Source organism: Physella acuta, unplaced genomic scaffold, assembly GCF_028476545.2.
Source record: "Physella acuta isolate Inbredline_101_S28 unplaced genomic scaffold, ASM2847654v3 ptg001756l, whole genome shotgun sequence".
Lineage (NCBI taxonomy): Eukaryota > Metazoa > Mollusca > Gastropoda > Physidae > Physella > Physella acuta.
This window is the reverse complement of record NW_026733266.1, coordinates 26,045-98,133: the sequence shown is the minus strand read 5'-3', so window position 1 is coordinate 98,133 and position 72,089 is coordinate 26,045. Positions and strand designations below refer to the sequence as shown.

General features: G+C 40.9%; 3 protein-coding genes across 3 annotated transcripts; 2 read left to right on the top strand and 1 right to left on the bottom strand.

The window, feature by feature from the left end:
* Positions 1-7,317: 7,317 nt before the first annotated feature.
* LOC131930311 (uncharacterized) lies at positions 7,318-10,088 on the top strand. The gene is made up of 3 exons (XM_059286730.1): positions 7,318-8,528; positions 8,654-8,726; positions 9,183-10,088. Exons 1-3 carry the CDS (start codon positions 7,318-7,320, stop codon positions 10,086-10,088), a joined length of 2,190 nt encoding a protein of 729 aa, XP_059142713.1.
* Positions 10,089-22,224: 12,136 nt separating this feature from the next.
* Positions 22,225-22,770, bottom strand: LOC131930310 (uncharacterized). Its single transcript, XM_059286729.1, has one exon. It carries the CDS (start codon positions 22,768-22,770, stop codon positions 22,225-22,227), a length of 546 nt encoding a protein of 181 aa, XP_059142712.1.
* A 24,690-nt stretch (positions 22,771-47,460) lies between these two features.
* On the top strand, positions 47,461-55,820 carry LOC131930317 (uncharacterized). The gene is made up of 2 exons (XM_059286735.1): positions 47,461-47,896; positions 51,971-55,820. Exons 1-2 carry the CDS (start codon positions 47,753-47,755, stop codon positions 53,462-53,464), a joined length of 1,638 nt encoding a protein of 545 aa, XP_059142718.1. The 5' UTR covers positions 47,461-47,752; the 3' UTR covers positions 53,465-55,820.
* The last annotated feature ends 16,269 nt before the right edge of the window (positions 55,821-72,089 follow it).

Sequence of the window (72,089 nt, the reverse complement as noted above, 5' to 3'; positions counted from 1 at the left end):
TTTACATTTAGGAGGATAAAAAATTAATCCATTTTTTGTTCTCCTAATCCTAAATCTCTATATTATTTCACTCGCGTGCTTTTTACAACTTGATGACATTAATTTCTCGCACGCGATTTAAATATGAAAATACTAAATTCTACTTTTAAAAAAATATTTCATAAAAAATGGCCATTATATTTCTGGCCAAGTGGGAAGTGAAGCGGCCGGCGTTGAAATGGGGCCAACCCTTGAGCACCAGCAGAAAGGCCGTATATCGAGGGCTGTAAACGGGCCATGAGTGCCTGAGCTGACAGATATATGGGCAGGAATTGCCTCGGCAAACATGGCGCCTGTTTATTGGTCATGGGTTCGTTTTCAACCAATGGGAGCAAGGGATGCCCATATATGGACATAGATTGACGTGGCTTGCTGTGTAGGGGGAGGTGAGGGTGTCATGTAAAACAAGTTGTAAATGAGGGGTTGGTTGTAAATGATGAGGTAGGTTTTAAATGATGAGGTAGGTTGTAAATGATGAGGTAGGTTGTAAATGATAGGGTAGGTTGTAAATGAGGAGTTTTTTAAATGAGGCTTTGGGTGTAAATGATGAGGTAGGTTGTAAACTATGAATTAGGTTGTAAATGACTATGTAGTTTGTAAATGATGAGGTTGGTTGTAAATTAGAGGTAGGTTGTAAATGATGAGGTATGTTGTAAATGATGAGGTAGGTTGTATTTAATGAGGTTGGTTGTAAATGATGAGGTAGGTTGTAAACGATGAGGTAGGTTGTAAACGATCAGGTAGATTGTATCTGATGAGGTAGAGTGTAAATGATGAGGTTGGTTGTATCTGATGAGGTTGGTTGTAAATTTAGGAACTGATGAAAATCAAGAGATAAACAATCGGGCAGTAGTTTTTCTCCAAAGTTTTTTTTGCTGTAGTATGAGTTGAACTTCATTATTCAAGATATTACTGCAAGTTATCGAAGTCAAAAATTAGTTACACACTCGCACGCACAGACACACACTCACGAGCACGCATACTTACACAAGCACGCACACATACACACCTACATTATCACATACCCACACGCAGACGCGATGAAAAACACGAGTCAACACGAAAGAAACAACCAATCTAGTTATGACGAACTTTACATTCGAAAGTAAAAAAAACCCACAAATATTCGATACTCATCTCCATGGGAGACAAGCCGGATTGACACATGTCTAGGGGAGACAACAAAGATTGACAGACGCACGGGGTCATTATCAGAATGTATCACTTACTCGGCTGGCCACCACAGGTGATGACTCGTCAACTTGTCAAAACGGGACGACACCTCATCAGGGCAGGGAGATAACTCGTATCCCAGCCTGCCCTCGCGTAGCCCCGCACAGTTGGCCTGGGTTAACAAGGTGCGGTCTGTTCAGAAGAAAACAGGTTCTATATTTAAACTCGCTGAAGCGTTTGACCCCGTTGACCCCGGAGATATGGTTTTAATCTGAGATTTTTCCACCCCACCCCTTTTCTCATAAAGAAAAATGTAAAGAAATTTACGAAAAGGAAGTAGAATAGTTAAGAAAGCCTTTAAACTTCAGATGTTTTTTTGAAATATAAGAACATGATTTCTTTTGGGTGTTACTGTTCAAATGATGGATACGCTACACGGAGTAGAGAAAGTTGAAATAATGGTTCTGTTAGGCATATAAATAGCATGTTTTGTAATTATTTTTTCCATTTGAGAAGTTGCATTTTAGGCCTACTTGTTTAATTACACGTGGTTGTAAAAAAAAAAGTAAATTAAAAAACAAAATTCAATGTTGACGCGGACATTTAGCCCGAATAAACAGATGATAATACTAGAGATAGAAACATTGAAAACATTGTTCACGGTCTAGATTTGAGAAGGCGGCATGGTGCGTATCGGTTGTGTAATGGGCCCACGGCATTTGCCCTGCTAGCCCCTATGTTAGGTCGGCGCTTTAATGAGCCGAATTGACAGTATTGCGAAATGACTTTTACCAACACTAAATGCTGCTTTTATTTTTACACACACTGTCGCCCTACACAACCAATGTAAGCCTGATATTATGTATCTCCAAATTCAGGGTGGTCGGGTGGTAGAGGCCACGATTGCTAACCTGAATGATTCGTGTTCGATTCCTAGCCTAATGCTTAGGAAGTCCCTGAGTCTACCTAATTATGATTGATGACCAACTAAAGTTTGGTGAAATAAAGGCGGCTGGGCAGGGAATCAACCACACTATCGATTCTTACGTCGAGTTCAAAATGTGAACTCTACTTCATCTGCCAAAGTGGAGGTCAGGTCAGAAATGGTAACTTTATTTTTATTTAGTGATGTCCCTTACTGTGGGAGGAGAATCAATGGCTGCTGGGCTTATGTGGGCTTTAAAGAAAAAACCACCACGATTTATACAAATGATGACAATAGGTATGTTATATAAAGGATAACAATATTTATCAATATACACAAATGATAACAATATTCATCAAGTTACACAGTTAATAAAAATTTACATTACCTTATATAAATCACAAAAGTTTAGCCTCAAATAGTACAGGATATAACAAAGTACATTATTTTACATGATAACAATAATAAATAGATTTATTGAAATGATAATAATGTACCTCAAATTGTATACAAGATAACAATATATAACAATGGAAGATAACAATATACATCAAATTAGATGATAGCTATATACATCAAATTAGATGATAGCTATATACATCAAATTAGATGATAGCTATATACATCAAATTAGATGATAGATATATACATCATATTAGATGATAACAATATACATCAAATTAGATGATAACAATATACATCAAATTAGATGATAGCTATATACATCAAGTTAGATGATAACAATATACATAAAATTAGATGATATCTATATACATAAAATTAGATGATAACAATATACATCAAATTAGATGATAACAATATACATCAAATTAGATGATAACAATATACATCAAATTAAATGATAACAATATACATCAAATTAAATGATAACAATATACATCAAATTAGATGATAACAATATACATCAAATTAGATGATAGCTATATACATCAAGTTAGATGATAACAATATACATAAAATTAGATGATAACTATATACATCAAATTAGATGATAACAATATACATCAAATTAGATGATAACAATGGTATACTGGCCCTAGTGCTTTGACAAAACGACTTCAAAGAGATAAAAAAAAAACAACAACCGCGGAGCAAAGTGTCGGTTGTTTAGATAAACTTTAGATAAAGATAGATCACTTGAACCTCAGCCAATGGACATGTCAGATGAAAGGTTATCTTGAAAATGAAAAGTTTGATTAAGTAGTTGAATGCTTCAGTTCGTGTCGTTTAGGGGATTAGCCGTACCTTCCCTGATGGCTGGGGTACATAAACTATTCTACTTTGATCGAGGAAACGGCCTGTTGATATATATTTGTATATATATATATATATATATATATATATATATATATATATATATATATATATATATATATATATATATGTATATATATATATATATATATATATGTATATATATATATATATATGTATATATATATATATATATATGTATATATATATATATATATGTATATATATATATATATATATATATATATATATATATATATATATATATATATATATATATATATATATATATATATATATACTAGCTGCATCCCGTGCTCCGCCACGGTAAATCTTTTTAAATGTACATTTTTGGAACAGAACAAAACGAACAAAAACACATTACAAACATAAACACAAACAAAACACAACCACAACACAACAACACAACCACAACGCAACCACAACACAACCACAATACAAACAAAATACAACACAACCACAACACAACCACAACACAACCACAACACAACACAACAACACAACCACAACGCAACCACAACACAACCACAATACAAACAAAACACAACACAACCACAACACAAACACAACACAACCACAACACAACCACATCACAACCACAACACAACCTCAACACAACCACAACACAACCTCAACGCAACCACAACACAACCACAACGCAACCACAACACAACCTCAACACAACCACAACACAACCACAACACAACCACAACACAACCACAACACAACCACAGCCACAACATTAGAATCACCACCAAACAACACGCTTTTTTAGGCGTCCGCGCCCAAAGAGAGCCTTTATTTAAGTCACATAAATAGATCCTACTCCATAACTTACAATAAAACAATGCGATGCAAATAAATGTACGGCAAGAGGCGTTTACTTTTATGGTTCTAAGAAAACACATTGGTAATGTAATTAGAATCACCACCGAAAAACACGCTTTTCCCAGGCGTCCGCGCCCAGAAAGAGCCTATACTATAATCCTAAAATTTCACCATCTGTTAACACCGAAAAACAAAAACAAAAAATAGTGATTTTGAGAGATCATAGACTAATTAGAAAATAATATAAATAACCTTAACATTTTTCTATTTTACTTATGAACCTTAACATATAATAATCAATGTGGAAGTAATAACAAAAATTAACTTAAATTATTGAGAGTGAGTTGAATATTAAAAAATAAAACACATTTTCCCATACGTCCGCGCTCAGAGAGAGCCTTTCCATTCTTCTCAAAAAGTCTAATTTCACCATCTGTTTTCATAACACCGAAAAACAAAAGCAAAAAGATAGTGATTTTTTGAGAAATCATAGACTAATTAGAAAATGATAATAAATAATATTAATAATCTTAACATTTTTCTCTTTTAATTATGAACCTTAACATATAATAATCAATGCGGTAGTAATAAAAAAAATTAACTTAGAATAGTATTGATGAGTTAAATATGTTTTCAAATTACCTCCCTTGCAAAAAATTACCAAAAAAAAGTTGAATTAATTAGTTTCTTTGACCTACTTTCATAAAAATATATCCATTTTTTCTAGGAATATAAACGAAAATGATATTTAACATTGATTTTTTAAATATGTTTTAGCCATGTGCGTGTATTTAATATTTTATTTAAGTTATGCAAAAGAGTAAACACAGTGGCATTTATAAAATAGCTCTATGCCGCTATATAAACAAACCCTACTCTATTACCTATAGTAAGACACTGCGGTGCACTGAAAAGCACAGCATGGTGCGTAGTTTACTTTTATAGTCCCAAAATCTATAGCGATGACGGACGGACGGAAGGAAGGAAGGACAGACACAGCCCGCTTATATTATAGATATATATATATATATATATATATAACATGAAATGAGCTTTATAATTGCATTAGGTCTCTGCCTTGTACGTGGTTACGGCGATGTCAATAATTGCTCACGTAAGGACTAGAGAGGGACTAGAGAGGTACTATAGAGGGACTATTGAGAGAAAGAGAATGTAAGAGAATGTGCTTGGGAGAATCTGAGAGTATGTAAGAGTAGTTAGTTGCACAAACCAAGAAAATATGACGTCACAGTCTCAAAACCTTTCGTTTACAAAGAAAATAATTACGTCTACAGCCGTCTACACATAGCGCATCAAACGGCTTTAAAATAGATATCACGTGATTCCGTAACCCGTTTTAACTTTAGTCGGAACGACTTGATGCGGCCGCTTACGGCAGATTAATTTTTTGTTCAAGACCACTTTTCTATATGTCAAAACAAAAGCCACTAAAAAAGGTAAGTTTTCAAAAATTGTAATAAAATATTTTAACACTCGGACTAGCTCTGTATTTGTTAGGATTATTTTAATAATTCATTTTTCTGCTTAAGTCTATTTTTTTGTAATATTTTACGCTTTAGCAGACGACGAACTTCGTCTCACAAAGCAATCCTCCGAGTGACACTATTTAAACGGTATCGATACTTTTTTAACCCCTTTCCGCGCCGATTGATTGATTGTAAAATATAATAAATTTTATGACATTGACGCTTAAAAAAAAAGAATACTTACAAAAATTGGAGTTTAAATGTTGATAACGTAATTATCTTGTGTTAAATGTTAATACAAAACACATTTATACAAATATGAATTGTTTTGAAGGCCCGCTCTAGTTGTAACTAATTCGCTGTAATCATGATCGAACTGGGAATCGAGCTATTAAAATAAAAATTCTGTAAAAAGATACACACTTGAACTAAACATGGATTGAGTGTAATATATTTATCTATTTAATTAAATGCCCTAGTAGACTTCTTTTTGTTAATTATTAATAATGTAGAAAATATTGAAAATGGTCTCACAAAGTAGACCAATACTAGTAATATCGATACCGCTTAACATGCATCTCCGTTCAGCATTAAATCTAGTATTTAAGCCCCGAACTTACTAGTTAATTAATTAGCCCTAAAGGCTTTATTCATGATTAATATTGATAAAATTAAAATTAGTGATTCAATTATTGTTTAAATTGTAAGGTTCTTGTTAATAAAACACCATATTTCAATGTCTGTCAACCTATTAAGTAGGCCTATTAACTATACTATTTATTTTAAAATAGGCATATATAGTTTTTTCGACTTACTAGATCTAGCTTATTATTACTCAGTTGTTTTTTTTAAGCTCTCACAAACACACTAGCTATTGTTTAACTAATAACTCTAGTAAATATATTAATATGTTTAATATTATCAAAGTTTAATTAACTTTATTAAGCCTAAAACTTGATATATTAGTAGTAACATATTTTTTTCGGACGTTACAAAAACAAAAACCAGTCACTTTTAATTAGTGGTATCGATGCCCTTCTTCAAAAGGTCCGTGTATTTTTTTTTTAATAATAAAATATATTATAAGTATAACTATTAATTTTTTTTTTGCTATCCATTGTCAAAAATTAAATAATATAACTATAATTAACTACTTATGATTTAATTATTTATAGGCAAGACAGAATGGAGAAGAAGAATGCCTTGAATGTAGTAAATCTCTATCAAAGCTATTCTGATGTAAGTGGTGAAGTGCGAATAGGCAATGTTGTTTATTTGTACTATATAAAAAATAAAAATATCTCCAAGGTACTTGATGAGCTATTAGATAGAAACAGACATATAAAAACAACAAAAATCTATTTTGCTAACAGAAACTCTGTAAACAGAATCATTAAAAAATTCATGCTCTTAAAATCAAACCCTGAAAGAAATTGGCATCAGTTGGTTAGTTATTTCAAAGAACCGTATGTAGGAATAAACACACAGGCAACACCACTATCTGTGAGAAATGAAAATAACCAAAATCCTACACAACAGCTGACTGCTTTGAGTGAAGAGACAATGACAATGGATGAAACTACAACAGATACACAAGTATTTGATTTGGGGGTAGCTACCAAACCTTTATGCAGAAAGAAGTGCTCACAGTGTTGTGAAAAAAACATAATATTGAGAAAAAATTTAGAAACCATAAAAACCTTAAGGAAAGAAATCAGAGACACAAACACTGTTCAAATTAGACATTTGAAAAGATCTGTAAAGCAAAAAGAAAAATTGATTACAACTTTGAAAATCAAGTGTATAGAAGAAAAAAGAAAATGCAGATTTATTGAACAAACAAAAGCAACAAGAGATTTAAAGAAAGAAATTATGATATTAAAAATAAAAAACACAAAACTAAGAAGCAAAATGAAACACTCATTGTTGAATCACAAAATGGTGATTGACAATAAGAAAGAAGTCATTGAAAGTTTTAAAAAAGAAGTTAGTTCTCTGAAACAGCAACTAAGTAAACTTCTGGCAGATCATCACAATTTAATTGATCTATACTTAGAGTTAGAGAACAAAGAAGAAAACATAGAAACAAAAACTGGCAATAGGTATTGTCCAAAACTTAGAAAATGCATTTATAGATCACTTTTAAGTCATTGCCCAGTTAGAGGAGTAGGTGAAATTTTACAATCATTTTCTAGCACAGTATGCAACAAAAATTTAGATAGATTTCCACATTATTCAAATATATCAAGAATGATTTATGAGCCAGCGGTTCTATCATTAATACAAGTTGGTGAAGCCATAATGAATTGCGGCACAATGACAATATCGTTTGATGCCACTACTACAGGGGAGAAACATATAAATGCATTTAGTATTTCAACCTATCCACCTAGAAAGGATTACACTATATCTTCACAAAGAGTGGCAGGGGGAAGAGCTTATGATTATTCTACAAACATTTTATCTGCTTTGAGAGAAATAGGTTCCCTATTTTCTGAATTTAAAAAGATCCCATATATTGATTTCATGGACAATTGTCAAAAGAAAATGAGAAGTTGTTTGTCAGATAGAGCCCCGGTAAATAACTGTGTCCGACAAATGTTAGAAAATTATTTAAATGTCCAGCTGATTAAATTAAATTGCAATATACATCCCTTGGACACTATAGCTTCACAATGTAGGAAATATCTTTTAAAACTGGACAAAACCATTGGCACAACATCAGCATGTGGAAAAGACTGTGCTGCTGTCTCAATAGTATATAACATATCAAAACTAAGGTAAGAAAACTTTTCCAATAATAAAGACATTAATAAATATGTTGATTACTAATATCTTACTGACTATCATACTTTTTATCAATTTTTTTAGAACAACATTATTTACAAGAACATTTTTTCCCCAGGTACAGCTCAAAAGGTGAACCAGCTGCATTTAAATTGTTTTTAAAAGACAATAATGTAACACCTAGCAGCTTTGTTAGATATGTGGGAAATAGGCACCATGTGCTATTTCACATGGCAGGAGTAATTATAAAATATGAAGAAATATTAAAGAAGTTCTGTAAGAGGTATTCTCCAATATTTCTATTTAAACAATTGTATGATTAATTAGCTTGTGTTTACTTATTTTTTTTTTTATGTTGACACCACATTTTTATTCTATAATAAATTCATGTTCACAGAAATGACCACAATAACATTTGTAAAAATCTATACAAAGATTTATGTAAAGAAGATGTATTACTTCAGTTACAAGCTCTTGGGTTAGTAGGAAAAGTTATCACTGGGCCTTGGATGACCCTTCTGTACAAAAATGCAATGGGCAGGACAAATCTTCAAATAGTAGGTGCTTCGTTTGAAAAATTGATAAATAGATTTTCATTCTTTCAATGACTACAATGTTAGTTACTACTTTATTTTATTTTTTTACAGAGCCAAAATTTTCAATATGCTGTTAGCATGTTGGAGAAATTGATTGCTAGTCCAGTGCTGATTAAAAGCCACACAACAATATTTGAGGAAGTCTCCCTCAAACATGATGATGTCCATGCAGCACTTTTAAATAGGGCACATGACAGTGTTAAACTAGAAAATATTTTGTCTTGTTTGTTGCAAGAAACTGTTGTTGTTATAAAAAGGCAGATGGGCAGTTATTTATCAGATCCATCTGATGAAATGCTTGAGGCCACCAAGTCTGCCCCCCCACACAATATACACTGTGAGAGAATACTAGGAATGGCTGATTTTTTAATTCGTCGAGCGCCAAATGCCACTATAGGTTTTGTAGATTGCAAGGTTAAAGCTAAATTAAATAAAACAATGGAGTGGCTTGATGCAAAAAGTATCAATGAACAAAATCAGCTAATTGATTTTGCTATAACTGAAGGTGCTCGCAGGCGAAGATCACACAAAACCCAACAGCGAGAAATTGAAAATGAAATCATACAGAGAAGAGAAGAATCAATTAAAAAGAAAGAAAATAAAGAAAGAAAGAAGTTAAAGATAGATGTTGTTGATAAGTTGGCTAAAGGTCAGTTATTTATAAATGATGAAATATTCTGCAATGTGGAGACCAGACAAAAACAAGTGTTAGCTAAAATTATCAATGGAGAGGATATGACTGGCCAACTGCTGAAACACAAGTGGGAATGTATAAATGACAATGACACCTTTTATTTTGGTAGAATAGTCTTAAGACTCTCAGCTAGTGAGACAAAACTTGATAGATTTGTAATTGCTTATTGGTCAATTGATGAGGAAAATAGTGAAGACTCAGAACTCAATGTAGATACTTTAATAACTGATATGATCAGTAAGCATCTGATGTTTGAGTTTTAATGTACAAGTTCTTTTAGAAGTTATATTGTACAATGTATAAATAAAAGCTATATCCATTGCAATGCACAAAGTTAGTCTCTTTATGAAACACAAGAATGTATATAAAATAAATTTATGTGACTGCTCATTGTTCAACAAAATAAAATTCTAAGTTCATGTTTGTCAATATGTAGTTATGATATCTGATTATTCCTGCAAATCAGATGCATGTATTAATTTATTCATAAATAATCAGCCTTTAGATTATTCATTTGACTTTGAGACTACACATCCTACTACACTGTACACAAAACTAGCCAGATTGTTGCTTCTATTCACACATGACTCTTAAAATTAAAAGCTTGTAAACTTTGAGACTTTCCTATAGATCTATAATTAATAAAATAAACAGACACACTCTGTTTATGAATTTGTTTTATTCTATTTTTTAATGTAGGCATAAGTTTCCATGGGCATAAGTTTCCATGTATGTTATAATAAATACTGTAACTTGCTCTGTTTCTTAACATTTTTAAACTACTCTTTATTGTGCCATGATTTAAACCATATCCATGTTTACTTGTTTAGGCCTACTTTTAATTAATCAAGTTTTGTCAGGAAGCATATTTTTTTAAAATGTCTCTCAATAGATCTAGAATCTAGATCTAGATCACGCCCTTAAAACATCGATGCTCGTTGCATTCCACCAACCCGTAATAGATTTCGCGTAAGGCCATGGCTCATCGTAGATCATGAATAATCAGGGTTGAATTCTGGAGTAGAGCTAGATTCTAGATCTTTGTTGTTTTAAATTAATTTAATTTTAATGCACCATGCAGGTCTCCGTAAAAAATCAATAATCGGGAATTTCATTTAAATCTAGATCTAGATCTAGTTAAACTTTAGAGTTTAGACTTTTTAGACATATGATGGGGATTGAGTCTAGTTCTAGGGTAGAGTCTAGTTAGTAGCTATTTACTGTAAATTTTACATTTACTGTTAAACGGTAAACCTATTTTATTTTAGGCTTTTTTTTTTTAATTATTAAGCTTTCATCGACATTTTTATCTATCATTGGTATTTCCTTAAGCGTAAATATATTTAAAGCTAATAAACAAGATTGTTTAAAAACATTTTATTACAATTTAGTCTCTTTAGTCTTACGTACTCTCTTCGCTCTAGACTAGACGCGCGCAAAGTTAAACTGCGATAATGTAATAATTTTGAGAAATTATAATTATGCCTTTTATTAGAAGATTTTCCCATTCGCTTTTTTCGTACTCTCGACGTGACCAACTTTTAGTTTCATTCTCCATAGGCTTAGTTGTCCCCGCAATTTTTACACTAAAACCGTCTTATCTAGAGAACCGTTTATCCTATAAACATAAATTTGGTATCATTTTGCAACATTTAGTCCCATTAATACAACCCTGTCGTTATTTTTGTCATTTTTATCAATTGAAAAATTGCGTGCAACTAACTAATGTAAGAGTGTGTGGTGTAGAGAGAAAGAGAAGAACAAACAAAAATAGCTTGCCAGGTAGGTTTTCTTATTAAATTTTTTAATTAAAATTGTCTGTCACTTATGATATATCATTACAAACTATATCACTTACTGGTTAATTTGAGACCAAATTTAATGGTCTAGCTTAATTAGGGGCCAAGAAAACAAACAAAAACAAAATGACCAATTAACTTCTTAAAATGCGAAACTCTTTTTCGCCATCAAAAAAGCTCAGAAAGTTACGTTGGTTTGTGTTTTCCATTCGTAGCATGATGTCATAGCAATTACGACAACATTGGGTATTTTAGTTACCAAAAAAAAAACCAAAATATTTTGTTGGAAATAAAACTTTATATTCATTATGTTTATTAAAGAAATATCAGACATATTTATTTTAAATTCTATGAATAATGTACAATTTAAGACATTAGGCCTTCCACGATGAATTGAACAATCAATACCCATGAAGATGATAATAAAATTAATATCCAAAACTAAAAATAGATCTGACAGAAATCTAGATCTAGGCATTCTAACTGTAAAGACAATACAGTATTAGGTACGATGATAAATCAACTTTTTTTAAAACTTTAAAATAAATACTCTATAATTATTTTTCTCTTCTGTAGTAGCATTAGGTTAGGCGAAGTTTTTTTTTTTTTTTTTTTTTTTTTTTTTTAACAGCTATGCGTAGTAAATCTATAGTCCTGTAAGTTTGCATGAACTTAAAATGACCCTAAGTTGTTTTACAATTTGCTTGGTTTATGAGGGGAGGGGTGGGATTGCCCACCGACGATCTCTAACAGCAATCGTTAATGCTGTGACGTATGTATGGTAGGCCTGCTGAACTCACGGTGAACCCTCGACCGTGTCAACATTTTTCTCCCGCAGACAAGAAAATGTAAGCAGTCGATCTCGCGAGCGATGCGAGCGACGATGTTCGGAAAATCTTGAATAATTATTTTATAAAATATTATTTCGATCAAAAAAATATTTTTAAAAAAGAAAGAAAATAAAGCCGCTCGTTGCATTTCCAATGTGAAACAATAAAATAAAGCACAACTGATTTACTTCAGATTCGAACTCGGAGATTCTAGGTCACCTACCGCACCGTTCTGTTTACTCTGCCACACACCACGATGTATTGTAAAATAAAATATTAGACATTTTGTATCAATAGATTGCTAAAAGGAAATAAATACTACTTTATTTATTGATATCGTACTACGTAGTAACTGAGTAACTGCGTAAATTTTACACACAATTCCTATATGTTTAACTAACACAACAGCATTAACGAGGTTGACCAAGTCTAAAAATAAAATAAAAAATTGCCAGTAGGCCTGATTAGATTTAGCACAAAAAAGGCTCGGAATGAGCATTGTTTAAAATACAATACTAAGGCCTAATTAAAAACTACATATAATTTCATATAAATTATGCAGTCGGGTAGGCCACGAAGTATTTAGATGTAGTATTTACAAGGTTAACGACCGGTCACGAATTATGTGAAGAAAAAAAATCAATATACTTATAAAATTACTAATACTTTAATACAATAATAATGTCCACAATTTCTACACACGCTACAACTGAATTATAATTAAAATACTAGACTTAACAGTGCATTCCGCAAAAAACAAAAATTAGTTGTTTCTATCTGACAACTAGCGTAACAATGACGTAACGTTACTAAAAATAGCAGAGGCATGGTATTTCTATGGTGAATTGGATTTTGGAAAGGGGAACCATCATCAATGTAATTAATCATGGTAAATATCTCAAATATATATTTATCTAGGAGCTGTCGAGCGCTGATGCCCGGTGGTCGGTCGTTTTTCGTTGCAGTTCAGTTCCTAATTAGAGTGCTCCATAAGAAATGCTTGTATTAATTATTACTACATATCTCGCAAATGTTTCTGGCATTTAAGCCATAGTATCCATTTCCTTAGCATTTCGCATTAAAATAGTGATGAGATATTGCTAGATTAGCAGTTTTTTCATTTTTGTATATAGGACCCCCCCAAAAAGACTTAAAATGCGAAAACTAAAAGAGCATGACGTTTCAGGGTCAGGTTCTGACTTCCGGTTTTGGTAAGGAGATCGACTAGATAGCTAATGACTGCCTAATGATAGATGTACATATTTACTTGGGGGAGGGGGATGGAGGTGGAAACGGGATGGGGGGCGGTGATAACATCCTTTACTTCCCCACGCACCATTCCCCACCCCAACCCTCCCACCAACTTTATAACACACAAAAAAACCTATTCAAACGTATGTACAATCTGAACCGTCAACACCCGCTTAAGTCCCACGACTCAAAATGCCATTGCTGAAATTACCTTGTCTGAAAAGCGTGAATAATTCCCCGTAAATCACCCTAAAATACCGGCTTGTACCTGGCCAGGTATGCCTCAGCTCACCCCTCCCCACCCTCGTGTCAATGTAATCGCTACCCCCCCCCCCCTGTAACAAACACAGGAGTTGTCAGTCCCTGCTTAAAGAGTAATTGCCGCGATAATTTATGACTGACAACAGGGTCTAGGAGCCGTAGGAGCCGGGATCAGAGCCGTAATTCTCCACCAGCAGGTTTTAGCACGCCATATTTCACATGTGTGGGGGAGGGTACGGGGGGGGGGGGTGAATGTATGGGACCGGCTCGTGATAAATTATAACGGGGGTAGCTAGTCCATTGACATAGGTAAGTATAGAAGGGGTATGTGCGTGTATGTGTGTGTGTATGTGTATGTGCACAATGACATGGATATGCATGGGTACTATTGCAAAAGCTTAAGGCTTGTAAACTATAAAAGTAAGGTAAGTTTGAGTGCGCATGTATGCGTGTGTGTATGTGCACAACCACATGCATATGCGTGGGTAATGTTTCTTTTTTTTCCTTTGTTAAATGTAGATTTATTATAGTAACGAGTTAAGACATTTAAGGCAAACACAAATCATACGATTTAGGGGAACATAAATAATAATAATTTTATTTTTATCAAATAAAATTTTCGAGTATCGATATAAAAAAATATATGTGTACATATTTACAATAATAAAATACTTATCACAACTATTTATTGACATTAAAAAAGCATAAAATAATCCGATTAAGTTTAAAGTATAAAGTAAAATTCTCTTTTCAAACCAGACGGTCTATAGGGCAAGTGGATCAGAGATCACTTGTTTCTGTGACCGCGGCATATGAAGAGATAGTGTGGTCAGCACTATGCCCAGCCGCCTTTACTCTCCCTAACGTGAGTTAGGTACCCATCAGAGTTGGGTGGACTCAAGGACGGTCTACTGACTTGAACTCGAGACTTACGGGTTAGAAGTTTAGCTGATTAAGCGTAGGAAACATTATAATCATTGGTCCATTCTCTCTTTGGCGGCAGCACTCCGCGTCTGACGTCATAGCTTTTTGTGTATGTTATGACTAGGGCTAACACAAGGACGGCAACAAGGTTCAACGACCCAATATAGTAAAGGCTGTTGTTGTATGTCCCCGTAAGCTCTTTCAGTAATCCTGGGGTACGACAGAGCAGATCCCACACCCATGGCCAAGTAGAAAACGGCAATGGCAGCTGGAAGGTTTTTCAGTCTCAGTACACTAATCAAGGTATGCATTGAGAAAAAAAACTAACGACAATGGCTGTATGTAATGGCCATACACGGGATGTAAGTTGTACAGTTATGAGGTTTCACAACGCCGACAATCAACATGGGTCCTATGCAGAAGGTGGTTGGGCGGATAGGTCGGAAATTGACGATGCCGCTGCCGTTGTTGTGCCCCGTGATCTTCAGGGCGTCCATGAGGAAAGCGAAGAACGCGCCGTCTAATGCGTCAACGTTTCGCAATCTGGAACATGGGTACTAAATCTAGATCTATTTCAAAATATGATGTTGTAAACAGAAAGTTCGGAAGAGCCATTTTATCCAATAAATATTTAATGGACGTTCAACTTCTTATTTAAACGAAAAAGAACTTAATACCGCTAAAGCTTTTAAATTTAAACTAGAGTATCATGATTCTTGTAGAATATATTCAAAGAAAATAAAAGCCAACTTATTATAGTATTTTAGTATACTTAATGTTTATTGTAATAAAAACAATGATTTTTATGTCATACTTTACTCTCATTAAACTTGTCTCTACTTTTGACTACTTTAGAGAATAAAATTGTTGGTTGTCTACCCTGGTTATTTAGTTTTCTAAATGTATCTCCCTCAAATTGATATTACATGTTGAATTATTATAATTATTTGAACATTACAAATTGCTTGAACTTATAAAACAAGGATACAACAATATATTAATTACGTGTACGTGTACAAAGCCAGTACATCCACGTAATGACGTAAGGGATCCAGTACTTTATAACAGGTAACAGGAAACAGCCAGGGGATAGCTTAACAATTTGGATTATTGTTATACGGCGTGTGTGTTGGGGGGGGGGGGGGGGTGAAGGGATGTTTAGAAAAATTATATAATATTTCTTGGATTCGCAAGATTCTTTTTAAAAAATTATACAATTTAGAAAATTTGGATGCATGGCTAAGTGGCTAAGTTAGCCTCTGGGTTATGTAATCTAAATATAACACATTTTTAAAGGGTTGGTAATCATATGACTTTTGTCAGTTTAGTTATATGGGACAAAAATACGCGTCGTGTGACTAATATATCAGTTAGTGTGTGTGTATGTGGGGTGTGTGTGTATGGAAGGGGTGTCATGCCAGTGGTGAGTAAGAATGTCAAGTTTATGTGGTATCGAATACCTACACGATACTCACCGTGAGTGCACATACACACAGAAATCGAATACAAGGCCTGGTATCGAAGTGTTAACTGGATGGACAAAACGATTCCCGTGATCGATCACTGCTACAGACTTCACGGGCAGACAACTCTAATCTTCGGCTGGGTTGTTCGGAAAGGCGCGAAGATTGCACGTCAAAGCTAACATATCGCCCGGCTAGTGCCTTCTAATCTGGGGATAGTGGGTTCTAATCCCCGCGGGACGGGTGGAGAGAGATTATTTATTGTGATTTAATTTAGCATGACAATTGTCTGTGGTGGGGTGAAATAAAGAAAAAAATAATCCCAATTATAAAATGGATGCGTGCAACATCGATATCTTAAGTTAGGCACCTCTCTTAGTAATTAAACTGCCATGATTATGTAGGCCCATGTAGGAACATGGTATGGCTACTTTGGTATGGCTACAGTTCGTTTTGTTTAAGAAATTCATTTTGGTTATTTCATTGTAGAGTGACAATAAATTTGCTTGAGCCTTGGAAGTAGAAAGTCTCAACATAAATTTCTCCACATCTGATTGTAGTTGGGAGCATCCTCTGATAATTTAGTGTGACTAAAACTTTTGATTATTTAAAAAACAAGTTAATTAAAAAAGTCTAGTGACATTTATGCGCAATTTCCTAATGTTATCTAAAAATAGCTCTGACGTATATAGCTGGGGTGCGTTCAGTGGCGGAACTAGAAAAAAAAGGCTCCCCCGCAAAAAAAAATTTTGGGCCCCCCTATATGTATATATATATATATATATATATATATATATATATATATATATATATATATATATATATATATATATATATATATATATATATATATATATATATATATATATATATATATATATACATACATATGTATAAGTAGCCCGCTTCTCAAAATTTTAAATAGTCTATTACCTGAGTATTTTAATCTATTTTATTGAAATGTATAACCACTCTGAGATAACGAACCAGACAACAATAAGTCCGAACTCATTTTGAGCGCGGCATTCATTAATCGTGTTTTACAATTTTTCTTATTTTTTTTTATTTTTTATTTTTTTTTTTACAAATGTTTGTATTACGTTTTTATGTGTACCGAAAATAGTCACAAAATTGCGGGCTGGTCAAAATTATATAAACACGTAAGCTTGATTTTAAAATGGTTTCTCGTGTTATGTTTATTTTTATGATTTTTTGTATTTATATTATTAGTTTTGAATACATTAATTTTTATAGCTATAGGATTCTTTAATATGCGTCATTTAAATAATAATTAATAGAATAAATGGCTCTTTAATTTACATAGTACAAAACTATTTAAATGAGCTTTATGGGCACCCGTGTTTTGATGAAGGGCAGTAAGTCATGGAAGTATTGTGAACGTTTGCCTATCTTTCAAAGTAGAGCTCTTGTAGATTTTATATTTTTCTACGCAACAGTGTGTGTTAGTTACTGTAGAATAATCACTGCTACAGTAGACCTGTTTGTTTTTTACAAAACTACTATCAATGTGCACGAAAAACATTATTTATGAAAGGAAAATTCATTGTTTTTTGGTCGGAATTGGGCCCCTAAACGTCCTGGGCCCCCCCGCATTGCGGGGTCTGGCGGCACTGTAGTTCCGCCCCTGGGTGCGTTCAAGCTAGAAGAACGATCGGTTTATAGGTGTTTATGTAATTTTAAAATTTGTGCCCGAACGAGAGGATATTTTTGAAAACTTTCTTCGGCAATATTGTTCTAAATTATGTCAGGAATCGATTGGTACATGTTTCAAGTCGCTAAGTGGTCTGGTTGCCGAGATATTGGCCAAAAACTGATTTTTTTCGAGGTTTTTTGGCTTTTCCGGGAAATACATGAAAGAAACCCGTAATTTTTATGGCCTATGCTCATTCTCGTAACTTGCTTAACATAATTGCTTTTGGAACTAGTCATCGATATTGCTTCGTTGAGGAGGAGATACGACTTAAAGCCCGGACACACATTCATCCATACATTCTTTCATTCATTCATCCATCCATTCCCAGAAATGACGAGTTAATAAACGCAATTCTCCAGAATGGAAATTGCGCTAAAAAATGTGCTTCATTATTATAGTTTAAAATATAACAATTTTAATGGTTATTTCCCTTGCACCGCAGACCGGTTTACTTTAAATAACGAAATGTAAATTAATTTTCGTGTTACCACACTAGGATGTGTGTGTGTATGTGTGTGTGTTAATGTGTGTGTGTGTGTATAAAACTGCTTAAAAATACAAACTGAAGTTAATGATTCGTTCATTGAGGTGCCGGGTGGTTGAGTGATAGACCGCGGCATGCAGACCCCAAATGACCCGAGTTCAAATCCGTGATCCTATGTCCTAGCAAAGCAACATTTATTGTCCTCACAATGGACACCTACAACTACACCTACAACTACAACTACAACTACACCTACACCTACAACTACACCCACACTCACATCCACACTCACACCTACTCCTACACTTACAACAACACCTACACCACACCTACACCTACACCCACACCTACACCCACACCTACACCCACACCCACACCCACACCTACACCTACACCTACACCTACACCTACACCTACACCTACAACTACAACTACAACTACAACTACAACTACAACTACACCCACACTCACATCCACATTCACACCTACACCTACACCTACACTTACACTTACACCCACACCAACACCCTCACCCACACCAACGTATCTAGAGAAAATGGAAAGGAAATGAGGGGGGGGGGTGTCAACCCCCAAGTGACACATGCATGAGTTTGTAAACATAGACCCCCCCCCCCCCCTTCCCCACCTCCCCTCCCTTGGCAAGGAGATTGATAGCGAAACTCCTGATCCTACTTGATCTACCCTATCGATCCCAAGATCCCATTTGAGGTATTCATCACGTGACCCCGTGTAAGTTATGGTCAGATCTCCTCCCCCCTCCCCCTCCCCCAGTCATGTGACCCCGTGTAAGTTGTGGTCAGATCCCCCCTCTCACCCCCCCCCCCAGTCACATGATGTTTTCACACTAGGCGGCGGTGTCTGTAGACATGAGAACTTCATCAATCACGCCCCACACATCACCCCACACAGCACCCCCACATTCCTACCCCCACACTATCTCAAACTCTCGACGAGCATGAAGGAAGCAGCAGATCTTTCTCGCACGTCCACGTTTTCTGGTGACGTGGCATATCTCTACCCAGTCTGCTGTAGGGTACCATCGGAGGGATGATTTGGACATTGCATCTGACACACTAGCCGGTGGTTCGAATCCATCAGTCTCTAAGGCTCTAAACTTCACTCTTAGAAATACACTCAAAACCGCTTATATATATATATATATATATATATATATATATATATATATATATATATATATATATATATATATATATATATATATATATATATATATATATATATATGTACGTGTGTGTGTGTAAATTTAGCTAATGGAATCTGTAAGTCCTTAAACTAATCTATAAACCCACAGCTAACGAATTGTAGTTTAACACTCGCAACCCAAGTAACTCCTGAGTTTTCTTCAAGTTTCATCTAAATTCAACAAACGCGGAAAACGCTAGCCAAGTAACAATTAACTCTTGCTGGGCTACCCCTTGATGCTGCGGTGAAAACTCCGCATCATTTCTCATTTATTTTTGACGTTTACCGGAAATTTATTTCAATCAAGAAGACACGGATTTTTTTTTTTTTTTTAAAGTGATAAAGTATTAAACATTTTTAGATCCTCCCCGAGAATGCACTTTCGCCCCGAACTTCGCGACAGGAGGAAAATCGTCTCTAATCTCACTCTAAAATCATCTGCCTTTACTCCCCTCCTCGCTCGTCAAGCTCCACGCTGACGGAGACAGCCTTGTGGAAACATGGTACCCAACAATGTGAGATTAATTAGCTCTCTGCAGTATGCACGGGGGCGCCAGCGCTTCCAGTAAATTCGTTTCCTTGCTCCAGCATGGCGGCGCGTCCTTGGAGACCGGAAATTGAATGTGCAGACGTGACTGGGAGGGCCGGATGAGATGTCGGAACACCCCGTGCTCGCAGCGTCAACCCCGTGGCGTTAACTTGCCACAAAATATTGCGGACGTGCGGGAAGATTTAAGGGTTGGTTCGTGTTCATGTCTATAGGGTGGGGAGATTTAAGGGTTGGTTCGTGTTCATGTCTATAGGGTGGGGAGATTTAAGGGTTGGTTCGTGTTCATGTCTATAGGGTGGGGAGATTTAAGGGTTGGTTCGTGTTCATGTCTATAGTGTGGGGAGATTTAAGGGTTGGTTCGTGTTCATGTCTATAGGGTGGGGAGATTTAAGGGTTGGTTCGTGTTCATGTCTATAGGGTGGGGAGATTTAAGGGTTGGTTCGTGTTCATGTCTATAGGGTGGGGAGATTTAAGGGTTGGTTCGTGTTCATGTCTATAGGGTGGGGAGATTTAAGGGTTGGTTCGTGTTCATGTATTCCACTGTGGGGAGATTTAAGGGTTGGTTCGTGTTCATGTATTCCACTGTGGGGAGATTTAAGGGTTGGTTCGTGTTCATGTCTATAGTGTGGGGAGATTCAAGGTTTGGTTCGTGTTCATTTCTTCCAGTTTAGTGTGGGAAGATTTGAGGGTTGGTTCGTGTTCATGTCTATAGTGTGGGGAGATTTAAGGGTTGGTTCGTGTTCATGTCTATAGCGTGGGGAGATTTTTGGGTTGGTTCGTGTTCATGTTTCACAGTATAGTGTGGGGAGATTTAAGGGTTGATTCGTGTTCATGTCTATAGTGTGGGGAGATTTTTGGGTTGGTTCGTGTTCATGTTTCACAGTATAGTGTGGGGAAATTTAAGGGTTGGTTCTTGTTCATTTCTATAGTGTGGGGAGATTTAAGGGTTGGTTCGTGTTCTTGTCTATAGTGTAGGGAGATTTAAGGGTTGGTTCGTGTTCATGTTTCACAGTATAGTGTGCGGAGATTTAAGGGTTGGTTCGTGTTCATGTCTATATATATATATATATATATATATATATATATATATATATATATATATATATATATATATATATATATATATATATATATATATATATATATATATATATATATATATGAATGGCGTTTAAAATGTTTATGTATATTTTTTTAAAAATCATGTAAAAAATCAAAACTTAGGGTTCAACATCTGAAATATAGTTACAAAATTTTAATTGATATCATCCACCTATGACCTAGGGTCTTTGATCTTGCGTCTAGGGTCTAGGGGTCCCGGGACTAGGACCGTGTCTAGGATCTAGGGTCAAGGGTGTTTAATCATTGGCTTGGGATCAATGGCACGCTGTAGGCTGCTTATTACATGTTAGTTGTGTGTGGGCGTATGTTGCGGCGGTGTGTATGTTGAAATCCTTATGTAAAACAGTTTCTAAAGTTACGGTTCAGTTACACTAATTCATATCCGACCTGTCACACAACAGCTGTGTCGCCTGTACTGGTCATTGATCGCTAGTATCAAAACCCACCCACTCATCCATAAAACATGGCTTTGTTCCGCATGAAAGAATTTAAACAGCTTGCACATGCGTGATACACACCATGATCTATGGCGATTCTGATTTATAGAACTTTTGTTGCGATACAATAGAAGTATGTAGATTGTACAATGCTGTTCAAGTTATCGCCCTTATACTCTGTGCACATCCCAGTGTTGGGCTACATTTATGGTAATACTCATAAGATGACTCAGTCTGTCCTTTTGTAAGAGAAGTTTGCAGTTCAACTTAAATACAGTCACGTACGAACATCCGTGAAAACTAAAAATCTAAATAAATTATTGGATGGGAACAGATCTGATTATAGCATGGTCGGTTGCTCCGTGTGATGAGCAATGGGTTGCTCTGTGTGATAGGCAATGGGTTGCTCTGTGTGATAGGCAATGGGTTGCTCTGTGTGATAGGCAATGGGTTGCTCTGTGTGATAGGCAATGGGTTGCTCCGTGTGATGAGCAATGGGTTGCTCCTTGTGATGGGCAATGGGTTGCTCCTTGTGATGGGCAATGGGTTGCTCCGTGTGATGAGCAATGGGTTGCTCCTTGTGATGGGCAATGGGTTGCTCCTTGTGATGGGCAATGGGTTGCTCCGTGTGATGAGCAATGGGTTGCTCCTTGTGATGGGCAATGGGTTGCTCCTTGTGATGGGCAATGGGTTGCTCCGTGTGATGAGCAATGGGTTGCTCCTTGTGATGGGAAATAGGTTGCTCCTTGTGATGGGCGATGGGTTGCTCCGTGTGATGAGCGATGGGTTGCTCCTTGCTTTGTGTGATGGGCAATGGGTTGCTCTGTATGATGGGCAATGGGTTTCTCCGTGTGATGAGCAATGGGTTGCTCCGTGTGATGTACATTTCTTCAAGAATCACTTCCTTAGCTTTGAAATTAAAGAATTTAATTTCTTGTATGTTTTATTTTATGAAATTTTTAATTAATTGAGATATGGTTGTGTGGCTTTGTTACTACGTTTACATTTTAAATAATGTATCAAATTAAACTATTAAGGGATAATTACCGAAAATTGCACTTTGACTCAGATTTCAGCCTTCTTTTCCTTTTAGATTTACTTCCATAGCCTTTGTCCGTCCAGTCCAGGAACATACTACGAGACAGAAGTTGTTAGTTGTTTGATTTTGGATTTGTTGCTGACTCCCGATATCGAGCCTCATCTGCCCGGACGTTCGAACTCGAGACTTTTCGGTTTATCAATGGACCCTGATTGGTATTAGCGCCCCGATAGTTTGTGACTGGGTTGTATGACGCCCTGATGTAGGAGAGAAGTGACGCCCTGGTGTGGGAGAGAAGTGACGCCCTGGTGTGGGAGAGAAGTGACGCCCTGGTGTGGGAGAGAACTGACGCCCTGGTGTGGGAGAGAAGTGACGCCCTGGTGTGGGAGAGAAGTGACGCCCTGGTGTGGGAGAGAAGTGACGCCCTGGTGTGGGAGAGAAGTGACGCCCTGGTGTGGGAGAGAAGTGACGCCCTGGTGTGGGAGAGAAGTGACGCCCTGGTGTGGGAGAGAAGTGACGCCCTGGTGTGGGAGAGAAGTGACGCCATGGTGCGGGAGAGAAGTGACGCCCTGGTGTGGGAGAGAAGTGACGCCCTGGTGTGGGAGAGAACTGACGCCCTGGTGTGGGAGAGAAGTGACGCCCTGGTGTGAGAGAGAAGTGACGCCCTGATGTAGGAGAGAAGTGACGCCCTGGTGTGGGAGAGAAGTGACGCCCTGGTGTGGGAGAGAAGTGACGCCCTGGTGTGAGAGAGAAGTGACGCCCTGATGTAGGAGAGAAGTGACGCCCTGGTGTGGGAGAGAAGTGACGCCCTGGTGTGGGAGAGAAGTGACGCCCTGGTGTGGGAGAGAAGTGACGCCCTGGTGTGGGAGAGAAGTGACGCCCTGGTGTGGGAGAGAAGTGACGCCCTGGTGTTGGAGAGAAGTGACGCCCTGGTGTGGGAGAGAAGTGACGCCCTGGTGTGGGGTTGTGACTGAATAACACCGCAATCTTCCCCCCCCCCCCCCGCCTAGCGACGCCTAAACCTGCAAAAAATCTTTCTCAAGCCCACCCGTATACCCCCCTCCCCCTTATACTCACATTGAAGTAATGATATAACCAAAGAGGGGGGGGGGGGGTGGGAAAGTTTTTAACCTACCAGGTGGGAGTCGGTTTCTTCAAACCCGACCAGAGGAGTGCGATTGAAAACAGCCTCCATCATGCACGACATCTTACTGCATGCAGCACCCCCCACCCCCACCCCCGCCACCCGGATCATGCACGGCATCTTACTGCATGCAGCACCCCCACCCCCACCCCCGCCACCCGGAAACGGAGTGCAGTTCAACCAACAGCACGTGCAGACTGTTAAAACCACCCCTCCCCGCAACCCTCACTTCTCTGTAGGAAGTGAAGAATAGATATGATGAGAATGGGCACCGTCTGCGTGAGTGTAAGAACATGCACACGTGAGGTAGGTGAGTGCTCACGCTCATGTGTTCCCCAGATGGCCGGGGTATAAAAACACCAATCAGGTTAGCGGTTCAAAGAAGCAGCGGGAAAGTGGATTGATCAGGCCGCGGTGTGGCCGAGGTGGGAGCTCTTCAGTTCGGGGAGATCACCCTTGTTTGTTAGCAACCGACTGCGGGGGTTGACCTTTGGTGATTCCGTCCGTCTCACCAACTTCTTCCTGACGGGGACGGTTAGTTTAGAAGGGGGGGGGGGAGTTTTTTGCAAGTTAGAACGAAAAAAAATGAACAACAGAAAGTTGTTGAGTGGATGGTGTTTGTTTTATTGCAGTTGAAGCAGAGTTGGTCTATTTTATTCTACATTTCAGTGGCATCTTATTTTGTGGTGTCATTTAGTTACGTGGATTAACGATTTCATACCAAGATGTCATTTATGTCATTTAGTGACGTCATACAGTCGTGTCATATGGACATATTAAATGTCATTAAGATCCATTGCTTACCACGGTGCAAAAATAAAAGTTCTGTAAAATCAAAGGATATTAGAAACACCAATTAACTATTTTTCTTTGATGTGTAACGCCCCCTTTTAACTCTACACAAACGAAATTCCACATAGGTTTAATTTAAAAAAAAAAACAACCCAGTAAATCTTTAACGTATGTTTTGGCAAAGTTTAGTTTTAATAAGAACTTTCTCTCTTACACACAGTCACACGCTTACACACACAAACCCACACACATGCACACACACACGCTCATTCTCTCACACACGCGCGAGCTTATACCCACACAAAAACGGCCCGGCCTCATTAAAATTATGAACTTCTTTATTTAATTAAACTATTATCCCCACTAATCACATGCATTCAGGTTGCCATGACAACGTCTTTAGCAACGAGTACCGGGCTAAAGAAACATAAAAAAGATTATTTTTCCCTCTTTACAATTAAAATATTAAATTCCTTTCTCATCAGATCGCTGTTGGAAATATTTTTTTTTTTTTTGCTAAAAGGTTTGTAAATTGCTGTTTGTCTGGTGATCGTGGTGACTTAAACTGCTGTCGATCATTAGCGCTACCCGCAGGAGGGTTTACACCGCCGTTAATTCTCAGGTGTGCCGCGGTCCTCACGCGTTTCTCCCGTGTCCCCCACCTCCCCTCAGGTGAGTTAAGGTGTGTGGGCAGTTGATGTTCCAGATGAAAAACTCCACAGAAGGTGAGGGAACTTCCGCACACGATAATAGGTTGTATCGATAATAGGTTGTATAGATTGTTGATCGTTCCTCAAAGCAACTCCTTACCCTAGGGCTAGAGTAATGGCCATGAGCCTGGGTCTAAGCCATAAACTTAATTCTTACTCTTACCCTATCGCCGATAACGGGAAGGAGAAAAAGAATTATGAATTTATAAAGCCTTGCTGGCATTTATTTAAACACACACACACACAATATATATATATATATAAGTATATGTATCAGTGGCGTAGCGAGGTCGGGTGTCACCCGGTGCGGCACTTAATGGTGTCACCCCCCAAAGGCGTAGCGACTTCCCGGGGACAAATTTTCGATTTGCACCCCCCACCCCCTCAAACTTTCGATTTGCACCCCCCCTCAAGTTTTCGATTTGCACCCCCCCCCCCCCACCCTCAAACTTTCGATTTGCACCCCCCCCCCTCAAGTTTTTCTCTATATATTTTGCTATTTTCTGCCTTGGTGTCAACCCCCTAATTGGTGTCACCCGGTGCGGTCCGCACCCCCCGCCCCCCCCCCCCCCTCGCTACGCCTCTGATATGTATATATGAAAAAATACACACATATTACACAAACACGCAGTACCTATAGGGTGGACTATATTTTGCCCCACCCCCTCCCCCATGTCTCTTGCATGAAAATGTTAGAACCGCTGCTCCAACATAGCTGTAATCCTAGAGGAATTAGATGTCTTGCTGGCGACTTACTCCAGCCTCCATCTGTCAAAACACATCCGTCCATCACACTTTGGCCGTCTATTCCAGCATGAACAGTTTGTATTTAGGCCGTCTATTCCCGTGTCTATTCCAGTGTAGAAAATTGGCCGTCCATGTGTGTGTTCCAGTACAATGTGGGCAACTATTACAGTATATAAAGTGTGTAGTATACTAGCCGTCCGTGTAAGCCGTCCTTCATCAAGTCGGCCGTCTTAGACAGTATAGACCGTATGTATGGAAATCTGGCCGTCCAACAGTCTTTATGTATAGAAAACTGGCCGTCCATCACGGTATACGCCGTCCATCAGTCTTTATGTATACAAAATTGGCCATCCATCATATATAGACTATGTATAGAAAACTGACCGTCCATCACATATGTACTCTCTATAGAACAACCGAACTTCATAACGTTAGACAGCCTTGGTGAGAATGTGCCATCTATTATTTTTGGTTCCACGCTTTCTATTTTGTCCGTCCAAGGCATTAAGAACCGTCCATATAGAAAACTGGCCGTCCATGCCAAATGCTGGCCGTCCATGCCAAATGCTGGCCGTCCATGCCAAAATGCTTGTCAATTTCAAAACGGAATGTCTATCACAGAACAACACGTCATTCACAGCACAGGTCGAGCATCACATCGCTGGCCGTCCAGTGAAAAAAACAACCTGGCCGTCCATTCTACACGTGCCGTCCATCAGGATGAAGGGCGAGAAGCAGGCTTCTACTCTACAGGGAGTTATGACAAGTGTGATCAGACTCATATCATAACACGGCTCGCACTAGATGATCTCTGCCAGGCTCGTTAGAGGGGGATCAGGTGAGTTGAGATGAGGTAAGGTGAGATAGGTTTGCTGAGGTAAGGTGAGGTAAGTAAGGTAAGATGAGGTAAGGTGAGATAGGTTTGCTGAGGTAAGGTGAGGTAAGTAAGGTAGGCTGAGGTAAGGTGAGGTAAGTAAGGTAGGCTGAGGTAAGGTGAGATAAGTAAGGTAGGCTGAGGTAAGGTGAGGTAAGGTGAGTTAAGTAAGTTTTGCTGAGGTAAGTTAGGCATACAGTATGTAGATGTGATATCATCTTAATCAAACTCTAAAAAAGAGCATTTTAATACAAATTTTAAATATGAAAAAATTAACAAGGTAATTAGTGAGAGAGATGAAGATATGTTAATCCAGACAAAATGATTAATTAGCTGAGTTTGACGACCGTAAATTATGTGAACAGCCCTCACCCAGTTGTGTGAATAGCCCCCAACCAACTGTGTAAATAACCCCCATCAAGTTGTGTGAATAGCCCCCAGCCAGTTGTGTGAATAGCCCCCAACCAACTGTGTAAGTAACCCCCATCAAGTTGTGCGAATAGCCCCCACCTCCAGTGGTTTAGTCGGTGCGTTATGGCCAATGAGCTGCCCTAACAGGTGGGTTAGATTAGTAACGTTAGCAGTAAGTGGCTTAATTTCACACAACGCTGTGGGGGGGGGGGGGGGGGGTAACGGGGAGGGGGTTTAAATTTTAAGACAGGTGGACAGAACAATATTCAGTGGCTTTATGTTGGGTTGCAGTACGGATTTGACGCCCCCACGTCACATTTTACATTTGACCTCCCACCCCCCCTAGCAGTCGAACTCACAACTTGCCCCACCAGTCGAACGCACTTGCTCCACCAGTCGAACGCACTTGCTCCACCAGTCGAAGGCACTTGCTCTACCAGTCGAACGCACTTGCTCCACCAGTCGAACGCACTTGCTCCACCAGTCGAACTCACAACTTGCTCCACCAACCAGTCGAACTCACAACTTGCTCCACCAGTCGAACTCACAACTTGCTCCACCAACCAGTCGAACTCACAACTTGCTCCACCAGTCGAACTCACAACTTGCTCCACCATTCGAACTCACAACTTGCTCCACCAGTCGAACTCACAACTTGCTACACCAGTCGAACTCACAACTTGCTCCACCAGTCGAACTCACAACTTGCTCCACCATTCGAACTCACAACTTGCTCCACCAGTCGAACTCACAACTTGCTTCACCAGTCGAACTCACAACTTGCTCCACCAGTCGAACTCACAACTTGCTCCACCAGTCGAACTCACAACTTGCTCCACCAGTCGAAGTCACAACTTGCCTCACCAGTCGAACTTCCTCCTACTTACTGACATTATTAACATGTTTTCATTCATTGAACTTTTCATTTTTTCCTTCACCAATCCTATTATTAATCCGTCTCCATTAATCACGCTACCAAAATTACTCAATTGAATACAATTTGTCTAACCCACATCAAAATTTGAACTTTTCAAAAGTACACAGCGCGGTAACGATAAAAGGAGACACACATTCTCTCATCCACGTAAAAGATTGCATAAAAATGCGTCTGGTTTCTTTGAAGTCCCTGTTTGTTTCTGTGTTTAACACAAACCGTAAACATTCAACAGTCGAATCATCTTTGGTTGGTTGTTCGACTTCCTAACACTCCAATCCTATGGCCGCTCCTGTTGAATTCGGCGACAAAAAGGTTACATTACGATACAGTGAAAATGGGTATACTTGTCGTATGGTCTCGGTGTGAATAGAACAAGATCAAAAGATAACTAGAATACGCTGAATACACGTGTAGTGTACAAACATGTAGGGGTGGATACAAGGTGTTTTTGTTGGTGTTGGTACACGAGTAGAACATGTAGGGGTGGATACAATGTGTTTTTGTTGGTGTTGATACACGAGTAGGACATGTAGGGGTGGATGCAAGGTGTTTTTGTTGGTGTTGGTGTTGGTACACGAGTGACGTTATTTACACGCCGAGGTTTTGGTCCATAGGTTTTTAATTCTTCTGAACTTGGCATTAATCACTCATTACATATTTATTTGGTCCACATAACCCCATGTTGTTTTTCATTCAGTCCTTCCTTCTGCTGGCAACATGTATTCAACCATCAGTAAAGTAAAAGTTTCCCTTTCAAACCTGACGGTCTATGGGGCAAGTGAAGTAGAGTTCACTTGTTTCTGTGACCTCGGCATATGAAGAGATAGTGTGGTCAGCACTATGCCCAGCCGCCTTTACTTTCCCTAACGTGAGTTAGATACCCATCAGAGTTTGGTAGACTCAAGGACGGTCTACTGACTTGAACCCGGATTCGAACTCGAGACTTACTGGTTAGCAGTCCAGCTCTCTACCGCTAGACCACTCCGTCCCCAACCATCAATACTAATACAATATATTATAGGCCCTACATATTTGGATTTATAAATAGGCACAATTTCGTACAAAATATGTGCTCCATTCATATACAACCTTTGCCTCACACATATATAACATAAGCTTCATAAATATACAATACAATCCCCCACACATATAATATAATCTACCAAACTTATACAACATAAGCCCCATACTTATACAACATAAGTCCCATACATATATTACAGAAACCCAAAACTTATACAACATAAGCCCCATACTTATACAACATAAGTCCCATACATATATTACAGAAACCCAAAACTTATACAACATAAGCTTCAAACGCATACAACATAAGCCCCATACATCTACACCATAAGCCCCATACATCTACAACATAAGCCCCTACACCAAAATGACAAAGAAACCAAAAAGTTAACCACAACATGTTGTCCTATCAACTTCCGACAGCCTGCCCAAATTAAGTCATTAATTTAAAATCTCTCCGATAAACTTACAGGTAACAGGAGCGGTACACAGTCAGGTAAACACACAGGTAAACACACAGGTAAACACACACGTAAACAACGACCTCAATTTTTCAACGCCGTTGTCTCGCAGAGCCACGAAGAATCTTCAAAGACATTTAAGAAAGGATTTCATTTTATCTTTGACGGTTTGGTTCCGTAATGTGTTTGTTCCAGGGCCGGCTACGATTGGAAACCTTCATTGATCGCAGGCCGTGTTTGTGTTTTGATCGAACTGACGGCGAAAGGTCCGGGGATCAAAGCCAGGGGGGACGAGGAGGGCATTAATCAGGGTTAGATAACGGGGCGGTCAACGACAGTCGACGACACGATGTTGTCGGCGCGGGAGGAAACATGCGCAGATAAAATAGGCGCAGATAAAAGCGAAAAGATTAAATTCTGGAGATCAATCTGACACCTGGGGATTTTCGGAGACTTGTGTGGGGGGGGGGGGGGGGGGAAGGAGGAGGGGGAGGTAGTGGTGAGGTAAGGACAACAGGGCTAGTAGTTGTATTTATTTCTGTATTTATTTCGTGTTGTTGTTGAAGTAAATGTTTTATGGCTGAAGTTCTAGAAAAATCGACTAATTGAATGAGGTCAATCTGCTCTGTTTATGTAAGCCACAGCCACAACCACAGTACAACATACCACCACATCCACACTACCACACTATTATGACCACTGCTATAGCTACAATACTACATCCTCACAACTAGAGTCACATTATTACAGCCACAACACCACAGCCACACCATAACATTCTCACCATAACATTCTCACCATAACAACACAACCACATTACCTTAGCCATACTGCAACTACCACACCCACACTTCCATAACAACACTAACACAGTCATATAACCACAACTACATAGCCACAATCACATTTCCACAACCACATTACCATAGCCATACTGCAACTACCACACCCACAGTTACATAACAACACTAACCACAACTACATAACCACAATCACATCACCACAACAACATTACCACACCCACACTTCCATAGCAACACTACCACACCCACAAAACCACATCCCCATCACCACACCCACAACCACACTACCACACCCACATTACCACATCAACACCAGTATATTCCCTCCACTTTCAACTTTCCACACTCACAAATTCCCGAAAGAAACAAAAAAAAAATGGAGTCTTAAACTAATTCAAGCACGTGCTATCTTAAACTACTTTCTAAGAAAAACGAAGGGGGTGTAATTTAGCCTGATGATATCCAGACGTCCTCTGTTTAACTTAACCGTGCACTAGAACTTCCCCACAAAAAGATTTACTCGTGTGTTTCAGCTTTTCTTTGTAGCACCAAACATTGCGGGGGGGGGGGGGGGGGGGGTGAATTGCAGGATTAAAATAGTTGCTAAAATTTAAAGTAACTGTTTTGTTAGTTTATAGTAATTAAAAAAACACCTTTAATTAACCAATCACTGCTGGTAAAAAGTTATGTTTGGTTATCGGATAAAGAAACTGGTATGATGCGCACTATTCACATTTGGAGTTGCGCACCGTCAACACACTCAGTAGTGTGCACTAGTGACATAAGTGTATTTCCGGTCAACTTAGGTTGTCACATTGTCACAATACAGCGGTTTCTCTACTCTGTCAGCGACTGATATAAGCAAAGGTTAATTTTGACATCATCCGACGCGCCATACGGTGAAACGTTTATTTATAATAATAAAAATAAAATAAAAAAATAAACATTTGGTATGGAGTATGATTTTCCCACGTTTTCTTTAACTTGCTTTCTCTGTGTGTTTATTTGTTTGTCTTTCCAATCAAATCTTGCGATCGAAATTTCTGGCACTTCCCAGTTAGCTAGCGCGCTGAAATTTTCAGGGAAGCTTTCTTTTGGATGACCATTGAATATTCAATTGTTATTATTACTAAATTGATCAATGGAAACATTTTATTGAGCATTTTAGACCGCTATATAATCTATATATATAATTCTCCTCTGCTAGCCATTAGAAAAAAAACCAGCGACGCGTACCTCGCGCGCAGTGAAGCGAACGATCACATGTCGCCACAGGCTTAGGGGCAGAGAATTTAGCTTGAACCGAGTTTAAACTTACAGGAGGTAGGCCAGTTTGGGGGAGACGATATGGTCGAGTGGTTGGGCACACGATTGCTATCCCACTCGACACGGGTTCAAATCTATGTGTTCTAGTCAGTAACGTATTCAAACAACGTGTTTTTTACGAGTTGTCTTTTTACGAGTTGTCTTTTTACGAGTTGTCTTTTTACGAGTTGTCTTTTTACGAGTTGTCTTCGTTTACCCAAAAAAAGTGAAAAGATAAAATCGATAGCAAGATTTTAATGCAAACAAACAGACAAAGACTAAAAAGTAGAAAATAATAATCATTAAAAAAGTTTAAAAAAACCCACGTTTTCTGATTGAACTAAAAAGTAGAAAATAAATGCTATAGGCCCTACATCACAATAATGCAAGCGATCACTCTACTATAAGCGAGCAAAAACGTGGGGCGCCGTGATTTTCTTACAGTTTCTAATACTGTTGACTCTCTACAAGCTCCCTAATAAAAGTCAATAGTATTATCTAATCAATAGTAATATAACTTTTACTTCGGCGCCCCACGTTTTTCATCGCTTATAGTAGAGTGATCGCTTGCATTATTGTGATGTAGGGCCTATAGCATTTATTTTCTACTTTTTAGTTCAATCAGAAAACGTGGGTTTTTTTAAACTTTTTTAATGATTATTATTTGAAGGATGAAAATTAAAGATAGTTTTCTCTGAATTAATGTCTTGGCAAGATCGGGCCCTTATCCTAGACTTAGGGCTGTATCTGTTGTTAAATATTGGCTAGATTGAGCCCTTATCCTAGATTTAGGTCTGTATCTGTTGTTAAATATTGGCTAGATTGAGCCCTTATCCTAGACTTAGGTCTGTATCTGTTGTTAAATATTGGCTAGATTGAGCCCTTATCCTAGATTTAGGTCTGTATCTGTTGTTAAATCTTGGCTAGATCGGGCCCTATTCTCAGATCCAGGGCTGTATCTGTTGTTGATCTGGTCTCTATCTCAGATCTAGGGCTGTATCTGTTGTTAAATCTCGCTTAATACCCCCGGAAGTTGTCAGCAGATCGCTAGCCAGTTTCCTGCTACACGGAAACAATTTTCGGTGAGTTCTTGTAGAGCTAACTGAACCAGTGGCGTGCTCTACGTGATTTTAGGGACTTGGCTAGTCCCATGAGAGTCTCACGTGATCTAAGGGACTTGGCTAGTCCCATGAGAGTCTCACGTGATCTTAGGGACTTGGCTAGTCCCATGAGAGTCTCACGTGATCGTAGGGACTTGGCTAGTTTCAGAAGTCTCACGTGATCTTAGGGACTTGGCTAGTCCCATGAGAGTCTCACGTGATCTTAGGGACTTGGCTAGTTTCAGAAGTCTCACGTGATCTTAGGGACTTGGCTAGTTTCAGAAGTCTCACGTGATCTAACGGACTTGGCTAGTCCCATGAGAGTCTCACGTGATCTTAGGGACTTGGCTAGTTTCACAAGTCTCACGTGATCTTAGGGACTTGGCTAGTCCCACGAGAGTCCCACGTGATCCCAGGGACTTGGCTAGTCCCATGAGAGTCTCACGTGATCTTAGGGACTTGGCTAGTCCCACGAGAGTCCCACGTGATCCCAGGGACTTGGCTAGTCCCATGAGAGTCTCAAGTTATACAAAAACTCCAGTTTGACAACCTGTGTGTGACTTCCTGGCCTTGTGGAGAATAAGACATCTATACCGTTAGTTGAAGGATCGGAGCCCATGTTGTCATTGAAATATCTTTTTTTTCTGTGCATCGCTCTCCAAAACCCCTAAGCGATTCACAAACTATTCTATGTTTTGTAACTAACAATCTGATCAAAAACGTATGGTCTGCGTGTGTAAACACAACATATTCAGCCACTGGTGTGTCAGTCGCACAACAATAATGCCGCAATAATGACATGTGTTGATGTGTGGTGGCATAGGGCATCCGTCTGTTTTGGAAGTGCGTGTGTTTGAGAGAGGGGCGGGGTATAGTGTTGTAAAGAAGGCAATGTTTGATTGTCTTATACTATAGAAATCACAATATACGGCAACGATGGAGTACTGTGGACTCAACTCGAAACCTTCAGATCAGTAGTCGAGTACTCTATCACCCGACCACGCCGTACAGACAATCAAGAGCACACAACCCCCAAGGAGTGAACCATCAGATAGTCATCAGACATGCGCACTGTGTACGCGAGTTAACTATCTCATGTTTAACGCTGACGTCACGTTATTTAAATCCAGGCTCGCTGGTAAACTCCCCCCCCCTCACAAATCTCGCCCCCCCCCCCCAATCTCACCCCCCCCCCCCCTCCCCCATGTCTGCGCTAATCTCAAGCTGACGTTTATCTACGGCACCTAACAGGATTAGCTGGCACGTGACGTTAAATTGTTATTAACGAGACCTGGAATCGTAGATCATCCCCGGGCAGTGGGGACCCAGCCCCGGCCGTAAAGCAACGATCGTGATTGAGCCCCCCCCCCCCCCCCCGACCCCGGGCAGGTCCGCTCCCCGGGACTGACGGGCCCAGGTGGCGGGGGCCCCAATCTTGTGGGCTCGCGGCTCGTTTGTCACTATTTCAAGGGAATTAAGTCGCTCTGCGCTAGATAATGTCGCATGCCATGAGATAAATGTGACGCCCGATTATCGGCCCTGCTCAACAGCGGGGGAGGGTGGGATAAGGGTGGCGGGTAATGGGCATGTCTTTCATGGCGGAGGGGGGGGGGGGGAGATGGATGGGAAAATATGGTAGGATGGAGAGAACTTGCAAATGAGGGAATAATTAACCGAGTGGGGACTTGCGAAACTTGCCCGGAATTTTCATAATCAAGTAAAAATTTTAATTTAGGAGCCGAGAGTTGGGGGTAGTTCCTAATTGTGATCGGTGGGGGGGGGGGGGGTGGGGTAAGGGGGTTGGGGGTGGGGAGTCCGGATCAATGGCACCAGAAAAATGCGGGTGTTAGGTGGGACCTGCAGTGTATTTGACAATAGATATCATTTTGTATCAACGTGAGGTACGACCATGTGACATAAGGTCTCAATGTGTGGGAGTGACATTTGACATTTGGTATCAATGTCTGATAGTGACATGTGACATTAAGCATCATTGTGTGAGAGTGACATTTGACATTTGGTATCAATGTCTGATAGTGACATGTGACATTAAGCATCATTGTGTGAGAGTGACATTTGACATTAGGTATCAATGTCTGATAGTGACATGTGACATTAAGCATCATTGTGTGAGAGTGACATTTGACATTAGGTATCAATGTCTGAGAGTGACATGTGACATTAAGCATCATTGTGTGAGAGTGACATTTGACATTAGGTATCAATGTCTGAGAGTGACATGTGACATTAAGCATCATTGTGTGAGAGTGACATATGACATTTGGTATCAATGTGTGAGAATGACATTTGACATTATGTATCATTGTGTGTGAGTGACATTTGACATTAGGTATCAATGAGTGAGAATGACATTTGACATTAGGTAACCATGTTTGGGACCTACTACATGTTCCCACAAAGCTGTTACCACTGTCACTACTCTGTCACTACACTGTCACTACACTGTCACTACACTGTCACTACACTGTCACTACACTGTCACTACACTGCCACTACACTGTCACTACACTGCTACTACACTGCAACTACACTGCCACTACACTGCCACTACACTGTCACTACACTGCCACTACACTGTCACTACACTGTCACTACACTGTCACTACACTGTCACTACACTGTCACTACACTGTCACTACACTGTCACTACACTGTCACTACACTGTCACTACACTGTCACTACACTGCCACTACACTGCCACTACACTGCCACTACATTGCCACTACACTGCCACTACACTGTCACTACACTGTCACTACACTGTTTATAAGTCCAGTTTTCTCTTGAAAATTCCATATTAAAATAAATATATGTATTGTCATAGTAGGGCACCAAGCCAGTAGTCACAGCAAAAGATTGATCCCCCCCCCCTCCATCATGCATGTTGGCACACCACCAATGAAGACTATAAAAACCCTCAAAGTCTCACTAGGTCGTATTTCATTTACTCCCCATAACATGCCTTAATTGCCAGGTTTTCTGATTGAAACCGTAATTGTTTCATTTAATTAACAACATCGTGCCTTGAATCCAGGCAACCAAAGGCCTAGCCACTGTACACATGTTCCTTAGCCTAGGGAAGACGATCGTTTCTAGAATGTTCCCGAGAACATGTCTGCAACTCTAATCTAACAGGCGTGGCCCCCCACCCCCCCCCCTCCCCCGGGGCACCAGGTGCACCTGACAGACCTCTGGAAACGAAATTGTTTTGAGTTTCCATGTAAACTTCTCCCAATGACTGATGGTACATTTTCATTGTTGGCTGGGCACGAAGTTTCAGCGCCATTTTGATTCCGCCATTAAGAGGTTAAAGGTCTATTTAAAATTGCTCCCAAAAAATGAGTTCAAGTAAAGAAACGAAAAAAAAAATCATCTTGACAGACTGCGGGGGAATGAATCAATCTTTTGTGAGGAGAGGAGGAGGGGGGGGGGAAGGGAAAAAATGCAGGTGCACCTCGTAACTCCATGTTTCAACACACAGCACACCAGGCGATGACGGATTCGCTCAAACCGATGACGCCGCGATATCGCGAGCTGATGGGTTACGGTTCCTGATGGGTTACGGTTCCTGATGGGTTACGGTTCCTGATGGGTTACGGTTCCTGATGGGTTCTCGCTAGTGTTAGCAAGCTGTGGGCTGGGGGCTGTGGGCTGGGGGGGGGGGGTGCGGGGGGTAAGGTTAACTCAGCACACGTGTGAAAACTCTGGAATTCTCATCTTGTGCACGTCAGGTGTGAAAAGCTTAAGAGTTTTTTTTTTTTTTTTCATTTCTTAAAAGTCATAATTTTAAAATACAAAACAATGTTTTTTTGTGAATATCGATGTTTATTAGCCAGGCACCTGCGGGGTAAAAAAAAAACATTGCCTGTGAGCTAATGTTATGAAAAATGTTGAAAATTCCTTTGATAAATACTGCACGCCGAATGTTGGCACTTGGAAAATGCACGTTGCGTTTTATTAACAGCTCTGTGAGTAGATTCGCTCCTGCGCATGCGGCAACTAAGCACATGTGTGGGTGAGTGACTGGAAAAGTGTGTGTGGGGGGGGGGGCGGAGGGGGGCGGAGGGGGGCGACCTGCTTTAAAGCAGATTTACAAATTCCTGTTTGATGTTTTTTTGACCGTTGGCAGGCTTTAGGAAAAGTTTTCATTATTGGTATCAAATAGGCTACCATTAAGGCCACCATTAATGTTCGCATTAAGGCTAGCATAAACGTTACAAATAAGGCTACCAATAAGGCTACCATTCTGGCTACCATTAAGGCTACCAATAAGACTACCAATAAGGCTACCATTAATGCTGCCATTAAGGCCACCATAAAGGCTACCATTAAGGCTACCATTAATGCTGCCATTAAGGCCACCATAAAGGCTACCATTAAGGCTACCAGTAATGGGTCTTACGGTTAAAAGACATGCTATCTGTTCCTCTAAGGCTAGAAATGACCAAAAGACAAGATGAAAGAAATCTAGTCTGCTAGCTATTGATGTTTTCAAGTTCAGTCAAGTACTTACACAAATTCTTCCAGTAGACAAAACTCTGGTTTTCTAGCTGATGTCAATCATAGTCTCACAGTAGACATGAATTTACGCAGTCAACTCCCCACACAAAATATACTGAAGACCTCACTTGACCTCTCACCACACCATCTCAATCCCCACACCATCTCTCCCACCACACCATCTCTCCCACCACACCATCTCTCCCGCCACACCATCTCCCTCACCACACCATCTCCCTCACCACACCATCTCCCTCACCACACCATCTCTCCCACCACACCATCTCTCTCACCACACCATCTCCCTCACCACACCATCTCTCTCACCACACCATCTCCCTCACCACACCATCTCTCCCACCACACCATCTCTCCCACCACACCATCTCCCTCACCACACCATCTCCCTCACCACACCATCTCTCCCACCACACCATCTCCCTCACCACATCATCTCTCCCACCACACCATCTCTCCCACCACTTCATCTCCCTCACCACACCATCTCTCCCACCACACCATCTCCCTCACCACACCATCTCCCTCACCACACCATCTCTCTCACCACACCATCTCCCTCACCACACCATCTCTCCCACCACACCATCTCTCCCACCACACCATCTCCCTCACCACACCATCTCCCTCACCACACCATCTCCCTCACCACATCATCTCTCCCACCACACCATCTCTCCCACCACTTCATCTCCCTCACCACACCATCTCTCCCACCACACCATCTCTCCCACCACACCATCTCCCTCACCACACCATCTCCCTCACCACACCATCTCCCTCATCACACCATCTCTCCCACCACATCATCTCTATCACCACACCATCTCCCTCACCACACCATTTCCCTCACCACATCATCTCTATCACCACACCATCTCCCTCACAACACCATCTCTCCCACCACACCATCTCCCTCACCACACCATCTCCCTCACCACACCATCTCTCCCACCACATCATCTCTATCACCACACCATCTCCCTCACCACACCATTTCCCTCACCACATCATCTCTATCACCACACCATCTCCCTCACAACACCATCTCTCCCACCACACCATCTCCCTCACCACACCATTTCCCTCACCACATCATCTCTATCACCACACCATCTCCCTCACAACACCATCTCTCTCACCACACCATCTCTCTCACCACACCATCTCTCTCACAATACCATCTCTCCCACCACACCATCTCTCTCACAACACCATCTCTCCCACCACACCATCTCTCTCACAACACCATCTCTCCCACCACACCATCTCTCCCACCACACCATCTCCCTCACAACACCATCTCTCCCACCACACCATCTCTCTCACAACACCATCTCTCCCACCACACCATCTCTCCCACCACACCATCTCCCTCACCACACCATCTCTCTCACCACACCATCTCCCTCACCACACCATCTCTCTCACCACACCATCTCCCTCACCACACCATCTCTCTCACCATACCACACAAACAACAACTTAAGTACTGAAATAACACTCAGCATTACTGTGTGGTGTATCGGTGTGTTACACAACACCTATTGATGTGGATATCAAGCTTGTGGTGTATTGGTGTGTTACACAACACCTAATGATGTGGATATCAAGCTTGTGGTGTATTGGTGTGTTACACAACACCTAATGATGTGGATATCAAGCTTGTGGTGTATTGGTGTGTTACACAACACCTAATGATGTGGATATCAAGCTTGTGGTGTATTGGTGTGTTACACAACACCTAATGATGTGGATATCAAGCTTGTGGTGTATTGGTGTGTTACACAACACCTAATGATGTGGATATCAAGCTTGTGGTGTATTGGTGTGTTACACAACACCTGATGATGTGGATATCAAGCTCCATCTATCTCGTTATCACATGCCTCTCGCATCCCGCTCCCAAACCCGCATCCCCTAACTGTGCACGCAGCATAGGTGTCTTCACTGTACAGACACAAACATCAATCCCAGTGGTCTAGCACTAGAGCTCTAACCCGCTAACTCAGTCGTCCTAGGATTCGCCTGTTTTTGTGACCTCGGTATATGAAGAGATTGTGTGGTCAGCACTACTTATTTTCCCTAACGTGAATTAGGTACCCATTACGGCTGGGTGGACTAAGAACTATAAGCCTTGATTCAAACTCGAGACTTTCGGATTAGCCATCTAGCGCTCTATCCCTAGACCACGCCGTCCCACAATTCGAAGTTGGTAGGAGGAAATCCCCATGGCCATATTTCTGACGAAAGCCTTCGATAAGCTCACGTTACATAAACAGTCATCATCTTATAAACAATTCAAGGGCAGGCAATCATTGTGTACTATGGGAGCCTTAAATTTTTTTTTTCACAACAAGTAAAGTAAAAAGTTACACTGTTGAACATGGCAACCCATGTGGCAGATGAAGTAGAGTTCACCTGTTTCTATGACGTCGGCATGCAATGAAACAGTGCAGTCAGCACAATTCACAGCCTCCTTTACTTTCTCTAACGCGAATCACTTTTGTCGACTCAGGAACGTCATACACACGTGAACCCGGGATCGGAACTTGTGTTTTTTGGGTTAGCAGTCGTGCGCCCTACCACCCGACCACGCACATTTTTTCTAGAGTAAACTTACACTGTATTTATATATCACTAGATAAATGGCCCGTTGAGGAAGGGTACAACGGGCGCTAGGCTGATAGTGCTGTCTCTTTTCTCTAAACTAAAACCAACCCACCCCCCCACACACCACCCCCACCCCCACCCCCCCCCCCCGACCCCCAGACACCACCCCCACCCCCACCACACACCACCCCCACCCCCACACACCATCCCCACCCCCCACCCCCACCCCCCACCCCCACCCCCCCTCCACACACCGCCCCCCCCCCACCCCCACCCCCCACCCCTCCAACCCCCCCCCCCCCCTCCACCGGCCCCCCCCCCCCCCAAAAAAAAAAACCATGTCTACCGTCCCATTCAACGAAATATAATTATATACTTTTTCCAGTGTCCGCCCCCTCCCAGAAAATTCTACCCCCGCCCCCGAAAATTTCAAGTACCCCCACCCCTCTCCGGGGAGGAAAAAGTCTGAAAGAAACACTGAAACCAACCCACCCCCCACACACCACCCCCACCCCCACACACCACCCCCACCCCCACACACCATCCCCACCCCCCACACACACCACCCCCTCCACACACCGCCCCCCCCACCCCCACCCCCACCCCCCACCCCTCCAACCCCCCCCCCCTCCACCGCCCCCCCCCCCCCAAAAAAAAACCATGTCTACCGTCCCATTCAACGAAATATAATTATATACTTTTTCCAGTGTCCGCCCCCTCCCAGAAAATTCTACCCCCGCCCCCGAAAATTTCAAGTACCCCCACCCCTCTCCGGGGAGGAAAAAGTCTGAAAGAAACACTGAAACCAACCCACCCCCCACACACCACCCCCCACCCCCCACCCCCACCCCCCCCCACACACACACCCCCCCCCCACCCCTCCACACACCCCCCACCCACCCCTCCACCCCCCCCCCCCCAAAAAAAAAACATGTCTACCGTCCCATTGCAAGAAAACCACTTTTTAGATTAGACACATTAATTTTATTATAGAGTATCGATGAGGAAATTTCTTTTGAGTTGGGGAGGGGGAGGGGCTCAGACGTTCTTACGCGGGGGGTGGGGCTTCGCCCCTACCCGAAGAATTGTATGCAAGAAACTCTTCACGCAAACCACTTAGATTAGACCAAATTGCCTTTGTATTGAATATGTTTACTCGATAATCAATGACGTCATATAACTGTGTGCACTCTCTGGGTTTGAGATTATTTTCTACTCTGTGCGCTAAATGTGTCGACGTCATACTTCGTTTTTCGAATTACTGTGCATGTTTTTAAATTGCTTGTCTTTTCTCTAGAGCGTTCTTGTCAGACAGATAGATAGATAGAGAGACAGCGAAACTATTATTATAGACTAGATAAATGGCCCGTTGAGGAAGGGTACAACGGGCGCTAGGCTGATAGTGCTGTCTCTTTTCTCTAAACTAAAACCAACCCACCCCCCCACACACCACCCCCACCCCCACCCCACCCCCACACCCCCACCCCCACAAACCACCCCCACCCCCCACCACACACCAACCCCACCCCAACCCCTCACCCCCACACACCACCCCCACCCCCCACCACACACCGCCCCCCACCCCCACCCCCCCCAAAAAAAACATGTCTACCGTCCCATTCAACGAAATATAATTATATACTTTTTCCAGTGTCCGCCCCCTCCCAGAAAATTCTACCCCCGCCCCCGAAAATTTCAAGTACCCCCCACCCCTCTCCGGGGAGGAAAAAGTCTGAAAGAAACACTGAAACCAACCCACCCCCCACACACCACCCCCCACCCCCCCACACCACCCCCCCACACACACACACCACCCCCCACCCCACCCCTCCACCACCCCCCACCCCCAAAAAAAACATGTCTACCGTCCCATTCAACGAAATATAATTATATACTTTTTCCAGTGTCCGCCCCCTCCCAGAAAATTCTACCCCCGCCCCCGAAAATTTCAAGTACCCCCACCCCTCTCCGGGGAGGAAAAAGTCTGAAAGAAACACTGAAACCAACCCACCCCCCCACACACCACCCCCACCCCCCCCCACCCCCACACACCACCCCCCCCCCACACCACCACCCCCCCCCCACACACACCCCCCACACCCCCCCCCCCCCCACCCCCCCCCCCCCAAAAAAAACATGTCTACCGTCCCATTGCAAGAAAACCACTTTTTAGATTAGACACATTAATTAGGCGGTAATTTTATTATAGAGTATCGATGAGGAAATTTCTTTTGAGTTGGGGAGGGGGGGGGGGGGGGCTCAGACGTTCTTACGCGGGGGGTGGGGCTTCGCCCCTACCCGAAGAATTGTATGCAAGAAACTCTTCACGCAAACCATTTAGATTAGACAACATTTCCTTTTTTAATTCAATGTTTACGCGATAATCAATGACGTCATATGACTGTGTGCACTCTCTGGTTTGAGATTATGTTCTACTCTGCGCTAAATGTGTCGACGTCATACTTCGTTTTTCGAAATACTATGCATGTTTTTAAATTGCTTGTGTTTTCTCTAGAGCGTTCTTGTCAGACAGAGCGTTCTTGTCAGATAGACAGACAGACAGCGAAACTATTAGTATTAATTCTACATTTATGTAAATAAAACTACTACGGTTTCAATTCAAAGACGACATCAATCTACAGATATATACATATACGTAAAGGGCTAGATACAAACTATTTACTAAAAAAAAAACAACTAAAAAAAAAAAAGATCAATAACACTTTAAGAAAACAATTTAACAAACGTTCACCTGAACAAATGGAACTATTTTACATCTCAGACGTCTAACAAATGGCATCCACAAACATAATAACTTTTAGCTCTTTTAGTTGTTTTTAAACCTTTTTTTTTTTAAAGCCAGTCTCGGCGTCTCGTTTTGGGTTTTCCGTAAAGCCGGGAGGGAGGGGGGGGGGGGGTGGATAATGGAGAAGCAAAGATTGATGGATGGTTTCTCAAATCTAGTGTGACTTCATCTGCCTGTCTAAGTACTCTCCAGGAACGCGGAATTAATTGCTCGCTCGGTGCCAAGCACCGGCGAGATGAAAGGCGAACGGCAGGGTGGGCCGAGGGGCTGTCAGTTGCTGTGTTTGCCGGGCAGACGGCTGTCAGGGGCTGACAAGCCGGGGGGAAATGGAGACGCTTGAAGCAGCCGGGGCCAGACGGAGAGCAGCCAATCTGAAGGGGGTTCCACGCTCCCGGGTATCGCCATGTTTATTATGAGAAAATCCTCGCTTGATTATAAATGACGTACCCTGACAGGTTTCACTAAGGGAGAGGGGCGATGATGGGTGGATTAAAAAAAACAGGTAACGGGTGAGGGGGGGGGGGGGTTAGGAGGTAACGCGCACTAGAAAAGCTGCATACCATCACATTCTATTACTTAGGTTTTTTTTTCTTCCTTTCCTTCTTCGTCACGTGGTACCCGTATCTTTTAACGCGGAACACGGGTTACAGGGGTGAGAGATGCACGTGAGTGTGTGCGCTACAGCCAGCTGACGTGTGAGCCGAAGTTATGAAAATGCCTTTCAGTCGGTTCTAAGTTGGGCGGTGAGTGGAAACTTCAGGGAGGAAGTGACGTCCGAAGTGGGTGTTTATTTTTAGAACTGTCCTCACGTGACTCGGCGATAATAAACATGGCTGGCTCATGTTGCGCGCATCTTGTCAGGGTTTGTGTGTGTGTGTGTGTGCGTGTGTGTGTGTGTTTTGCATGTGTGTGTATGTGTGTGTATGTGTGTGTGTTGTGTGTGTGTGGTGTGTGTGTTGCGCGTGTGTGTGTTTGCATGTGTGTGTGTGGGGGGGGGGTCGGTTGCGCGCGTGTGTGTTTTGCGTGTGTGTGTGTGTGTGTGTGTGTGTGTGTGTGTGTGTGTGTGTGTGTGCGTGTGTGTAAACTTATGACAAACGGCAGGTGCTTCGAGTCGCGCATGTGCTGGGTTTAAACTGAAAACTAAAAAAAAATGTAAAATAATTATTCTACAAATTGTGATGGAAGCATGATCGAGTCGGCAAAGCTCATGGTTGATAAATTCGAAAAAAGTCTCGAGTTCAAACCCTCTTGCAGATAAGGCTCGATCCCTCCCAACACTAAAAATCAAGAACGAAGAAGAAGAAAGATTCTACAAAGCAAAATAGGAAAGGGCTGAGAAAAAGCTTGGCACCAGCATAAATTATGTTAATGAGATTAGAATGTGATGTTTTAAGACCTTGAACTTACGAGTAGAAATAATATTTGTGGGCTTTAGTGGGCTTGAGTGTGCGGGTTTTGGTGGGCTTGTGTGTGGGTTGTGGTGGGTTTGAGTGTAGCTAATTGTGTGATAATGGAGGATACTGTACCCAGTGTTTCTTTCAGAGTTTTTTCTCCGGGGGGGGGGAGAGTTGGCACTGGGGGTGGGGAGGGGGAGCGGACTAAATTATCCGGGGGAGGGGGGCGGACACTGGTAAAAGTATATATTTTCTATGTAAATTCTGTTTCGTTCGGGGGGAGGGGAGGGGGTAGTCGTTTTTCAGGGGGAAGAGATGCCTGAAAGAAACCCTTGCTGTACCCTCGTCGATCTCCTGCAATTCACGTGACCAGCATTATTTCTCATCACCAAAACATGACCTCAGCACCTCAGTACCTCAGCATCTGAGTACCTCAGTACATTAGAACCTCAGCACCTCAGTAACTTACCTACCTATTATGACTTAATTGGACCTCACTAGCACATATTCAAAACTCTGATGTGTTTACACCATCCCCACCACCTCCATCCTCACTAACTTTTTACCTGACCCTTTCACTACATCACATCCCACACCTCACACACATCACCTTTCACTACCTCACCAACATCACCCACCTCTAACTACCTCACCCCACCTCTAACTACCTCAAACTACCTCACCTACCTCACCCCACCTCTAACTACCTCACCCCACCACTAACTACCTCACCTACCTCACCCCACCTCTAACTACCTCACCTACCTCACCCCACCTCTAACTACCTCACCTACCTCACCCCACCTCTAACTACCTCACCTACCTCACCCCACCTCTAACTACCTCACCTACCTCACCCCACCTCTAACTACCTCACCTACCTCTCCCCACCACTAACTACCTCACCTACCTCACCCCACCTCTAACTACCTCACCTACCTCTCCCCACCACTAACTACCTCACCTACCTCACCCCACCTCTAACTACCTCACCTACCTCGCCCCACCTCTAACTACCTCACCTACCTCAGCCCACCTCTAACTACCTCACCTACCTCACCCCACCTCTAACTACCTCACCTACCTCTCCCCACCACTAACTACCTCACCTACATCACCTCACCTCTAACTACCTCACCTACCTCACCCCACCACTAACTACCTCACCTACCTCACCCCACCTCTAACTACCTCACCTACCTCACCCCACCTCTAACTACCTCACCTACCTCACCCCACCTCTAACTACCTCACCTACCTCACCCCACCACTAACTACCTCACCTACCTCACCCCACCTCTAACTACCTCACCCACCCCAACCCTTCACTACCTCATCTCACTAGCCTCACTCCACCACTGTCCATCCCAAAACACCCATCTCACCCCCCTCCCCCACCTCTAACTACCCCATCCACCTCACCCGTTACTACCTCATCTCCCTAGCCTCTCCACCACCGTCCATCTCAACCCCCACCCACATCTCCTAACCCCCACATGTCTCCCCCAATTTGACGCCCACTCCCAGCCCATGACGAGAGAACCCCTCCGGCACCGTTCTGGCACTCGACAAAACTAAACCAGTTACTGTCGATTTGCCGAGGAAGACCAAAAAGAAAAATCTCCACTGGAATTGTCTTGGAGGGCAAATTGAGTTGGCTCCCCTGTGAATGTGTATTAGCAGCCGGTAGTCAGGCTGTCCACGGAACAGCCGGCCAATGAATAGGTTCTGCCGGGTAGCAGATTGTCCTCCCAATGTCCTGTCACTGTCCTATGTCAGTCCTGTTTTATTACGTTGGAAAGCTCAGCCAATTGGGTGATGGCGGAGAATATAGCAAAATAAATTGCACGTTAGAGAAAGTAAATTGGATCATGATTTAGGCAGTTGAAGCAGAAAAATCATTCAAAATCCACAAGAAACACAACATAATTATTTTGAATTCATGTCGTCGTCTGAATGAAGAATAAAATAAACAGTTCCTATAATAACATTCTAAGAAATAATAGTAGGGAATCGATTTTTTAAATTATTGGTATCGTTGTGAGGGCGTAGTTGGATGGGGATGATGGTTACAATACAATAAGGGTAAGGTATAGGATTAGAGTTTAGGCAAGGGTCTGATGCAGTGGCATAGCGAGGTCGGGTGTCACCCGGTGCGGTCCGCACCCCCCGCCCCCCTCGCTACGCCCCTGGTCTGGTGTGGTTTTGGTCTGTCTGTGACTTGTTGATGGTTAAAATATCAGGTCTGCCCATGCAGGAAAATTCAATTTAATTTGGAATGAGTCAGAACGTAAATCAACAAGCTAAGCGATTCTATAAAATATCATTATTTGCATTCAATTAATCCTGAAGTATGGTCACCAGTCGAGATCTTTACATAATAATCCTCCCTTCCCCACCCTCTAAGATCTTAATTTAAACAATGACAGCTGTATCGCTATAATGTAAGCTATTAGAAACATAATGTTCGTAGAACTTGTATTACTTTCTTATAATATAATAAACTTTTATTCATACCATCAATAACAAAATTTGGAAAACTCAACTGAATAGCATTTTGTTATTTAATTTTGTTTTCTAGCTAGTTTTTTTTTGTTTGTTATATAAAATCTTACTTTTATTCTTTTTTTTTTTAAATTGATTTTAATGTTTAAAAAGCTTAACATGACTTACAAATTAATATAGCTAATTAATCATTAATATTCAGCTTTTACAGACCTATGATACCTATTACACTGTTTGACAACAAGATTTGTTGAAAAATCCCATCACTTATATTTGATTTATATTTAGTGCGACGACGTGTATAGAAACGGGTTTTCCCTAAACTACCTTACCTACCGCACCACACCGCACCGTTTCTGTGCATGCGAATTCAATGACGGGGTTAAATTTAGACAGCACACATCAACATCGTTGTGCTTGAAACCTGTTTCCATCATTCCAACAGCCTAGCAAGTAAAGAATGAAACAGCCCTGTCCAAATCACGATGTAGGCTGTTGTTCTCCAACTCCCGACCGCGTCTTTTGTTTCAAGAATTGAGAATGAAAAATCACAAAAACTGTAGATTGGACGTGCTGGTACCTACACAGACGGCTGGTATTCCTGGCTCCCCACCTTGGCAAAGAAACAAGCGACGATAAAACAGCAGCATCTAGCCTGTCCATGCGAGATTCATCAATGAGGAAGGGGTCGAAGGGGAAGAAGGAGCAGGCGCGTAAACAGATCAACAACTCGCAGAACAATTCCGTGTATCAGATCCGGACAAACCACCATCGGAATATTCATTCCGGCAAGGATGAGGAGAAGGTAAGGAATGGTTTGGGTGGTGGTTTGTGTGGGTTGAGGGGGTTAATGGGGTTTATTGGTTGTTTTTTTAAATGGAGGATGGTTTCTGTGGGGTTTGATTGGAGTTTTACTAGAATTTAAGATTGCTGTTTAGAGATTTGTCTTGGGTTTTCTGTTGGAAATAAGTGCGGTTTGTGTGGGGGATTTAGTGCAGTTTGTGTGGGGATTGAGGGCGATTTGTGTGAGGTTTATGTGTGAGTTGGATTATGGTTTGTGGAAAGTTTTGGTTTCTGTTGATTGTAAATGTTGGCTGTTGATAATGGCTGTTAGATATTGCTGTTGGAGTTGACTTTAGAAGTCAGCTGTTGGTGATGACTTTAAATGTCAGCTGTTGGTGATGACTTTAGAAGTCAGCTGTTGGTGATGACTTTAAATGTCAGCTGTTGGTGATGACTTTAGAAGTCAGCTGTTGGTGATGACTTTAAATGTCAGCTGTTGGTGATGACTTTAGAAGTCAGCTGTTGGTGATGACTTTAGAAGTCAGCTGTTGGTGATGACTTTAAATGTCAGCTGTTGGTGATGACTTTAGAAGTCAGCTGTTGGTGATGACTTTAAATGTCAGCTGTTGGTGATGACTTTAGAAGTCAGCTGTTGGTGATGACTTTAGAAGTCAGCTGTTGGTGATGACTTTAGAAGTCAGCTGTTGGTGATGACTTTAAATGTCAGCTGTTGGTGATGACTTTAGAAGTCAGCTGTTGGTGATGACTTTAGATGACGGATGTTGGTGATGACTTTAGAAGTCAGCTGTTGGTGATGACTTTAAATGTCAGCTGTTGGTGATGACTTTAGAAGTCAGCTGTTGGTGATGACTTTAGATGACGGATGTTGGTGATGACTTTAGAAGTCAGCTGTTGGTGATGACTTTAGAAGTCAGCTGTTGGTGATGACTTTAGATGACGGATGTTGGTGATGACTTTAGATGACGGATGTTGGTGATGACTTTAGATGACGGATGTTGATGATGACTTTAAATGACGGATGTTGGTGATGACTTTAGAAGTCAGCTGTTGGTGATGACTTTAGATGACGGATGTTGGTGATGACTTTAGAAGTCAGCTGTTGGTGATGACTTTAAATGTCAGCTGTTGGTGATGACTTTAGATGACGGATGTTGGTGATGACTTTAGAAGTCAGCTGTTGGTGATGACTTTAGATGACGGATGTTGGTGATGACTTTAGATGACGGATGTTGATGATGACTTTAGATGACGGATGTTGATGATGACTTTAGATGACGGATGTTGGTGATGACTTTAGAAGTCAGCTGTTGGTGATGACTTTAGAAGTCAGCTGTTGGTGATGACTTTAGAAGTCAGCTGTTGGTGATGACTTTAGAAGTCAGCTGTTGGTGATGACTTTAGATGACGGATGTTGGTGATGACTTTAGATGACGGATGTTGATGATGACTTTAGATGACGGATGTTGGTGATGACTTTAGAAGTCAGCTGTTGGTGATGACTTTAGAAGTCAGCTGTTGGTGATGACTTTAGAAGTCAGCTGTTGGTGATGACTTTAGATGACGGATGTTGGTGATGACTTTAGATGACGGATGTTGGTGATGACTTTAGATGTCAGCTGTTGGTGATGACTTTAGATGACGGATGTTGGTGATGACTTTAGATGACGGATGTTGGTGATGACTTTAGAAGTCAGCTGTTGGTGATGACTTTAGATGACGGATGTTGGTGATGACTTTAGATGACGGATGTTGGTGATGACTTTAGAAGTCAGCTGTTGGTGATGACTTTAGAAGTCAGCTGTTGGTGATGACTTTAGATGACGGATGTTGGTGATGACTTTAGAAGTCAGCTGTTGGTGATGACTTTAGAAGTCAGCTGTTGGTGATGACTTTAGAAGTCAGCTGTTGGTGATGACTTTAAATGTCAGCTGTTGGTGATGACTTTAGACGTCAGCTGTTGGTGATGACTTTAGATGTCAGCTGTTGGTGATGACTTTAGATGACGGATGTTGGTGATGACTTTAGAAGTCAGCTGTTGGTGATGACTTTAGATGACGGATGTTGGTGATGACTTTAGATGACGGAAGTTGACGTCAGCTGTGGGTGATGACTTTAGATGACGGAAGTTGACGTCAGCTGTTGTTGATGACTTTAGATGACGGAAGTTGACGTCAGCTGTTGTTGATGACTTTAGATGACGGAAGTTGACGTCAGCTGTTGTTGATGACTTTAGATGTCAGCTGTTGGTGATGACTTTAGAAGTCAGCTGTTGGTGATGACTTTAAATGTCAGCTGTTGGTGATGACTTTAGATGACGGATGTTGGTGATGACTTTAAATGTCAGCTGTTGGTGATGACTTTAAATGTCAGCTGTTGGTGATGACTTTAAATGTCAGCTGTTGGTGATGACTTTAGAAGTCAGCATTTGGTGATGACTTTAGAAGTCAGCTGTTGGTGATGACTTTAGATGACGGATGTTGGTGATGACTTTAGAAGTCAGCTGTTGGTGATGACTTTAGATGACGGATGTTGGTGATGACTTTAGAAGTCAGCTGTTGGTGATGACTTTAGATGACGGATGTTGGTGATGACTTTAGAAGTCAGCTGTTGGTGATGACTTTAGATGTCGGCTGTTGGTGATGACTTTAGATGACGGATGTTGGTGATGACTTTAGATGACGGATGTTGGTGATGACTTTAGATGACGGATGTTGGTGATGACTTTAGATGACGGATGTTGGTGATGACTTTAGATGTCGGCTGTTGGTGATGACTTTAGATGTCGGCTGTTGGTGATGACTTTAAATGTCAGCTGTTGGTGATGACTTTAGAAGTCAGCTGTTGGTGATGACTTTAGATGACGGATGTTGGTGATGACTTTAGAAGTCAGCTGTTGGTGATGACTTTAGATGTCGGCTGTTGGTGATGACTTTAGATGTCGGCTGTTGGTGATGACTTTAAATGTCAGCTGTTGGTGATGACTTTAGAAGTCAGCTGTTGGTGATGACTTTAGATGACGGATGTTGGTGATGACTTTAGAAGTCAGCTGTTGGTGATGACTTTAGATGTCGGCTGTTGGTGATGACTTTAGATGTCGGCTGTTGGTGATGACTTTAAATGTCAGCTGTTGGTGATGACTTTAGAAGTCAGCTGTTGGTGATGACTTTAGATGACGGATGTTGGTGATGACTTTAGAAGTCAGATGTTGGTGATGACTTTAAATGTCAGCTGTTGGTGATGACTTTAGATGACGGATGTTGGTGATGACTTTAAATGTCAACTGTTGGTGATGACTTTAGATGACGGAAGTTGACGTCAGCTGTGGGTGATGACTTTAGATGTCAGCTGTTGATGATGACCTTAGACGTCAGCTGTTGTTGATGACTTTAAATGTCAGCATTTGGTGATGACTTTAGAAGTCAGCATTTGGTGATGACTTTAAATGTCAGCATTTGGTGATGACTTTAGAAGTCAGCATTTGGTGATGACTTAGAAGTCAGCTGTTGGTGATGACTTTAAATGTCAGCTGTTGGTGATGACTTTAGATGACGGATGTTAATATCGGCTTCTGGTAGTAGTGAGTAAAGTCCCCTTTTCAAACCTGACTTTCTATAGCAAGTGAAGTAGAGTTTACTTGTTTTTGTGACCTCGGCATATGAAGAGATAGTGTGGTCAGCACTATGCCCAGCCACCTTTACTTTCCCAACCGTAAGTTAGGTACCCATCAGAGTTGGGTGGATTCAGGGACGGTCTACTGACTTGAACCCGGATACGAACTCGAGGCTTACGGGTTAGCAGTCCAGCTCTCTACCGCTCCGTCGGCTGCTGGTGATGGTGTAAAAATATGCTGGTGCAGCTGATCAAACATAAAACATTAATTTCAACCATGTTTTTCAACAAAACCCAGACTCTATAAGCTAATAACAAAATTCAATCTATAAACAATAACAAACTTAAGGGCTACTGTATCGCTAGGTTAGTTTTCATCAAATTATTCTCTATTCTATAACACTACAAAACATATCAACATAACACTTACGTTGACTTGTATCTTTGTCATTTCTTGTAATTCCAGGCACTAAATAAACCCAATATAATCTGGATCGTACCAGACAACAAATCGTCCCCTCCCCGGGCAAAAGTCGGGCCTGAGGTGGACGCCTGTCGACACCGGTCTAGTGACATCAGTCTAGTCAAGACCCTCTCGGATCAATCGAGCAACGAAAACGAGCAAAAGACCAACAACGCTATGCTAAGACAGCGTGGCCGGCGTAGGTATGACGTAGCCAACGACTACCCTTCAGAGTTCGAGCCTCGATGTCCGAACGTTTCCGCACGCGCACTGCGTAGCCTCTTGAACGACCAGCAATACGATGGGGAAGGTCTGACCAAGCAGTTCTCCAAACGCAGTGACCGGAAACACAAGAGAAGCGTCCCCTGGGATATCCCTCCCAACGGCGACGATAGCAACACTAGTATTGAACAATTCGAGACCAACAACCGGTCAAATTACCTCTTCCCGCCGGAGAAAAAACCTACCAACACCTCGCTTCCTCACAAGAGCAGGTTCAGCGCCGGACGTGATAAAATTCTTCCAGAAGATTGTAGCTTAGAAGACGAAGGCTTTGAGGACCTTGACACGTGGCGGTTGTCCGCCGATTCTATAAATGGCCGCGGCAGCAGGAAGAGATTGCGGGACAACATCCCCAGCATCGCCACCATGGCGTCCAGCGACGACTGCAACACCATCCCGTCGTCGTACAGCCACATCAAAAGCCAGGAGAATTTCCAATCAAGACGACTTGCCAGATCAAGCATGCAGCCATCTGACATCTGCGGCCGATATAAAAAGTCTTACTCCAGCTGTTACTGCCCCAACCCACAGTGCCGCCTTTCCGACAATGTCACCTGCGCTTGCTGTTCCAAAACAGACACGATAAAAAAAAATTCCACTTTATACGTCTGCGAGAAAACGCCATCATGCGATTCCTTGACGTCCGTCTACAAAGGTCGAAAAGCTCTACCAGGGGAGAATATGCAGATGGTGTACACCGTCTCTCCCACACCAGCTGAGTCTCCAGGAGGCTCCATCATAGACAGAAACTTTTGTGAGCGTCCCAAAACATGCTGTAAAAGTAAAACGTGTTGCTGCCCGTACGGGAAAAAATCAACGTGCGACCCTTGCGAAAGTCCCCAAATCGGGACCTACATTTGCCGACCTCACAAGGTCAAGGATATCAACGTTACGCAAACAGCCAGCGACCTTGCCCTACGCTGCGGTAGAGCGCTCACCTGTACGAAGAGTCTCCTGTGCCGGCAGAACGGCTGCGGTTTCGTGAGTTTCAACTGCTTCAACAACTTCGCGCCGCGTCTGCTGCACTTCCTGCTGTCCACCATCCGCTACCTCTTCATCATCTTCGTCTACATCTTCGTCCTGTGGCTGCTCAAGCTGTACACCTCGGTCAACCACTTCTCTCACCTCACGCTTATGTTTACCGACATCCTCCTGCTCTTTATCCTCATCTTCAAGCCTGATTGCCTTCTCATTTACTTTTTAGGCTCGAACTAATTCGCGCACACAAGTCAACATCATAATATCAGCAGCGAAATATTTCAAACTTTATTTGGGGTTAACGTATTTTGTAGAGGAATATTTATTGCGGGGTGGAGAAGTTTTAAAAGAAAAATGCCGTCATCAATCATGTCAAGCTCTAGAGACTCCCTGTTAGAAGACACGTGTCACTCCTCTGTTGTGTCCGGTCATGGTTCTGATGTCCAACTACGCCAATCTCCCGTAGGTAGTTTATTGCAAAGAAGAAGTCGTTCTCAAAGTCCTACCATGGAATATCCATCAGCAATGTGTACTAGCAGTTGTGCCCAAAGACCTTCCATGAACAATCCTTCAGCATTGTATAGCGGCAGTTGTTCCCAAAGACCTTCCATGGACAATCCTTCAGCATTATATAGCTGCAGTCGTCCCCAAAGAATTTCTGTAGACAATATATCAGCATTGCTTGGAAGCAGTCATTCTCAAAGGCCTTTCATGGAAAATACATCAGCATTGTATTGCAGCAGTCATTCTCAAAGGCCCGGCACCGAGCGATTATCGGAAAATTATTTAAACACGCCTCATCAGGGATCTACAAGAGAACATTCGCCATCCTTTTTTAGATCCACATCACCCGTGAAATTTTTCCAAGAACCTTCGCCATCCACCTATGGACATTCATCATCTGTAACCTTTTCCCGTGAACATTCGCCATCCATGTGTACAACCACAACATCCATACCATCTTCGTGCGAACATTCACCATCCTCATATGGGTCCACACCACCTTCGAAATATTTGTGCGACTTGGTCCCGAAATATTGTAGAGATATTTCACGAGAATGTTCTATACACAATTCAACTTCCGGGTATTTCACAAGCCCTTCCCATAAATCATCAATGAAAGCCGCACCGTCCAGACATTTGAGCGACCATGATGGGGAATATTCCAGAACAAACGATATTGCAAGTTGTAATGGTGCCACAACTTCCAGATATGTAGGCAAACCGTCATGCTCTAAAAACTCTTCACCAAGATACGTGAGCGGCCATAACCATGATATTTGTGCCCCAAACGTAGAAGCCTGTTATTCAAGTTACCCAGCCGAACTGGCATCCACAGAGAAAGTAAAGCCAAAGAAATCGTCCCTTAAAAAATCTTCTTCAAAACACTCGAATGGCCCCTCCCATGATTTTTCTTCAGAAAACGCTCACTCGAGTTATTCAAACTACCCAGCAGAACGCTCATCCAGCGACCATTTGAGAGTGAGGTATTCAGAGAACCCTCCCCTCAGTTGTTCTTCTGACGACCTCCACTGTAGACGACCAAGGAACGCTTCTTCCGCCTCCACCAACGGAACCTCACAAGCAAGTCATTCTGGGGTCTCCTTAGAGGGGTCGTCCAGTGAAAATCTACCTATCCGATATTTTTGCACAGCCAACGCGGGATTCGTTCCCACTACTGGCATTCAGAGGATTCCAAAGTTTGATGGCAGATGTTGCCTTTACTGGCCATGGAGCAGAAGCACGTTGCTGAATCTTTTCTCTAAGCTTTTGCTATATCTAATGATAGTCTTGCTCTATTGTCTTGCCTTGTATGCCCTCATCGCCTACGCATCAATGAACGTCTTTTCATGCTTAACGCTCCAGATTGTCGACATCCTGTTGTTGTTTATGTTATTTTTTCAACCAGATTTGTTAATCTATCAACTATTTCAGGGTTGAGGCTTGTAGGCTTTGAGGCTGCTTAATTTACCCGTCAATCCATTACAAAATAGTGCTAAGCCTAGAGACTGCCTAATTTACCAGCCTCTATAGTACAAGAGAATGCTAAGCCTAGAGACTGCCTAATTTACCAGCCCATCTATTACAAGAGAATGCTAAGCCTAGAGGCTGCCTAATTACTCAGCCCTTGTAAAGAAGATGCCATTTTGAGGCTTACCTTTCACTAAAGAAGTCGAAGCGTAGTTCCAGCCCTTTAGACTAGAGGCTGATGATTGCGGGTAGTCCATCCTAAGTAGTCTAAGTCGAGACTAGACGCTGCTCCTTGCTTGTATGTAAGGCTACTACTTTAGTGGCGATCTACGACTGTCATTGAAACAGGTGCTGTTTCACGCTTCCGTCTGACCAGTTTAGAAGCTGGAGTTGATCTATGGGCGTTCATATGTGGGAGCTGGAGGAAGCGGTCAAATAACGGCTCTCTATGCTATGGAATTTTTTTCTTCTTGGGTAAATAAACATCACCCCTGTCAAAGTCGAATAAAGAGAAATCATGTTTGATTATAAATATAATGCTGAAATAAACATCTTATTTTGGGAAACAATGTCTAAAGTACACTAAAGGACACCAAACAAAATAAATATTGTACTTTTTTTTATTAATGAATCATCTTGAAATAATGAGTTAAATAATGTTTTACTTTCTGTTTTTATTTTATTTTCGTTTTGTATTTTGTAGAAATTATAATTGGACGAAAAAATTTCAAAATAAGAGGAAAAATAAACAGTAAGGGTAACTGGCTATGGAAATGGTAGGAAAGTATGTGACATAGCCGCTACTTTTTTGAGAAAAAAACATTAAAAGGAATGGTTTTTAACTTGCTCCTTTATAAGAATATGAGAAACCGGAATTTAAAAAATCACTTCCGATTATCGTAAATCGCATAATTTAACAGAAACCTACTTATAAGACAGATTATTTACAAATGAAATTTCGTCTTCCTTACTGAAATGGTACCCAAATTAGTGGTATCTTAAAAAACGGCAATAAAGTATCACTTCCGGTTATCGGAAATCACAAAGAAAATAGAAATAAATCTAAGTAAAGAATTTTTATTAACTGTATGTTAGTTTTTCTACGTAACCGAAACGGTATACAACGGATTTTGAGTAAACGGAAATGTACCACTTCCGTTTACTGGAAACATTTAAAGTTAATAGGGACACATGAATAGGTTCTAAAATCTATTTATGATCCACCTAATTTAAAAGATACTCAAGTTATCGTGTCCATACATACAGACACGATATCAAATCTATCATTTCACATCAGGGAAGGTGTAAAACTTAGAGATTTGCGAGAAAAAAATCTCGATTTCAATATTTTGCACGATTACAATACTTTCCATATTTTTTGTATACAAGAAATTAAGAACGAATTTTTTTTGTAAATGTTTATCGGTTGCAAAATCAAACATCGGACGAAGAAAAAAAACTATACGTAAACAGCAGGTTTCATTTAAGCCGACAGTAAAAAAGGATTTGAAGAATTCTTCTGTCACAGAAACCGTTCTTCAATAATGCAGTTTTTTTTAAAACCAACAGCTTTCTAGGCGAGCCTTAGAAGAAGTGCAGGAGAGGGTCGGGGTGGAGGGGATGTTGAGTGATGCCCGCAGTAAAGAAGTGTTTAGTGTAGAACCGCGACTGTAGGTGGACAAGTCCGGTTCTCTAATGGTCTGCGCAAGCGCACGATTTATCTGCCCCTGGCGCACCCTGCAAAAAGCTCGCGCCGGATTGCCTCGAACCGCGCGCCGTAAATCTTTCCCCAGCGTCATCTTTGCAGCCGGAAGAAGCCGGCGTAAGCTGACAAGACACATTAAGCAGCCGGCAAGTGCAGTATTCTGCAGTCCCCGGTCTGACACCGCTTGAAGGCACGACCTCCCGCCCTTAAATAACCGGGGAGGGAGGATTTTAAAAAAAAAATCTATACACTCGCTATTTTACGGGTCGAAATCCGTCGTTGAAAGCTTCAAATGCGGGTAGTTTATTTCTGATCGGTGTATCAGGATCAGGCGGTGGGCAGATTACTTTTCTGGCGCGGCACGATTCATGTCGGGGAGATGGAACTTTGGCGAGGGAAAGTTGTAAATTGAAGATTTTCTTGAATATAAACCAGAGCTGTGACAGCACCCCTGTGATGATTTACTGCAATCGTGTTGATGGACTGCACGGGGAGAAATTAGCAGAGAATTTATTTTTTAGCTAGCAAGAACGTGGTGGGAACTGCAGAAATAGGAACATTTAGATATAAAGTATATAAGACGAGTAGAATAATCTCATGACTAAAATGCTTGGATGTGCATGTGTTTAATATTATTAAAATGTTTTACTTTTATATATATATATATATATATATATATATATATATATATATATATATATATATATATATATATATATATATATATATATATATATATATATATATATACATCTATATTTCATATATATATATATATATATATATATACATCTATATTTCATATATGTATATATATATATATATATATATATATATATATATATATATATATATATATACATCTATATTTCATATATATATATATATATATATATATATATATATACATCTATATTTCATATATATATATATATATATATACTAGGCATACTGCCTAGCTTCGCTTAGGTTTTTAAAAGGCATTTGAGAATTTGAATACTTAATTATTTAGCGATGGATTGGGTGTGGAGTGCTTTAATAAGTTTAATAAGTTTAATTTAAACAGTAATGCTAACTTTAGAAAAAATGTTTTTGTTAGTCATTTACATGTAGATTTGTAGCAGATTTTTGGAAAGTACGCAATGTATAACTAAAATGGAATTAGAACTACACAGGTTTCATGAACAGTATATCTCATAGTTTATATTACATTGCCTTTTGAAATTAATTAATTAATTTAATTAACATACTTAACTAAATTAACAACTTAATTTTGTACTAAAACAAATGCTATACTTCGTCATTTTCTGTTTCTGTTTAAAATAGTATACAATTATTTGAAAAATAATAATTTTAAAAACGTTACCTCCCTTGAAAACTGAACGTATGACGTATGTCATTGTTTACTTATATTGTTTGCTTATATAAGAAATTACGTTATATGAACTTATTTAACGACTATAATGGCTGTTTCCGACGGGAATAAAGTTTTTTTGTTTCGACGTCACATAATATTAAGGGGATCGTTCGTCAATTTATTTATATATATATATATATATATATATATATCTCATATAAGGAGAATTTCACTCAAGATCATCTTTTAGCCCTCGTCGAGGGCTTTGAGTCTGACCAACAGTTTTTCCATACGGCCTAGTCATCTATAGTAGTGTATGCAAAAACTTAGCATGATGTACAGACATTAAGTAACCTAAAAATTGTGTTAAAATTTCCCTGTTTTTCCCATAAAATACAAAGATTATATAGGGAAATACAACTGGTCAGTTTTGACCGCTTTACGAAGTTTTCCCAGAATTGCCGAGTTTTTTATGAAACCCCTAGGTGTTCTTCTACCACCTCACAAAATATCAAGGGGGGTCGTCGGAGGAAATTTTTTTTCGTAATAGAGCTCATATAAAGAGAATTTCACTCGCGGTCACTTTTTAGCCCTCGTCGAGGGCTTTGAGTGTAACCGACAGTTTTCCCTAAAGGTCAAGCCATTGACCAAGGAGCATGCAAAAAATTAGCCAGATATACTGAGCTTAAGTACCCTAAAGTCTGCGTTTAAATGACCCTCTGTTTTTCCCATAAAATACAAAGATTATATAGGGAAATACAACTGGTCAGTTTTGACCGCTTTCCGAAGTTTTCCCAGATATGCCGAGTTTTTTGTGACACTCCTAGGTGTTCTTCTACCACCTCACAAAATATCAAGGGGGGTCGTCGGAGGAAAAATTTTTTCGTAATAGAGCTCATATAAAGAGAATTTCACTCGCGGTCACTTTTTAGCCCTCTTCGAGGGCTTTGAGTGTAACCGACAGTTTTCCCTAAAGGTCAAGCCATTGACCTAGGAGCATGCAAAAAATTAGCCAGATATACTGAGATTAAGTACCCTAAAGTCTGCGTTGAAATGACCCTCTGTTTTTCCCATAAAATACAAAGATTATATAGGGAAATACAACTGGTCAGTTTTGACCCCTTTACGAAGTTTTCCCAGATATGCCGAGTTTTTTGTGACACCCTAAGGCGTTCTCCTACCACCTCACAAAATATCAAGGGGGGTCGTCGGAGGAAATTTTTTTTCGTAACAGAGCTCATATAAAGAGAATTTCACTCGCGGTCACTTTTTAGCCCTCGTCGAGGGCTTTGAGTGAGACCGACAGGTCTGCCCTCCGGTCAAGCCATTTTCCTATAAACATGCCAAAAATTAGCCAGATGTAAACAGGGTAAGTGCCCTAAAATCCGTTTTGAAATGACCCTCCGTTTTTCCCATAAAATACAAAGATTATATAGGGAAATACGACTGGTCAGTTTTGACCCATTTCCCGATTTTTCCCGGACATGGCGAGTTTTTTGTGACACCCCAAGGCGTTCTCCTACCACCTCACAAAATATCAAGGGGGGTCGTCGGAGGAAATTTTTTTTCGTAATAGAGCTCATATAAAGAGAATTTCACTCGCGGTCACTTTATAGCCCTCGTCGAGGGCTTTGAGTAAGACCGACAGGTCTGCCCTACGGTCAAGCCATTTACCTATAAGCATGCCAAAAATTAGCCAGATGTAAACAGGGTAAGTGCCCTAAAATCCGTTTTGAAATGACCCTCTGTTTTTCCCATAAAATACAAAGATTATATAGGGAAATACGACTGGTCAGTTTTGACCCATTTCCCGATTTTTCCCGGACATGGCGAGTTTTTTATGACACCCCAAGGTGTTCTCCTACCACCTCACAAAATTTCAAGGGGGGTCGTCAGAGGAAATTTTTTTTCGTAATAGAGCTCATATAAAGAGAATTTCACTCGCGGTCACTTTTTAGCCCTCGTCGAGTGCTTTGAGTCAAACCGACAGGTCCGCCCTACGGCCAAGCCATTTACCTATAAGCATGCCAAAACTTAGCCAGATGTAAATAGGGTAAGTGCCCTAAAATCCGTTTTGAAATGACCCTCTGTTTTCCCCATAAAATACAAAGATTATATAGGGAAATACGACTGGTCAGTTTTGACCCATTTCCCGATTTTTCCCGGACATGGCGAGTTTTTTGTGACACCCCAAGGCGTTCTCCTACCACCTCACAAAATATCAAGGGGGGTCGTCGGAGGAAATTTTTTTTCGTAATAGAGCTCATATGAAGAGAATTTCACTCGCGGTCACTTTTTAGCCCTCGTCGAGGGCTTTGAGTAAGACCGACAGGTCAGCCCTACGGTCAAGCCATTTACCTATAAACATGTCAAAAATTAGCCAGATGTAAACAGGGTAAGTGCCCTAAAATCCGTTTTGAAATGACCCTCTGTTTTTCCCATAAAATACAAAGATTATATAGGGAAATACGACTGGTCAGTTTTGACCCATTTCCCGATTTTTCCCGGACATGGCGAGTTTTTTGTGACACCCCAAGGTGTTCTCCTACCACCTCACAAAATTTCAAGGGGGGTCGTCGGAGGAAATTTTTTTTCGTAATATAGCCCATATAAGGCGCCGGTCAGTCGAGGTCAGTTTTGACCCCTTCTCCGTAGACTTTTCGGCCAACCGTCACCGGCCTTCGTGTTCTATTGCCCGAAGGCACCATCGTGCCAAATTTGACGCGCCTGCGGCGCCGGGAAGTGCCCTATCGGGCACCTGACCACTTTGCTTTATATATATAGACTAGGCATACTGCCTAGCTTCGCTTAGGTTTTTAAAAGGCATTTGAGAATTTGAATACTTAATTATTTAGCGATGGATTGGGTGTGGAGTTCTTTAATAAGTTTAATATTAATTTAAACAGTAATGCTAACTTTAGAAAAAATGTTTTTGTTAGTCATTTACATATAGATTCGTAGCGAATTTTTAGAAAGTACGCAATGTATAACTAAAATGGAATTAGAACTACACAGGTTTCATGAACAGTATATCTCATAGTTTATATTACATTGCCTTTTGAAATTAATTAATTAATTTAATTAACATACTTAACTAAATTAACAACTTAATTTTGTACTAAAACAAATGCTATACTTCGTCATTTTCTGTTTCTGTTTAAAATAGTATACAATTATTTGAAAAATAATAATTTTAAAAACGTTACCTCCCTTGAAAACTGAACGTATGACGTATGTCATTGTTTACTTATATTGTTTGCTTATATAAGAAATTACGTTATATGAACTTATTTAACGACTATAATGGCTGTTTCCGACGGGAATAAAGTTTTTTTGTTACCCTCCATGGTCGGCCTACGACGTCACATAATATTAAGGGGATCGTTCGTCAATTTATTTATATATATATATATATATATATATCATATAAGGAGAATTTCACTCAAGATCATCTTTTAGCCCTCGTCGAGGGCTTTGAGTCTGACCAACAGTTTTTCCATACGGCCTAGTCATCTATAGTAGTGTATGCTAAAACTTAGCATGATGTACAGACATTAAGTAACCTAAAAATTGTGTTAAAATTTCCCTGTTTTTCCCATAAAATACAAAGATTATATAGGGAAATACAACTGGTCAGTTTTGACCGCTTTACGAAGTTTTCCCAGAATTGCCGAGTTTTTTATGAAACCCCTAGGTGTTCTTCTACCACCTCACAAAATATCAAGGGGGGTCGTCGGAGGAAATTTTTTTTCGTAATAGAGCTCATATAAAGAGAATTTCACTCGCGGTCACTTTTTAGCCCTCGTCGAGGGCTTTGAGTGTAACCGACAGTTTTCCTAAAGGTCAAGCCATTGACCTAGGAGCATGCAAAAAATTAGCCAGATATACTGAGCTTAAGTACCCTAAAGTCTGCGTTGAAATGACCCTCTGTTTTTCCCATAAAATACAAAGATTATATAGGGAAATACAACTGGTCAGTTTTGACCGCTTTACGAAGTTTTCCCAGATATGCCGAGTTTTTTGTGACACTCCTAGGTGTTCTTCTACCACCTCACAAAATATCAAGGGGGGTAGTCGGAGGAAATTTTTTTTCGTAATAGAGCTCATATAAAGAGAATTTTACTCGCGGTCACTTTTTAGCCCTCGTCGAGGGCTTTGAGTGTAACCGACAGTTTTCCCTAAAGGTCAAGCCATTGACCTAGGAGCATGCAAAAAATTAGCCAGATATACTGAGCTTAAGTACCCTAAAGTCTGCGTTGAAATGACCCTCTGTTTTTCCCATAAAATACAAAGATTATATAGGGAAATACAACTGGTCAGTTTTGACCGCTTTACGAAGTTTTCCCAGATATGCCGAGTTTTTTGTGACACTCCTAGGTGTTCTTCTACCACCTCACAAAATATCAAGGGGGGTCGTCGGAGGAAATTTTTTTTCGTAATAGAGCTCATATAAAGAGAATTTCACTCGCGGTCACTTTTTAGCCCTCGTCGAGGGCTTTGAGTGTAACCGACAGTTTTCCCTAAAGGTCAAGCCATTGACCTAGGAGCATACAAAAAATTAGCCAGATATACTGAGCTTAAGTACCCTAAAGTCTGCGTTGAAATGACCCTCTGTTTTTCCCATAAAATACAAAGATTATATAGGGAAATACGACTGGTCAGTTTTGACCGCTTTACGAAGTTTTCCCAGATATGCCGAGTTTTTTGTGACACTCCTAGGTGTTCTTCTACCACCTCACAAAATATCAAGGGGGGTCGTCGGAGGAAATTTTTTTTCGTAATAGAGCTCATATAAAGAGAATTTCACTCGCGGTCACTTTTTAGCCCTCGTCGAGTGCTTTGAGTCAAACCGACAGGTCTGCCCTACGGTCAAGCCATTTTCCTATAAACATGCCAAAAATTAGCCAGATGTAAACAGGGTAAGTGCCCTAAAATCCGTTTTGAAATGACCCTCCGTTTTTCCCATAAAATACAAAGATTATATAGGGAAATACGACTGGTCAGTTTTGACCCATTTCCCGATTTTTCCCGGACATGGCGAGTTTTTTGTGACACCCCAAGGCGTTCTCCTACCACCTCACAAAATATCAAGGGGGGTCGTCGGAGGAAATTTTTTTTCGTAATAGTGCTCATATAAAGAGAATTTCACTCGCGGTCACTTTTTAGCCCTCGTCGAGGGCTTTGAGTAAGACCGACAGGTCTGCCCTACGGTCAAGCCATTTACCTATAAACATGCCAAAAATTAGCCAGATGTAAACAGGGTAAGTGCCCTAAAATCCGTTTTGAAATGACCCTCCGTTTTCCCCATAAAATACAAAGATTATATAGGGAAATACGACTGGTCAGTTTTGACCCATTTCCCGATTTTTCCCGGACATGGCGAGTTTTTTGTGACACCCCAAGGCGTTCTCCTACCACCTCACAAAATATCAAGGGGGGTCGTCGGAGGAAATTTTTTTTCGTAATAGAGCTCATATAAAGAGAATTTCACTCGCGGTCACTTTTTAGCCCTCGTCGAGTGCTTTGAGTAAGACCGACAGGTCAGCCCTACGGTCAAGCCATTTACCTATAAACGTGCCAAAAATTAGCCAGATGTAAACAGGGTAAGTGCCCTAAAATCCGTTTTGAAATGACCCTCTGTTTTTCCCATAAAATACAAAGATTATATAGGGAAATACGACTGGTCAGTTTTGACCCATTTCCCGATTTTTCCCGGACATGGCGAGTTTTTTGTGACACCCCAAGGTGTTTTCCTACCACCTCACAAAATTTCAAGGGGGGTCGTCGGAGGAAATTTTTTTTCGTAATATAGCCCATATAAGGCGCCGGTCAGTCGAGGTCAGTTTTGACCCCTTCTCCGTAGACTTTTCGGCCAACCGTCACCGGCCTTCGTGTTCTATCGCCCGAAGGCACCACCGTGCCAAATTTGACGCGCCTGCGGCGCCGGGAAGTGCCCTATCGGGCACTTGACCACTTTGCTTTATATATATAGATATATATATATATATATATATATATATATATATATATATATATATATATATATATATATATATATATATATATATATATATATATATATATATATATATATATAATACGTATATATATATATATATATATATATATATATATATATATATATATATATATATATATATATATATATATAAATATATATGAAATATAGATGTTTGTATGAAGGACATAGGACATTTAACGAACATGTTACCTTTGAAGTAGCGATGCCTTTAGTTGAACATAAATGGTGTTTGAGTTTTGGTCAAAACGGCTGCAGATTTGTAGAGCTGTGTAAAGAGTACATCGAGGAAAGTGCTGTTGAGTGCTGTTGAGTGCTGTTAAGTTCGATGGTGGACTGTGTAAAATTTATCGACGTGCTGTATTGTGGTGTTTGTTTACATCCAAATGTGAGATCAGAGATTTGCACGAGCTTTTCGCCGGCGTGGTGATGGGTCTCGCATCTTAAGGCGTGGTGATGGGTCCCACGTAATAAGGCGTGGTGATGGGTCCCGCATCTTAAGGCGTGGTGATGGGTCCCGCATCTTAAGGCGTGGTGATGGGTTCCACGTCTTAAGGCGTGGTGATGGGTCCCACGATAGATCCCACGCAACAAGGAAATGGGTGCCATCGACTGCTTCTCTTTTAAAAAGTGACGTCATAGTTTTGAACTTGATCACGCGTGTCATCGGTTCCCTTGTCAGAAGTGAAATTTCACGTCTGCCAGCTCATTAAGCTCATCGCTCTTTTAGAAAGGCCAATTTATTTCCGCCGTCAATATAGCCCTCCATGCCAGATTTTTTAAAATTCTGGTTTCTAATTCATTTCGTCCCCACTGGCTTCACGCTTTACTAGAAGCGATTGTTTTTTTTTCTGGCTGTTATTAATATTTTTTGCCTAGTTGATTTAGACAAGTGGGGAGTACAGGAGTTTAGCGAGGTTTGTTTACTTAAGTAAATAGACGAGCTATTTGTGGGTTTGTCAATGAGATTAAAAAAAAAATCAAAGAACCCATTGCATTGTGAAGAAGTTCAAATCGATTTCCTGACATCTGTATAGAAATTTCATGGGTAGTACCACAGCACATTTGGCTAACCTATCGACTTGAGTCAGGTACTAAATAAGGCTGAGTTTACTCATTCAGACTGGAATCAAGACTGCAACGAGAATAGTGTGTTATCTACCATGTGCTCTAACACACAACCATGCCATTCCAATGCTGTGTTCAACCTTTATCATGTCCGCAGATAACTCGTACAGTTGACACACTTTCACTCTACAATGGTTTAACTTGTTGCCAATTCTGGAACTTTCTCTCAAACCATCCCACTTGAATCGATCGATGTTTGCCCATCTTAACTACACCTCAACCATCCTTGTCAAGTTCCATCATTACCATCCCACCCCATCTCATATTTCACTCTCCCATACCCCCAGCGACCCCCCCCCTCCACCCACCTAAAGTTTCCACATCTTAGCTCCTGACGAAAAATGAAACGGCAAATGTTATTATGACAGGGCCGATGGGGCCCGGGATCTGGCTGGGGCGAGGGGATGATCTCCCTTCTCTTTCAGGTTGTCGAGTTCGATGCCATCAACACCGCCCCGGGACCCGTGGCACCTTCATTTACACACAACTGGGGGGGGGTGTGTGAAAAACGATGGGCATTCTCTAGACCTGGGCGGTATCGAGTACAAAAGTTTTTGAACCGTTCGGTTATCTCCAAGTATAGAAGAATGGACAGATTTTAGACTAAAAAATAACTATTTCGGTGTTGGTGGTAGTGGGTTTAAATTAATGTTAATTAATTAATGGAAGAATGGGACGGCGTGGCCAGATGGTACAGTGTACGAGTGTTAACCGAGAGTTTAGAGTTCGGATCCCGGGCACGAGTCTGCAGAATGTCCCGGAGTCCCCATAGCTCAGATGGGTACCTGACTCAGATGGGTACCTGACTCAGATGGGTACCTGACTCACATAGAAGTAAAGGCGTATGGTCTTAGTCCTGACTATAGTGTATCTTGTATGTCAAGGTCACAGAAAAATGGCAACTTTATTCGCCCCACGAAACCGCGAGGTTCGAAAAGGTCCCTTTGATTTAAGAACTAAAACAAATGCAAAAACAAACCTGGTGCATGTGAGTTTGTGTTAATCATTTGTGAACGGTAAAGTGTTTACGGTAATTTTTCTGCTACTTAAAGACATTAAAACACAAAATTATGGGATGGGGACGCAAAAATAAAATTTAATAAAACAAGATTGTAATGATTTCTGACAAGCTAACTATAGTGAAAAAATAAACAATTATAAATCGGAAGTGACGTATTTTTTTTCTCACCCGGTGGAATCAAGGTCAGGGTGAAACAAGGTCATTTGGCTGGCAGCGCGAGATTGGTGTGTCACGTGGCTGATGACGATTGTGACAAGATTCTATTAACACGGCTGTCATGAGGTCAGACGGGGGGGGGGGGGGGGGGGCGGAAGATTTGACGTGCTGTTTCACGGGATCGTTTCCCTTCTCCCTGGAGCGGCATGTTACCTCCCCTTGCTAGAATCACCATAGTTACTCCCCCACTCCTGATTAGCTACACTCAATTTGCTTATATCGTCGTATACTTCCTTAACCACCCCACCCGCAACCTCACACTCCCCCAACCTCGTATCCCTGAATTCTCCAAACACTCTCTCCCTGTGTTGTCTCTCCCTTTCAAACATCCATTCCAGTTCTCCCATAAACATCAAGCGTATAGTTACTATAGTAACTAACAATGCACACAGTTGAACCAAACTAAAAGTTTTATTTCGTGCTAAGGAAATGGACAAATTAATAATGGAAGTTTTAATACATTTGGCCCAGAGGGAATCTGAACTCACGGCCTTGTTGATCGGCCTTGTGCGTCAGAAAAGTCCATCTGGTTTGATTACAAGGAACTGTGTTAAGAATGTTCTAGAACAGAATAGACGGATGGCTTTTGAAAATGTAGGGCCACTTTAGACACAGATTTGGCCATTATTAGAATACAGACACTGTTTGGCCATTTATAATTTAGACCGAAAAAACTTGGCCATTTATAATTTAGTCAGACAAAAGTTGGCCAGTTCTAAATTAGACACAACTTGGCCAGTTCTAAATTAGACACAACTTGGCCAGTTCTAAATTAGACACAACTTGGCCAGTTCTAAATTAGATAGACAAAACTTGGCCAGTTCTAAATTAGACACAACTTGGCCAGTTCTAAATTAGACAGACAAAACTTGGCTAGTTCTAAGTTAGACTGACACAACTTGGCCAGTTCTAAATTAGACACAATTTGGCCAGTTCTAAATTAGACAGACACAACTTGGCCAGTTCTAAATTAGACAGACACAACTTGGCCAGTTCTAAATTAGACAAGCACAACTTGGCCAGTTCTAAATTAGACAGACACAACTTGGCCAGTTCTAAATTAGACAAGCACAACTTGGCCAGTTCTAAATTAGACATACTGGTTGGCCAGCACTAGGGAACACGGGCCAGTAAAAATAAAACATCCTCTCAATTCTCTGATATCCCCCCCAATCAAGATTTGGACATGCGCACATCATCTACAATCGGGTCGAAATGACAAAAAATAAACTCCTGTATTGATGTATTTCTTATTAGTTGTAGAATTAAAAAAAAACTGATTTCAGAATATGAAAAGGTCGTGGCTTCAAGATTTAATTAACGTACGATTGCCTCTACATCCGAACAAATTTCTCTGTTTATTAATCCACAATTTTTTTCGTGGAATAATGGATAGACATTTAGCGAGCGTTATTAGCGAAGGAGAATTCAGATGGGGGGGGGGCATAGATTGATCTAGCAGTGTACAGTGGTTAGAGTGGTGTAGTACACGCCTGTAGGTTCTGAGTTCGAACACCGTTTACGTTTTGAGCAACGATTCAAGACAATCGCTCAGAAACCCAGCCGTTGTGTTGGTCGAAACAACCACTGTAAGAACTAGTATACTCTGCTTCACCTATAATATTGAGCGTGTTTTACTTTTTCATAAGAATGCTGCTTGGTGTATCTTACTTTTGTAATCTCAACTGAATTGAGATTGATATGTAAATTGCGCTAAAATATTTCTAATTTAATGAAGGGCTCATCCAGAGATGACATTACATAGTATGGGAAAAGGGCAGACTTGTATTTGTATATTGCATTAAACACAGACTTTTCTATTAAAAGAAAATATTCCACTTTAGGCTAGATAATTAGAGTTCATGAATTTCTTGAAGGGATGTTGTGTTCAGCACTATGCCCAGCTGCCTTTACTTTCTGGTTGGACCCAGAGATCTGAACGCGAGACATTCAGGCTAACAGCCAACACGCTCTATCGTTCGGCCACGTCGTCCCACCACTGTTCTATTACTCACTTACGTAATCCTAGTCACTCCCCACAGAATAGGGCACTATTCTATTACTAGGTACAAAATCATTTTTTAAATGAGTGACCTTGACATTCCAGTGGGACAACATATGCCAACGCGAAATTGTTTTAAAAATAGATTTGTTTGTTCAAATTTATTTATCAAATAGACATCGACTTAGCTAGCACGGGTAAGAAGAACCAGGATCTACAGATAGGAGAATAAGTGCGTTTGTTTAGGCTATCAATGCATAATTGTATCTTTCATAAACTCTCTGAGTAATACATGTTCATTAAACTACTTACATACTTTCTGACTCTACTTCACCTGCTTACATTCTCTAGCTGAACAAGGTCAGAAACAGACGTTAGACCTCTTGATATTACTTCATGTTATTGTAATTAGCTCGGCCAACCTCATACATCTTCGTTAACGTTTTTTAAAATTTAATTACCCCACTTTATTTTAATAATTATTATCCGCCATCTTTTACCTGTCTATAAGAAAAGGAAAAAAAAACAACTCCCATCGCAGTAGATGAACCCTCCCTCCACCCCCATATCCCATGATGGTTATCATTCTAAAATTAAAACTCATAAATCATACCCAACTGGGAAGACCGGGGTGGAAAAAAAAAACTATTGGCTCCTCATTAAGCCGGCCCCATTTTCGCATGAGCCGTGATCAATGAGAAAACACTTGGCTCGCCCTTTCATTGACTGGCTATTTAATTTCGCTTCTCTCAATGTCTTGCCATGGAAATTAGCTCGGGATTCGAGCTCATCAAAACGGGATCGGACTGCCACTCAACGCGGGGATTTTTGGCGTAAGCGTCAACACTGGGCGATACCCGGGGTATCGGTCAAGTCGATACCGATTACAGAATAATTTGTGGGGATACCAGTGGAGCAATGATGAAATAATTTTTTGTTTCTTAATTAGAGGGTGTTTACTGTATGCGTAGGTTTACTAGTTTACACAGTTGGAAAACATATAAGTGCACATATTGCTTTCTTGTATGTGCAGTGCTTTGAACTGCTTTTTAACGGTTTAATTAATTATATCATTCAACTAGGGTTATAATTAAGAAGAGCTATTAATGAACAAGGTGTATTAGTATATAATTTAAACATAATATGTGGAAGTCCCTTAAAGGTAACTTGTTGTTACTTCATTGAAAATTTGAATCAACACCACAACATATTGCCGTGAGTTTTCATGTAAAGATTTGACAATTACCCAACAAATTTTTTTTTTGTCTGAAAGAGGCAAAAGTCGCAACGTTATGTATGATTATAACACATTCAACTCGTCTGATGTTCTGTAGAGTTGTTGGAAAAATCGATCTATTAGATGCAGCATCCAAAGACGGATTGAACGAACTTAGGGAAAGACTAAACTAGGTAAATTGGGATAAAATATCTTTGTTTTTTTTCTCGGTATGCAATGTAACTAGGGGAGAATTATTATCAAAATACGTTGATGTGTGTGTTGTCAGTGTTTGTGTAGTTTATGTGTGTGGGGTGGGGGAAGGGGGGGTGGAGTAAAAAATTAAGTATTTGCTTTAGTTTAAGCAATTTTTATAGGCTTATATCCTTACTTTCTAAAGAAATATACACAGGGTTGCTTTATACAGGGTTACTTTCTTAAGAAATATGCAGTTAATATAGGGTTATTTTCTAAAAACTTACACAATTTATTAATTTGGTATAATATAATAAAATATTAACATTGTTTTCATATTGGTTTCTTATTATCAAGTTCAAATACACAAATATATGACTCCCATCGCATGATGTAAAATCCTGTTCTCGATTCACAAAAGAAAAAAAAAATATTTATATATTTTTTTTTAAAGCAGAGATCAAAACACGTTTAGAGAAAGAAATTCATGTAATAAACAACGCTACAGTATCGAGCTAAAACGCCGGTATTCGAATCCACCCAATCTGAGCCGGGGACCGCCAGGGTAGTGACCCGAACACGACGGCCATGACAGGAGGCGCCGAAGAAGTGGCTCACCATTTTCGCCAATTATGCTTTTGACGTGGCGTTGACCTCCCCGCGAATGTTGATGGATGGAGGGGGGAATCCTACAGAGGAGAGGAAGTGGGGGTCGCCATACCCCCTCACTCGCGTTATGTGGGGGTCGCCAGACCTCTCACTCCCTCTATGATGAGCGTTCTTTATGATGTCAGCGTTGCGTGATTGCTGGCCGGCCGTTTCACCAGCGGGGGTGGGGACGGCATCAAGATGAAAATGGGGGGTGGGGGTCGGAGTTAGGACATCTTTGACTGGTATATCTCACGTTATTAAGTTGCCATGTCAAGGGGTAAAGGGGGGGGGGGGTGAGAGTTCGAGGTTGGGGGGTTGATTCAGAATTTCGTGACGTCGTAAAAAAAAAGTCTCCATATGAGAGCGGAGACGTCCAGATCAGGTCTGTTGTTGTTCTTAGTTGCACGAGCCGCGCATGCGCGGTTTCAGGTCACGTTGACCGGGTCACTCGCTGCTTGCAGGGCAGCAGAGTTTTGGTCGAGTTTAGGCGGGGTGGGGGAGGAATGGGTGGGGTAGGGAAGGAATGGGTGGGGTGGGGAAGGAATGGGTGGGGTGGGGCAGAAACCCGAAATTTATATAGTTTTGTTTTTGCTTGTCTTAATTTAAATGTAACGCTCTCTGTGGAACTCGGGAGTTAAATAAAAGGGTTTAAGCTCCATTCAGCTTAAATAAGAGTTGAGATGAAAGAGTTTAATTAAGCTCAGAAATATAAAATACCGGAAACGAGTATTTTAAGAACCTGGTGACGAAGCTAATTATTTTGTTGATCAAGCAAATAATTAATTGCATGTGTGAATTTAATAACTTGTTGTTTTGAAACAAGATCTTAAGTATGGGCAGGTGGCTTCAAGGATTTAGTGACGTAATCATTTAATCTTGGTCCGCACAGATTAACTAACGTAGTGTCGGTAATCTAGGAGTTATATCATCCCTTGATGTTTTAAAGAACGTCTTTAAATAGACCATAGCTAAGTTAATGTGTTCTATTCATGCCCACTAGTGCTACACCCCATTGTTTCCCACTATTGCTACATCCATTTGTTTCCCACTATTGCTACATCCATTTGTTGCCTACTATTGCTACATCCATTTGTTTCCCACTATTGCTACATCCATTTGTTGCCTACTATTGCTACATCCATTTGTTGCCTACTATTGCTACATCCATTTGTTGCCTACTATTGCTACATCCATTTGTTGCCTACTATTGCTACATCCATTTGTTGCCTACTATTGCTACATCCATTTGTTGCCTACCATTGCTACGTCCCACTGTTGCCTACTATTGCTACATCCGTTTGTTGCCTACTATTGCTACATCCATTTGTTTCCCACTATTGCTACATCCATTTGTTTCCCA

Coding starts and splice junctions, on each gene's coding strand:
- LOC131930310 (XM_059286729.1), bottom strand. CDS start 22,770: ATGTACATCACACGGAGCAACCCATTGCTCATCACACGGAGAAACCCA.
- LOC131930317 (XM_059286735.1), top strand. CDS start 47,753: ATGCGAGATTCATCAATGAGGAAGGGGTCGAAGGGGAAGAAGGAGCAG. Junction 47,897..51,970: donor CCGGCAAGGATGAGGAGAAG/GTAAGGAATGGT, acceptor TTGTAATTCCAG/GCACTAAATAAACCCAATAT.
- LOC131930311 (XM_059286730.1), top strand. CDS start 7,318: ATGGATGAAACTACAACAGATACACAAGTATTTGATTTGGGGGTAGCT. Junction 8,529..8,653: donor TATAACATATCAAAACTAAG/GTAAGAAAACTT, acceptor TTTTTTCCCCAG/GTACAGCTCAAAAGGTGAAC. Junction 8,727..9,182: donor ATGTAACACCTAGCAGCTTT/GTTAGATATGTG, acceptor ATTTTTTTACAG/AGCCAAAATTTTCAATATGC.